The sequence below is a fragment of the Triturus cristatus genome, chromosome 8 (assembly GCF_964204655.1).
Source record: "Triturus cristatus chromosome 8, aTriCri1.1, whole genome shotgun sequence".
NCBI lineage: Eukaryota > Metazoa > Chordata > Amphibia > Caudata > Salamandridae > Triturus > Triturus cristatus.
The window spans coordinates 421,146,055-421,218,143 of NC_140591.1; positions in this window are offsets into that span (position 1 = coordinate 421,146,055).

Below are 72,089 nucleotides of genomic sequence, written 5' to 3' on the forward strand. Positions count from 1 at the left end.
TAGGATAGAGATTGTAGATGCGGGAAAAACTGTAGAAACGGACGGGCCTGTTGGAACTTGTGTAGGAGTTTGTAGTTGCGGGGATACAGACGAATGCTCTTGGTGTTGAACACCATCGACAAGCGGTGTGGGTGGTATGGCATTAGCATACTCGGGAGCTGCGTCATCTAAATAGGAGGAAAGGAAAACGTCCTTTGCTGTTTTGGGATGTGTTTTGGGATGTGCTTTTATCGGGAGCAATGGAGGGGTTAAGTCTTTTGGTATTTCCGGGGTAGCTTTAGGTAACCCTTCGGCCAGAAGAGGATACATACCATTCATAAGAGTGTTTCTTTGTCTATCTACTTGTTCTGATTTTACTCGGGTACCTTCCTCAAGTAATAGATTTTCTTGGGTTTTATTTGAATTCTCTCTACCTTTCTCTTCCTGTCTGAGTGCTTTTTCTGTACGTCTATATGATTCTTTACGCCATAATTCAATGGCATCTTTCTGTGACTGTCTGGCTTTCTTTTTCCATAATTCTTCTTCTACTCTCATGATGCAATCTGCATCCCAGGTCCCCGCTGCGGGCCATCTCTGACTCTCTGGTAATTCTTTGGTGTAGTCCACCCATAAATCAAGAAATAATACGGCATCTAGGCCATGCTTATGATACATAAAGTACCCTGGAGTATCCCTAGGTGGGATGGGAACAGCTTCTTCGAGTACACCTTTTCTAGTTTTGATCTGTCTTAGTTTCGAAAAGAGCGGCATTTTTAGACCTTATTACTAGAACACACTTTATACAAAAAAACACAATAATGAACAGTCATTCACACCACAATATATTGAACGTATTTAAAACATTTAACACTTAACAGTTTTACGAACAATGATAACTAATAGAAAACTAGTTACTGACATAATACTGACACTAGATAGTACTTATTTATATGCAAGACATACTATATATACTGCTAAACAGTACAGATACACTGCTAAAACAGTGCAGACCGGATTTGTGTACCCAAACCTGTCTTGACCGGCACAGACTATGTGCACGTTAAATGCCTCCCCGGTAATGGTACTCACCGGGTAGCTCGGAACGGAAGGCCTCGGAACGGAACTGAAACTGGACCGGACTGGACTCGACTCGACTGGACTCGGAACTTCGGAACCTGGTGGGCCTCTGTATACCTCGGATCTTGCTCTCTCAGCTAGGCTCTGGTCGGGATACTTCGCACTTCTCACCGCCTCGTCTGGGTGTTGATCGCAGCCTCAGTCGTCCCCGCTTGGCCGGAGGGAGATACAGGAAATCCTGCAGGTACGCGTTTTTGTCCGTTCAGCTGTGGCAGGAGACCGGGCCTGCAACGCACCGCCGGCGCGTGAGATGAGAAAGTGTCCCTGTTCGGGCGCCAATTTATGTGGTAAATATTTCATTACCGGTACTATTTTTTATGCGGTAAAGTCTATTAAGAATAACTCAGTAAATATAAGAGGCAGAATCCGTGGTATTAGAGGTTTTAAAAGGCTTTATTCCTATACAAAGGAATACAATTCGAATTGTAGGCATTCTATTCCATCACCACGAAAGTTCAGGAAGGAAGGGCATACATTATTGACAGATAGGCAGTTTTATAGAAAATGCATTACAATGAAACAGATGCAAGAGGCGTAACAGCTGATAGTACAGATAAAAGGTGCATACGTAACTAATAGAGGCGGATGTATGGGCGTAATTTAATAAATGTCATCATACATGATGTCACAAGTGGGTGGATCCATAAGAGAATCTTGCAATGTCAGCAGAAATATTTGACAGAGATGCGCGCGCAGCCGCATGACGTGTGATTGACGTGCAACTAGAGGGTGAAGGGGACTTGACATTTAGCTCTACATGTGGAGACAGAAGTCTGGGGGTCATGTCAACCTAATCCCAAATCATATCTAATATCCTATGTTTAAAGAACTGTGTTATCCAAAAGGAGAGGTCTCTAGGATAGAATCTATTCTATGCTGACTGTTAGTGCGTGTACAAGCGTCTAAGTGTCTACACTAGATGCGAGGGGGTAGGAATATTCCATGGTAACGGGGCTATGAATTACTTGCATGAGGACAGCGAGGCCTGGTCCTTTGCCCGGTAGCTGGAGGAATGTTTACCTAAACTACTAGACAGGAATGCATCGGATGAGGAGCGGAGTAGATAATCTTGAAGGTGAAATACAGTTTTTGGCAGGCGACAGGCTGGATCAGGCATCGTTAGCCGCGCAGGGAGTAGGACAAAGTTCATGGATACAGATGCAGGCTCAGACTGGAGCTTTCAGAGGCAGAAGGCAAGAAAAGGTTTGAAGACAGAATTCTGGGCCTACTCGCCTGAATCTGTAAAATGTGGAAAGTGAACCACATAAAGTCGGTGGCCTTTCATACTTAGGAATGGAATATCTGACCCATTCATGGCGGATCTGAAAGAGGACATGTTGACGGTGGACGCACATATATTTGCGTCTTCAAAACTGGAGCAGGAGGGAACATACATGTACTTATAGCATGCACATGGAGCCGTTGGGGTCTACGATAGGGGACATAACTGATCACAAAATTCATATTTCCTCACACGGACCGCTACTGCAGGGTACACTCAATAAAAGAACATCAGCAATTCAGCAAAAAGTGGGGGTATACCATGCAGAAAGAGGGCATTTCTCACAATGATGCTTGATGAACCAAGTGCCATGTATGGGGTTAGGCTATGTCTAATAACCTCCCCTGTGCAATGTCACACACACCCTGAAGCACAATGCAAGGGACATGCCCAGTCCACAATGCACATTATATTTAGAGATGTCCGACAAGCAGGGGAATATCTATGCGCCCTCAGCAGAGATGCCGTTGAAGGCACTGAATCTTTGTTGTGTGGGCACCATGTTCCTTGAGCCCAAACTCCCAAAGCGAGAGTTTGTTATTGAAAAATAACTAGACATGCTAGTTGCTCCCAGCATGCAGGGTCGTTTGCTCGTTTTCCTTTTCCGGACCACCAGGCTTTTATATCAGTAAGGAGGACCTACTCGATTGTTGCCTTTACACTTTAAACCTGTATTATTTGTGTTTTGATTTTGTATTGATGTTTGTGTAACTTATCATGTTCTATTCCATAAAATGTGTCCTTCAAATATGTTATTTGATGCATTTTAGGTTAATTGCTTTCAGGTGAAGGTTATTTTTCATGAGTAGTCATTTTTGTTTGCCGTTCCAATAGACTTGTTAGTAGGATTTCTGCATTTTAGCACGTGGAAAATCGCATTCAATACAATCGCAAATAAATATATCCTACGGTTTCTTGCAATCTACCCTCATGTGGTAAAGTAGCATCAGGCTTGGGAACCATGCAGGTGATTTTATTATGAGAGAGCGTGCATTAGAATCGCGTCTGTAGCACCGGCAGTGAGAGTTCTAGTGACATTGAAGATAGATGGAGTCACGCTCTTTGTTTCATCAAGATGATCACTCATATTGATGGCTGCAGACTCCCATTCTTATCACTTGCAAACAAAAAACAAAATCGAAGCTCACAGTGAAATTGTGTTTCCTTCCACTGAATTTAGACCGAATATGGATTTCAAGTTTACTATTGTTAATGAAATGTTTCCCAATGTGAATTATATTTATTTTTATGTACCGTGTGTTTTTGGTACTGTAAATACAATAAATCGTTACATTACTAAGTTCAAAACATGATATTGTCATTAAGGTTGCAGTGCAGATCACAGTGTTTCCATGTCACTGTCTCTGCCATACAGATCCAGATCTGAATTTTCGTTTTCCTCAAGGTGGTCGAGGTCCTCGTTTCTGCTATATTTGTCCATCCATGTGTCCTTTGGCTTGCTCGCCTTCCTCATGCATGTTGGCCCACAACTAAGCTGTTCACATGAACATGAGTTCACAAGTCTTTGTCTGTAGGTTGCCATCTGCCTCTGCTCAAGGTTTGCGAATGTGAATTGTTATGCCACCCCCTTATTTGTAGCATAAAGGACACCCCTCAATTGACTATGCAGTCTTTCAGAGTAACCGGTGTGGCTGGGCCACAGCATAGCCTTTAAAATGTTAAAGAGCTACACGTCTTCCTGAATTCCACAATAATATCAGCATGACGTGTTACACACAGGATGCATGTGGCTTACTTTGCATGTTAAAAAAACTCCACAGGTTGTTAATGTGCACATGTATTTCAAAAGTATGTACACTATTCTTTGTATTCTTCTGGGAGGTTTGCTCATTTTGTTTGGATTACTCGGTCTTCTTTATGTCAGAGTGAGAACAATTTTGTGGCAATCCCTGAAGATCACACCAGGCTATGTTTCCTTGCTTTAATATTAATAGCAGCAGTCATTACAAAATACAAACTACAGTTCCCATAAGGCTTAACCATCACTTCCCAATAGGGAGCAAATTAGTACTCCATTCAGAGCTAGCATATCAGTGTAATACTACTGAGTGTGAGCAAGCACCCCTCTTTTTTGTGCAAGAAGGGGATCTAAGAATTGTGGAACAAACGCACAATAAGATGGACAAAGCAAATTGCTTGCAATGAGGCAACAGCTTTTGCGAAATCTTAGCTAAATGTCCTTTATTTGTGACTGGAGTCAATGAATTTGTTGGCAGAGCATCCAGTTTGAAGAAATTTGTGACTTTGCAGGCGGAACCAGTGCCATGCTGGAAGAATAAAAAGATGCTCTAAGAACTGGGGTGACTTGATTGGCCACCACTGAAATACATGTCTGGCAGATAAAAGACAGATAATATCAAGGAGGAGGGGAAAATACTTGCAATAATGTCTTGGCTCTGAAAGACCTGAGGCTCATATTATGCTTCTTTAAAGCCAATTCACAATCATTAAAGTATCAATAGCTACTGGTTTACAATAAAAGAAACGAAATGTATTATCATTCAACCAGTTTCCTAATTTCAGAATGTCTTCCAATGTTGACTGTGCCTACAAGGCTTTAAATACATTAGCTCCTCTTGTAGAATGTGCTCCAAAAATGGCAGAATCATTTTCCGCAAGGGACATGACCCATATTTCCCACTGATCTCAGTTTGTGGGAGAAACATGGGGGTATATTCACAAGAACGTGTGATAACTACCGCAAGAGTAGCTTAACGCAACTCTCAACAACGCAGGCTATCGCGGGAAAATTACGCCGTACCAACCAAGTATTCACAACGCGGCGAAAGCATGCGATAGTCACTAGATAACTTGTCAAATGGCCGTGCAAAAATCAACGCCATGCCACAAAAATGCAAAACGGGAATGCAAAAAAATCATGCAATGAGGCCAATCGCGGTACAAAAAGTAGCGAAAACCAGGCACAGGCCTGCAAATCCCACGTGTCTGGCGGGAAAATGCACCATAAAAATCACAGAAACAACACATCAGAAACAAGCTAAAGCATGTAGCAACATGGACGCACCCTGACCCAGCGCAGAGGCCAACGCGAACCCCACAACCCCCACAGCCCACCAGCAAGGAACAATGGGGAAGGCCAAAGAGAAGAGGGAGTGGAAGACGGGGTGTAGACCGCAGGAAAACAAGACCAGCGTCACGTAGGTGACCGAACACTACCAGTAACTGACCCACAAGCAGACTATCTTGAATGCAGACAGAGTGTCGAGGAGGCCAATGTAGGAGGCCAAGAGGCGCTGGCATGACGTGGAAACCTAAACCAGGCACAAACCCGCTGCCAACAGGAATGCAGCAACGGCAACAGGAGGTGGGAGTCCTGTGGCACATGAGGAGCTGGAGGAAATGGAGGCCAGTCATCAGTGTGGAGAAGGTGCAAGGAGTTGGGAGTCCGGACACAGCTCGATAGGACCTGACACAACAACAACAGGCTGAGGATCTAAAAGGGACTGGGGGATGGGGGGAGATGGGCACAATGGCACACAAGCGCAACGATGTGTAGCACACTGCACATCCACAAATACCCAGGGACCTGTCCCCCATCCCCTTTGCACACTGCAGCACACACACATAGCAATCACAGCACATCCCATGACAATGTGGCACAAAGTGCAACACCGACACTGCAGAACAGGGGACACAACTGGGTCCGCCCGTGTGCAGAAACTTGCCAATCACAGTGGACAGAGCAGGGAAGTGTGAGATGCATATGTACGGGAACAACCTCACATCAGTCATGTAGTCTGAATGTCCACTGTCCCAACTCAAATTGCCAGCACCGACCAAACAGTCATGATATACATTGTCACACAGTCTGCATGTCCACAAGAACAATGCCCCAACATAAATGTCAACACAATGTCAACATGCATCTCCCCTTTACATTGCAGAGGGACAAGCAACACCTCCAGCAGGTCACACCAGACAAGCCATCAGTGATGCCGGAGACGACCACCAAAACCTTCGACACCGACGCCCTATAACAGCCCATGGACATTCCACGCAACCCACCACCAGGATCAGGGCAGACAAGCCACTTAGAGGAGAACCCAGCCCCTGCAACAGACCACACAGCATGAAGCACCCGCAAGCACGGCTGGCACACAACAATTCACCAACCCACACATGGCACACCAATGCCAGGTGTCAGAACGTCAAAAGGAGGTGGCCCAACTGGTGCGGATGTGGTCTGAACCCATGGAAGGCGTAACAGAACACATACGTGGTTGTCCATTACCCTTCAGGGACCACCTACACCCCAAAAAGGAGACCCACACTGCCATAGAGACACACGCAGATGTACATTCCCAGTACAGAACCACGCCCAGGGGCACGCACATATCAGTCACACACCCACGTTGGCTCTGCGTAAGACGGCAGAGTCCACATCCCTTACGAATTGAGTGGATGACGACAAAGCTACATGTCCAAGCTCTAACCCACTGCCTGCGGTGACATGTCTGCGTCCGCTGTACACAGCACAATGTAATGTCGTAGGGCCCAGGGCCCTCATGAATACAACACAGTGACACACACAGATATTATGTCGAACTGGCTATGGGCACGTGCACTCGGCCCCTCTATTGGCAGGGCCACAAGTACAGTGACGCCTGTGCTGGATGTGTGTGGGGTGGGTGAAAGCCAGCCCTCATGGAGTTGTTGGTGCTGGCAACAAATACAACAGTTAGCACAATGAATGCGGAAACAGACAACACCAGCATTACGGGCAGCCCTGGGCGTAGTGGGCGTAGTGAGGCTACGTGAAGCAATACGGAGTGGGGGAAATCTACGCCCACCCGCACACTTCGCGTAGCCCCACTATGCGCCACCCGCCTCCCTCCCGCCCTCATTTTACAATTATTACAAACATTAGATAAAGAAAAATTACTTACCTGAGCTGCCGCGTCCCGGGGCTCCATCTTGCTGTTTCCTGGATATCTTCTTCCTCACTAATGCGCATGCGCGGGTGCCCATGAATGCGCATTTCTCTGGAGAAATGCGCATGCACGGGCGCATGCGCATTCGTGAGGGAGAAGCTATCCAGGAAGCAGCAAGATGGATCCCCGGGATGCGGCAGCTCAGGTAAGTAATTTTTCTTTATCTAATGTTTGTAATAATTGTAAAATGAGGGCGAGAGGGAGGCGGGTGGGGGGCAACTCTGCTTCGCCGCGGGGTGTGCGTAGTCTGCCCCTGCTACGCCTACTTTGCGCAGCGCGAAGTGGGCAGTACTACGCACACTCCGTGGACGGAGCGGAGCACTGCGCCCACCCTTAATTACGGGGACAACTGCGGAGCATCATGGAGGTAGCCTGAGCAAGTCCAGAGGGCACACAATGAGCAAACAGAAGTGTCCGTGAGTTGCAGTGCGCTGACTCTGGGGCACCAGAGCTGAGTGCACTCATGTGAAGAGAATGTCTATGATTCTGTCCCCTCGGGACCTACATGATGCAGCTGCAGTGGGGGGTGTCGCCCCTGCATCATCTTCCTCATCGACGTCCCAGGTTTCCCAGACCGCCTGAGGTGACATTGCTGCGTGAGTGCACCACAGTACATAACCAGGACAGTGATGGACGATGCTTCGTGGTACACTGAGTCTGTGGCACTGGGAGTGCTGAGCAGGGGATCAGGCAGAAGATGGCATCCACGACATGTGGAGGCAACTCTGTTAGTCAGCCAGTATGACCATTTCAACACAGGCATTATGCGGTTGGAGTTGGTCCTGGCGGTGGTGGCATGTGCCTCTTATGGTGATGCGACGTCCAGGCCGGTCAGGACTCGATTTGATGTGTGGGCCCTGGTGGGCTACAGTTAAGGCCGGAGGCTGCGGACAGCGCAGGGCCACAGACACATGGCGTTGTTGACCCCAATGCCATCGCTTCAGAGGCCATCCAATATCTCAGAAGAAGGGGTCCCGGACATGACCAGCACAGAGTTAGTGGCCCGGATGCACTGCGGCCGGCACAGGAACCCAGCCACGGGAGGGTGACTTGCGGTGCAGTCAGATGAGCCATGCGACCTGAGAGGGTCCTCATCAATGTCCGAGGTGCATGTTGCGGAGGGTTGCGGGGGACAGTGGAAGGTGTCCTCCAGGGCATGATGCAGATGGTGGAAGCTGTCCGGAAGCAGCAAATGGAGCGGTGTAATGCCATGGCCTCATTTTCGCCACAAAGTCAGTATCACTGCCATGATGACGATGACAACCCCGAGTCCATGGACTCAGTTGCCATCAAAGTCCAACCAGAAAGTGTCCATGGGTCTCGGGGAATAGACATAGTGGCACCGGGGCTGAAAGGGGATGCAGTCTGCGATGAGGCCTGTACAATGCCATCAAGTCTGCCATAAATAAATCAAGGCTGAATTCGAAAGTGTGTGCGACCTATTCGACCGCAGTGTATTCCCCCAGGCAGCAGTCAGCAAGGGCCCACAGCCATGTGTCGTTGGGATGCTATGCACATGGTTGCTGGCACCTGACAGAAGGGAGTACAGTGAAGTAGAATCTTCCTTCTTGTGCGTACACGGACAATGTACGATCAAGACTCAGTTCGAAATGTGTGACCTACTTGTCTGTAGTGTCGGCCGAAGGCAGTAGTCAGCAGGGGACAACAGACGTGTCGTAAGAATGCCATGCACAGAGTTGGGGGCACCACATCGAAGGAAGTACACTGATATAAAATCTGCAATGAACATATGTACTCTGCCATCGTGTAATCAAGACTCAGTTCCAAATGTGTGACCTACTTGACCGTGATGTAGGCCGGAGGCAGCAGTAGAGTACGTCAACGAGAAAGGAGTAAAGTGGGCCTGTGTCGTGGAGGCCGTGATGGTCTGAGGAGGCTGCCAAGGTTGCGGGCCTCGGGCTTGGAGCTTGTGTAGGCACATGGTGGGCCCTCCTTGACACATGCCGGTGTCAGAAGGTGATCAGTGTGGCCTGGCTGCGCAGGGGCGGGCCTGACGGATTCGGGGTCCAGCGGGCCAGGGTATGGCAGGTGCACAGGATCGCAGGCAACTCCGCTCACGAGGATGGCGTCAGCCTCGTGGCGTGTTGAGAGGCGCCGCCCTAGCAGAGATTTTTAGCTTTCTGAAAGAGGACCACGCCCAGGGCTACATGCTTTTTATTCACACCCCTACGCCGGGCCATCCCACTCTGCTCACGCTTACGGGGGGAAGGACATAACTGGCAACATTTCCGCGACCTCCCCCACTGGCTGGGGTGACATGGTTGCGTTCACTGTCCACTACACTCCATACACCAGAGGTGTATGTCGCCAGGGATATGGGTGTGTTCTGCATCAGCACATCTCGGCCACTCTTGGCATTGTGTACTTTCCCAATCATGGTTCTCCTGCATCCTTCACACATGCCTGGTTGCCACCTCTCCCCACATTTGGCTATTGTGTGGCTGGGGTGCCATGCCATTGATGGGTCATGTTAACGGCTTGCCCAGGTTACCATTGTGAGTTGTTCAGTCGTGTCTGGTGTGTGGGCATGTTGTTTTGCATGTTGGTTGTGATTTTGTGATGTGTGCATTGCCGGAGTTGTGAGTTGCATGGTTGTGGAGTTGAGGTGAGTGGGGTGTTCATTTGGAACTTGCCAAGGGGCTGTGCATTTCCCTTGGTGCCATCCTGGGAACGCTGGTTGCTGATGCACTGTCCGAGGATGGAGGTATCATGCACACTGGCTGGGTATTTGGAGGCAACATTGGTGGAGGTTCCACGGTGTTCGGTTGTTGCCTGCACATTGATGTGAGACGTGTGCTTTCTGTTGTGGTGTTTGTGTGCTGTGTCACCAGGGGGCACAGGTAGGACATGTGTGCTGTGGATTGTCCCCAACATGTGGGTGCATCCAGCTATGGCGTATGGTCCTTGCTTGGTCTCCAGCGGATCCTGCGCATTGTGTTGGACGTATAGGGACTGGGGGACCAGGCTGATGGTGATGTCCAGGACAGGTGTGAGGGACTTGGATGTGGCTGGCTGTGAGACTCCTCCGACTCTGGCGGGTATTGGTTGGGGGGTAGCAGGGGCCAACAGGTGCAGCACAGCCAGTGGGGTGGGATGTTGGTTGTCCGCTTTGTTGGTGCCATCGGCCTGTTGGTCAGGATGTGTACGATGGTTGTCCTTTTGAACCTGTAGAGGGCAATGACATTGTCGGGTCTGTGAGGCTGGTGCGTTTCCTGGGGTTCCGCTGTCTTTGTCTGTGCTGCCTCTGTGGTGGCCCGAGGGGGGGCGGTCCGGGTGGGGGTTGGGGTCCTGGGGTTATGGCAGTGGGGGTTGTGGCCCTCTTGGGTGTCCGGGCCGCATGACCAGTGGCTCCATGGCATCTGTTGCTCTTCCGATGTGGCTGTGGGCTGGGCGCCCTTTTGTGGTGCAGGCTGTCGTCCGACTTTGCACCAGGTCTGAGCAGGTGTTATTTTCCTGCTGCTAATGCGTCTTATCGCCTGTTTTGTGTTCTTATCGCCGATGTGGCTGGTCGTTGAGAATGTTGAGGTGTGGTGCTGTCCCGGCTTTTCGTACAGGAACGCCTACTCTGCATCTTATTAGCGATAGTTGTGGGGGTCATCTGTGGCGATGTTTTTTGCGGCTGCTATCGTGAGTATACTGGGGCTGTGAGCTGTTTACACCAGCTTGTGATTGGGGCGATAAGTTTATCGCAACTTTGGCTGCGATAAAGTGCCATTAACTAAGCGATAGATCCTTGTGAATATGCCCCATGGTTGTCTGGTTTCCTAAAAGAAACTAGAAGTTGAGTGGTAGAAGGCACCGTCAGATGATCTGTTTTTGCTCATAGAGTTTGAGGCAATTGCCCACACACAACACCAGTTGTTTAGGAAATAAGTGTTGCAGGCTTATCCCTAAACTTTTTGTCTTCCCCCATCTGTTTTTCTGACCGTCTTTCTGTTAGGTTTAGGACTTTGGGCATGGTCTGATTGGTTTACATGGGTTTGGCATATTTGATTTACTTGTTAGTACCTTATAAAGTGGTATCCCATATACCCAGGGCCTGTAAATTAAATGCCACTAGTGAGCCTGCAGCACTCCTTGTGCCAACCACAGATGAAACCTTTCACACCTGTCTCAGGATTGCCACCGAAGGGTCTGTGTGGGCAGCGTACTGCTACTTTGAATTGGCATATAAAACTACTTGCCAAGCCTTACATACGTCTTTTATCACACAGATGACATCCCTGAGGTAGGCCCTAGGTAGCCTTATGGGCAGGATGCTGTGCAACTAAAAGGTAGGACATGTGCATTGATGTGCGGCATGTCCTGGTAGTGACAAACAGCCTATTTTGTTTTTCAGTGCTGTGAGACTTCCTCCTCTCATAGCATTGGGAATTCCCTTATGCATTTTTAAGTGGTAATTCATGATCAGAAAGGATGGGCATTGCCAAGTTTGGTATGTTTAGAATAGTGGTGATAAATCTTACTTACTAGTGTAGTTAGATTTTATATTACTATTTTAGCAATGGCACTTTTAGAAAGTGAAAGACACACAGATGCTGGACGGAATGCAGTGCAAATTAAACATTCACCCCCAGTCAAGAGATCTGGGTTAAATCCATTGTTCTTTTGCTCACCATGCCACCCCTGTTTAGTCCCAGCCATATGCAAATCAGTCTTGACCCTGTGCCCGAACGGCCAAGCCAGGTCCTCCCTGGACTGGAAACAAACCTCCTCAGACTGGTTTCGGGGCATCAACCCTCATCAGCCAGCAGCGTCAGAGCTGGGTGTTTGTGAGGTGTCAAACGCTCATATAGTGATTACATGTGTTTTTTAAAGAACAAGGTTTTTGCCCGCAGTGCATTCAATGACGGGAAGATACACCCTACTGCCCTGGTACAATCCTGAAATGTATAAACAATAACTAATTGTATGAAGCACACCCCCATTCAAATCTATTACAATTTTGTTGAAAAACAGTCAAAATTGGTAATGAGCGGGAATGCCCACGCATAGTGCCATTCTGGAGCAGGGTGACGACCACGATGGTGAGGGTGGTGGGTGCGCCGGTCCCGTTGGAGCCCCGGTGGCTGCTCCTACTGATCAAGGGAGATACGGACTGGTCCAGGTATCAGGAGATTTGGCTGGCGTTAGCGGCGGGGGTGGCAAAACGGAACATTGCGAGCGCTTGGGGGGCGGCAGAGCCGCCGCAATGGGACCAGTGGCTCAGGGACCTGGACTGGTGTCAGAGAGTGGAAGAAACTGTTTACAAGTCCAGAGGGTGTGTGAAGAAGTGGAGGAGGGTGTGGGGCCCATGGTGCAAATACCGAACCTCGGAAGGCGGGGGCTGTAGCGGGACTCTTGGGGAACTCCCCCGATCATCACCTCTGTAATGTCCTATTGATGGTTCATGAGCCTTTTGACCACTGTTATGTCATGTATACGATCTTGAGCACTGTTAATAATAAAAAGATTTTAAATTTTTTTTTTTTTTAAATTGGTAATGAGCAAAAGATATATATTTTTTTCTTCAATTGTTATATTTTATTTTCTTCAGGTGACCTTCCTTTGGCTAACACATGTTTGTTGTTTCTGGGAGATATCCCTACGACTTAGTAAGGGCTAAAAATAATACAGATACCACTGTTGCTCTATGATATTTTGACACAATATACATATAAAGTATTACAGTACATGCTCTTTCACAAATTAAAGGTACCTGGAGCACCATCCCACTCAGTGTGCATCCTGGCTACCATTACAATGTGGAAACCCATGCCAAGATGATTTAGGAAGTTCATATGACTGTAATCTTGTGACACACGGTGCGAAAATGATTGAAGAATCATGTGCGGAGTGACGGAACAGTCATTGATTTAAACTCAAGCACGGAAATGCAAATTCTAAGACATATGTCAAGTGTAAGAGGTATCCGTGGATTATGCTTGTATCTTTCCTTAAAGCCCAGATATGAATGTGAAGCAGACTTCTGTCTCTATCCTAGATAGAGGGATTACAAATTATGTCAACGTCTGGTCACTCATTGAGAAAATATTGTACCTGGTCTGTTGAAAGGGTTCAGTGGTCAAACCTATACTTGACAAAAAAGAAATTGCAACATATGGAGAAGAAAGTCTTAGGGTAAAGAATACATAGATCATGAATTAGAATGTGTACATGTAGGGGTAGAATATTCTGAGGCTTACCTCCGGTCTAGAATAATCAGCATGGGAGGTCAGTAAGTCCGGTTCTTCTGGGTATGTCTAAAACCGATATGTAAAATGGCCACGGATTCAAGTGGTTTGCAGTCAAGGAACGTATTCCCTCTGTATGGGTAAAGTGTAGTATGCGTAGGGTAGGTCATACAAAAATATATCAATGATGTGGCTAATAGAGTCACCTTTTATTGAATAGATAGGTGTTGGCAGGAGTATAAACTGCCACAATTGGTCAGGGCTCGCTTGAATCCAGTGGCACAGTGAGCACACGACCCATATCTGTGCATACATGGTGCACTTTTAGAAAGTGGGCTTTTCTCTGTGATTATGACTCTTTGAGCTTTGCAGCCTGATTCCAATACACGTCTGGGCTGGGTGTCAGCTACACCTTTTGCATACTTTCTAGCCACAACACATGAATGGCTGGGAGTGACAGGGGATGCATCTGCATTCATCTGCATACTGATCGTCATCCTGGACTGGGAGAGGAAGAGGTGGTTCACAGTTACATTTGGGTGGTTTCCTGACCTCACACAAAGGGCTGATTTACCCCCTACTGATCGTTTGGAGCCAGGGTGGGCTGAAAGGGATTGTTGTGCATTTCTAAGGGTTCCTTTGTAGTCAACTTTGAGCAAAGAAATGTTTGAGTATAAGTGCTGGGGCCCTGACCCCATGTGTTTAGACACTGCGTGGGACTAGTAACCAGATGCTGCTGGTTCTACAATCTGCACATTGCCAGAGGAATGCTATGCTGCCAGGAGGAACAGCCATTTGGACTACTTGCTTTGTGGTGCTGGATGGCTGCCTGCTGGGCTGCTGGAGGGTTTGCCACTCTGCAAAGTGACTTTATGTTCTGACCTACCTGCCTGCTGCTCCCTTTGTGCCCCCCAAGTGCTCTCTAAGAGCCTGTTGGCTTGCCCCCTGTTTTCCCAGAGTCTCAGGACCAGAAAAGACTCTGCCTCATCAAACACGTACCTTGGGACTCTGAGTCCAGCAATCCTGCACTTCTACAGTCAGTGCGTTGAGAATTCTCATTATTCCTCTGGGCAGCGTAAACCTTGAGTGCTTTGTACCTCCAGCACTGCGGGAGACTTCCTTCTACACCAATGTTGAACATCATGGATTGCAGGGCAGCACGCCGTGTGCTGACTGTGCAGCGCTCTGACATGAAAAGTGCCTCGTGTGGTCACAGCGCTACTCATACCAACAGAAAAAAGTGCCTCAAATCCCTGCCTAGGACATGTGATCTGCTGCTGCTGTGGCAGACCTCCGAGTAAATATAGCACACCGCTGCCAATCATGGCTGTAGCTGAGGTTCTCCCCAGTGGTGGCCCCATCTGCGGACTCGGAGTGAGATTGGGTTCCCCACTAATGCCACTCTTTAGTTGGTTGGAGGTAACCCTATGGTTGGTAGCACTCCACCTTCCTCTGAGGACTCAGGAATCATTGCTCTGCCACAGACCCGAAGAGAGAGAGAAGCCCTTCAGTACGATCCCTGGTGGGGATTTGAGTCAACTTCCCCATGGGCCGTAAATTCCTGAATCGTAGCGCGAGGGTGCCCCAAACTTTTGTAATTGCATGCACATCGCTAGTCAGTGCTCCATGGGAGTGTGCCGAGACACCTGCACCACTTTCCCACAGGCAGCTGGATTCCAAAGGAAAATGAAGGATCGAGTGAGGTCTCCCCTGTGCCCCACAAACTTGTGTCTCCTCCAAGATTGGACTGCACTTAGGGGGCATGTCATGGCTCCATCTTGAGGAAGTTTGTTTTTTGGGGCAATTGTTCTGTTACGGGCCTTACAGGGTGAAACCTAGACGAAGGTCCCCGAGTGTGGTGTGGAACCGCCACTAGGAACTTTCCTGACCTAAGAAAACTTTGAATTATCATATTTCTGCTAGTAGACACGCAGGTGCTTCTGTGCCCTACGTTAATAAGATTTATAGGAGCGCAAGCGCGCTGTTCCCTATGGTTTTATGGTGGCATATTGTGATTCATGTGTTTTCCCTAGTCTAACTTGCATTACACACACTAATGATATAATGTATGTCGTTTTTGGTGTTGCCTTGTTCAGGATAACGAGTACAATCGGAGTAACTGCATAGTGTGCAAAGTATGTATGATTCATGTCGTTTTTGGTCTGCTTTTATATATATATATATATATATATATATATATATATATATATATATATATATATATGATCAAGCTCGCGTGTTGTGAGTGAAACGCGTCATGGCAGGCACTATGCCTGATCATCTGGTGGCAATTCTTCTTTAATAAATCTTCACTGCTTCTTGCACCAATCAATGCAGTCGTGAGTGTTTGCTGAGCGCTCTGAGGTCCTTGCCTGGGTTTTCTCGGAGTGATTGCCAGGCCAGGGTTTGGAGTCTCGATATATATATATGTGTGTATATTTATATAATCCTGTGTGGAGCCGCTTTTGTGGTGTATTCATTGTGCTGCTGGATGAGTGTGTTGAACAAATGCTTTACACATTGCCACAGCCGATAAGCCTGCCTGCTCTGTACCGAGCTGCCAGAGGGAGAGCACATGTTATCTTTGGTGTTTAACTGTCTTGCACTGACTAGAATGGTGGGTTCTGCCAGGTTTAGGTGCATACCTTAGCCTACCAGAAACCCCATTTTTATACAAAATGGATACAAGGAAGATACAAAATTTGTTTTTGTTCATCTAAGGGCATTAACATAGATTTCAGCAGGAGTAAACTGGCAAGCAAACATCTAAAGAGCCCTTACATCAGAGACTTGTTTGACAGAAACCAAACAAATCAACATTGTCAGTTTTGCAAAAAGCCATTTCAAAGATAGGTCCGAATTGTCCGGCCAAGAAATTTACATTTTAAGTGCAGCATTACCATCCCACAGCCGACTGTATCTAGAATTAGGTGGATTCGAAAAATATAGTTCCTTAAACAGCTGACAAATCAATGGATGATCATCAATGGATTTGCCATTAACTGGGGAATGTTCAGATGAAATTGCTGAACGATGTGTTAACGTTCCTGTGTGTCTTGCCCTGTGCATTCTCTTGACTGCAGCTATTAAAATAAAAGCAAAAAAATGTAGCACATTACTCACCTGTTTGTTTTTCAAAGAATGTGGACTATCCTTCATAAGACTAGGAAAATATGCATTATTCACTATTATGACAGAATATGTGTAAAATGTAAACCAAAGCAGCAAAAACAGAACAGGGCAAGTTTATCTTGGTAACATACGAACTGCAATGTTTACCCTGGAACTAATGCCATATTCCTCAAATCCTGTATCGTCACACCATACTCTCCATTTGGAGTTGAGGATTTCTCTGCTTCTGGTTCTGTAAGGTACAGTGGTGGCTGCCATGTACTGAGGACGGTGTGCGGGAGAGGGAGGGAGGGAACACCAAAAAAAACACCTACCTTGAGGGCACAACTCTGCGTTCTCCTACACCGTCGTCTCTCTTCTAGGCAGGCTGCTCTCAACAGCATGAAAGCAGTGCAAGGATTGGTTGGAGCGGCCTCACTCAGCACTCTCAAGAACGCTGGAGACCTGCGCTTTCTCTAACACAACTGTCTCAGACAGCTGGGTTAGAGAATTTTAAAATGCACATGTCTGGCTGGCCCTCCCAAGACAGCTGCCCAAAGAGACTGGCGCATTTTAAAGCCAACATCTGCCTGCTGCTGGCACTCAGCAGCACTGGCTCACCACGTCCTGTCACTCAGTTCAGGATGGGTCGTTTGCTGAAAAACGAAATGGTAATAAATAAACTTTATTACCATTTTATTTTTCAGCTCTGGCCTGTGGGGCAATGCTCCTCCACTCAACCGGAGGAGCCGTCCCTGGTAAGTTACCTGAAAGTAGTTTTCTAGAGCATCCTTCTCATAGCATCAATAGGATCAGTCTTGCATTCACCCTCCCCATGCCAGGAGAGTTGGAAGCCTTATCAACCCAGCATGTGAATACACTGTAAAACATAGGGCCAGATGTGCGAAGCATTTTAGCGGTCGCAAATGGCCCAACTGACTGTTTGTGACCTGTAAAATGCATTTTGCTATGTGCAGAAGGCAAAATGCAACTCAGTAACTTGTTACCAAATCGCAATTTGCTTTTGAGATTCAGCATTATGAAGGGGCGTGTTTAGTGCGTCCTTTCCTAATACTGGATAGCACTGGTGTGTTTAAATGTTTTGCGACTGGGAATGTGGTTGCAAAACATTTGCTGTTACCTCCAACTTCAAGTTGGTGATAACTATTCACAAATGGGAAGGGGTCCCCAAACCTATTCACAAAGAGGAAGATGATCCTCTTTGTGAATGTGAACATCAACATTGAAAGCAGGAAGTGGTCCCACGGACCACTGCCTGGTCTTAAAAAATAAAAAGGGAGCATTTCATTATTTATCTTTTTAAATCCCTTTTTTAAAGAAAATGGGCTTCATTTAAAAAGCAATCACAGATATGGTGGTATGCCGACCCCAGCAGTCCACCATTCCTGTGATTGTAGCCATTCAAATGGGTCGCAAACTGCGACCTGTGTCATGAATATTGATGAGGCAAGTCCATTTGTGTCACACTGCGAATCACTAACAGTGTCAAACACATTATGTGCATCGTAGATTGCGATTTTCTATTAGCGAATTGCTGAAATTAGCAATTAGGTAATCGCAAACATGCAGTTTTGTACATCTGGCCCATAATGCCTAAAACTGCTAGAGTTCAAACAAGCAGCCTCTCCAAGCCCAAACTGAAATTACAAAAATAAACTTTAACAAATAGTTGCTGAAATGTAAAAGCACACTGGGATCAATTGTGCAAACAGGAGCATGGCAAAATTTCTTTGTAGAACATGTAACAATCAAAAAAACAAAATAAAGTTCAAGCAATGACAGCACAACACCATACCCACAAACACCCTCTTCATAATACATCACCCAACACCACACTCATCCAATTGTACATTGATACATTAGTGCACATACATATCCGTGACTGTCATGAAATGAAAGGTGAAATGCAAACAATCATTTGGCAAAGCCAAGAGGTCTTTCCTGTGATACCTACTGAATTTGCCAATGCTTGATTTTTTTTATCAGATGGCCAACATGCTTGCGCGTGTAGATACGATGCCCATTTCAGAATGTTTTTTGTGAGAGTGATAGAAAAATCAATTGAAGATGACTAACGCAGTATGGGCTGGATGTACAAAGCATTTTACCAGTCACAAATGGCCAAAGTGGGCCGCTTGCGACAGGTAAAATGCTATGTGGCATGTACCAACCCTATTTTGTGAGTTGGTACCCTAACACCGGCTCGCAAAATCGGGTTTGCGAGTCACTATTAGGAAGGGGTGTGGTAAGGGCGTCCCTTTCTGATAACGAGTCACACTGGAATGTAGGAATGTTTTGCAAAAAGGAATGCAGTCGCAAACCATTCGCAGATACCACCAATTTCAAGTTGGTGGTAAGCCATTTGCAAACATGAACAGGTCACCAAGGGACCCCTTCCTGTTTGTGAATGGGGGTGCCAACATTTTTTCAGAGCAGGCAGTTGTCCCACGGACTACTGCCTGCCCTCTAAAAAAATGAAAAGAAAACTTGTCATTTTTTTCTTTTAAACACATCCCATTTACTTTAAGGAAAATGGGCTGCATTTGGGGAAAAAACGTTGCTTTATTTACAAAGCAAATACAGACATGGTGGTCTGCTGTCCCCAGCAGGGCACCATCCCAGTGTTATTGCCCATTCCCAATGGGTTGCAAATTTCGATCTGCCGCATGAATATTAATTAGGCAGGTCTCTGGCGACCCATTTGGAAATCGCTAATGTGTCTGAGGCACATTATTACATTTCATTTTGCGAGTCTCGAATTGCGAGTCCCAAAAAATTGCAATTGGAGACTAACAAAGTGAAAAGATTGCATATTTGGCCCTTGATCCGTCCTACAATATTAACAACGTTAAACACAGTGCACTAGGACAGCTAGGTACATTTGGCTCATTAATTGGACTGCATGTCCCCATTTTACCTCCAAAATACCCTTGAGAATTTCCATAGAAGCTCATGTTCTGGTGTCAACATGGGCTTCTATTGGAATTCTCTGCGGCATATTATCAAGCCCATTATCGCCGCTTTAGCTGCAGTTTTCTGTCGCTAAAGCGGCGATAATGTTAACGCCGTGCCTGATTATATGCCCCGTCAAGAGGAGGAAGTAAAGTAAAAGAAAGGGGTTGGACCCACATCAAAGTAGCGGAGCTTGGATCCCATACACAAATATAAACACAATAAAATACGCCTCTGGCTACCCAAGGAGAAGCTCTGAGTGTTCAAGAAAAGAAGTCTTTCAGCTATGTCTTGCTTCAGATTATTTATGTTAAATAGCTTCATCAAAAACGATTTTAACAGTATTTTTAACAGTATCAAATTATCACATCAGGTGAAGCCATGAGAAGCTACAACCATCGCCAATGAGTAGATCGTCAATATTGTGTGTGGCAGGTAGTGGAATATTTACATATGAATCGTTCATGTTTCGTATATGGATGATCACAATTAAAAAGCTAAATGGAACACTGGTCCAAAAGTAAAATAAATTGATATGGAACACATTTATTTGGTACAGTTTAAAGCGCAAAGACAGATTCCTACAATCAGTCAGTTGTATCCTGTAGGATTCGCCAATGTTGCCTGGACCCCCCTGCGGTGCTGTCAAAGCATTTCTCGAAGAGTTTGATCTTTGTGCTTATAAATTTAGAGCTATAATGAGGTTTATTTCACACATTCCTCTTTCTGTATTGCTATGGGAATTGCTTGAAGCTTGAAGCGCTGATGAAATGGGGCCTTCTGGTGGCAAAAGGGGTTCTTGTTCAAGTGTCTCCATGGGTGCCCAGTGGGTAGGCCCTGCCTACTGGGTCCATGTGTTAATGCAGTATGGCATGTTGTGTCTCCTGTGATGTGGGGTTGGCACCCTTGTGAGCTTGGAGCCAGGCATTTGGGACCTCACTTTCTATTCAGCAAAACGGCCTCTGCTCCATGATTGTTTGGAGTTTTTTTTTTGGATGTTTAAAAAAAAACCCTCAGACTGATCATTTTGCAAGGTTTTCAGAGTTGGGTTGTATTGTAATGCAATTGCTTTTATGTAGCGTTTCATATTGCTGATAAGATTTGAAAGTGCATTGGTGGACTGGTAGCACACCACTTTTAGGGAGTGTTTGGTTGGTAATGTTAAAATGTAGCACTCTTCCAACTGCACTATGTCCTGTTGGAAGCATGTTGCTGTTGTGTGTGATTGACCAGAGTGGTACTCTTACCCTAACAACAAAAGACAACCCCCAATCATATGCATGACACAAGTAGAAATGGTGATGATCTTAAGAGCCCACCCAGGAGCAACACAGTAACAATTCACTGGCAAGCACTGAATTCAGGCATCCATGGCAACTGATGGATGTAGTCCACCCTAGAGCAACAGAAAGGCATGCTTGGTTACAGGCAGCCAAGGCCCTGATCAGGATTAGGCATCCAGCCTCACAACCTAATGAAAGTTGATAACCTGCGCACACAGAAGACAAACAATGCGGCAAGTCTGAAGTCATGGAGAGGAGAGGCCTAGTGGTCTGCACTTACAAGTCATATTCAGCCCTGTATCATCAACAATTAACTAAGTAGCATGATCTAGCTTTGTCATGCATCCTAACACGAAAGAGAAACCAGGCGTAATCAAGGGGTAAAGTTGTATAACGCCTGATATACCTACATGTAACATGTGCTTTACTCCAAAGTACATATGTTATGTTTTATTAATATTTGTTATGTTATGTTGGTTGTATTAATAAAGCTCAACAAAGATTCTTGGCAGAATAGGGCCCACCTCAGTAAGAGCAAAGTAAAGAGTGGCAGGGCTTACTGATTATGAAGCCAACTGTTTAACATTTGCCTCAAGGGAAGCAATACTTAGTTGACCTAGAGGATAAAGGATAAACTATTCCAGTGTCTGGATGCTGCAAGAGAACACTTTTGGTTGCTGAAGGGGATTGTGCAAACTCTTGGGATGTCAAGGAGCCAGAAGTAACTGACATGAGGAAGGCGATGTTGAGGGAATTCTGATGCTAAATGATGGCCATGTGGTGTGGATGGATTACTCACTATTGCCAGGGCTTTGAAAATGCCTGTGGAATGAATATATGTAATCATGCATGCAAGTATGTATGCATGTATGTATGTATGTTTGTATGTATGTATGTATGTATGTGGCATTTTTATAGTACTAACCTAGCCAAAGGGAGCAGAGTGCTATACAGGCTGAAAGACAAGCAGAATGATGGGAGAAGTGGCTGGTTTCTGGATTGCTAATGTATTGTGAAGTAGTGTTCTTTAAAGAGGTGCATCCTCAACTTTTTTCTAAATTGGAACAGTATTGGATTGGTCTTGATGGATACAGAGATGTTGTTCCAAATCTTGAGTTTATAGATATAAAAGGCATGCTTCTTTTTTAACCTTTTTAAACTTCTTAGTCTGCAGTCTTATGGTGTCCTGGCTGCATGTGTGCTGAGAAACACCAGAGAAGGTGAGGTTGTTAGATGTCCATTCTCTACAATATTCAGAATGAATCAACAGCAAGTGAAGTCGACTAAGCACAAGAGTAATGTACAACTTTGTGGTAGTGCTTGTCATTATCTGGGCAGCCAGATTCCAGAATCAGGATGAGTTGTAGATGATGGAGAAGATTTTCAGAGTTGATCAAGTAGCTGAAGTTAGCCTATGCTTGACATGACGGACTTTGAACATTTATCACATTGGGATGTAGTTTTCCCTAACTGAGCAGAAGAGTCTTCTTTGAGATCTTAAAATGGACACAGCAAGTCTGGCTTTCTCTCTGTCAGGAATCCTGGAGTTTGTGCTCCCTGAGGATCATATCCAGTGTTTTAGGTATGGGGTCACATTACGCAGACTCCAAGTACAAGCTTGCTAAGGAACAGCCTTGGAAACTGTGGCATATGGCCCACTGGTGGATTGGGGAGGCAAAGGTGGTTGGAATCACAGGGAAGCGCAGATCAGTACTCCTAGGTCAAGGTGGAAAGAGCCAGAAAATTCCAGAAGAGCCAGAACATTCTGAAAAAGCCCAAACATTCTGAAGGAGACAGAAGGTTCCAGAAGATTGCTGGGCAGTGAGAGCTGGAAAGATTTAAGCACAGTCAGAGCATTAGATTCTGCCTGGCAAAAGTGGTTTATGAGTTCTATATTCCAGTGGCACAGTTCACACCATTTGCGTTCTCCAATTTATTTTTTTGCTTCCCTTTGATTTCCTAGGATGGTTCGGGCAGAAGTTAACCCTTCTTTCCACAGATCCTAAGCTTTGATTGCTACCATTCAGATATTCATGTTCCCACGTCAAACACTCTAAAGTCATCCAGGTACCCGGCCTCTCTACTATTGGAAGCGGATCTTCGTTTTCATATCCTGCGCTGTATCCTGGTCTCCTGGAAGCTAGACATGGTCTCTCGGCTTCCATACCCAGGTATGCCATTCTACTGATATTCTTAAGACATTCTATCCTGTTCTACACAAGTATTTTTAGAGTAATGGTACCTTGTTTTATAGGATTATGAAGGTTACCAGTGAATCCATTTCAGACCCAAGGCCTTTGCTGCATGCTTTCCACCAGCCATGCTCCTGATGCAGTAGGCCAAATCACTTACAGAGTGGGTTTTTTTCCTCTCTGTCTTCCTTCTTCTTTTCCGCCCTATGCAGTCACTTCAGATTTTGGAGTTCATTACAGATCTTATTTGACTTAAAGGGGAATAAGTGGAATTAGCATTGGAGGCCCTAGCCTGAATACAAGTGAAATCTTGACAGCTTGGAACCCAGAGCGCTTTAGAACATGTTGCCATCTAGCAGAACCCCAAGATGGCAAACTACATTGAATGGAGTGGGAAATGGGCCCATAACTTCCAGCTACTAAGAGACATCCCACTTGACTTTAACTGCTGGAGCAAGTAGAATTTTGGCATTGGCTGGATTCACTGGGATTTGGTAGACATCCGCCAGAACACAGTGGTCAATGCTTTGGAAATAGAGCTTACATTCTTATTGGAGTATACCAGGAAGGCGAGTTAACCCAAATATAAGCTAGAAGTCCTCTGCATATTTTTGAAAAGTAATCCTTTCCTGAATAAATAATAAAGCTAGGATTTGAAGATTACACAGGGAAGGGGACAGGACAGACCTGTGCGATACACCACAATACAGAGATTTCGTTCCCAAGCAGAATCGTGGCAATGCCACCATGTGGGATCTTCCTGTGAAGAAGAATTTGATATATTTGGTAGTGAGCCCATGAAGCTGACTCCTTGTGGGGTGTTGAGCAGAACCTTGTGGTTGATAAAGTCAAAAGCAGCAAACATGTCTAACAAACTCAGCATGCCTGCACCACCAGAATCTGCAAGCCTCATCAGATCGTTCAGTGCCAAAACAACCACAAGCTGAGTGTTATGCCCAGGTAACAATCCAGTTAGATGTCCTTTGAGTAGCAACATTATGGGTTTAAGCTATAACATGGCTTCTGCATTTACTGGCACCACAGCATGAGAATAAAGTGGCAGTCACGTACGCTCAAGTGCAAAGTGCAGTCGGCTGTTTGTAAGATTCAGAGCTACCCACAAAATGCTATTTAAGTTCTGACAGGTAGAATGTTCATCTAATTGATGTCTTATCTTGTCCAGAACATGTGTGACTACATTGTTTATCTACTAAGTGTTGTGTATGTCCTGTACGTCCAGAGCATGCATGTTATCTGCTGTATGAGCACATCGTCATCTTAGAATTTGTACCAACTTTTTGATACAAGGATATCCTAATACCAACCTACAGATTACCTTGAAATATAATGGCAAAATGTCACAGAGGGGATTTAGAGGTGGCAAAGGTAACGCTGCTCCTGGCCCCGGTATAGGTCAACCTACATGACATTAATGTTTTTTTCTCATAACTCTATTTTTACAAGATGGATCGCAAAAGGTGATGATCTCCATAATTGATCAGGTTTGTAAGTACAAACAACATAAACCACAATCCCGTATGCCGTAGTGCATGCAAATTTTGGTTTTGGTCCTGATGAAAGCCACGTTGACCCCTAGAGGCATGAAAACGGATGGCTGAAACATATTGACCACAGTGAGGATAAGTGGGATCAACTAATATCCCACAAATATCCACCACTGCTTTTAACATTGACCAGGACCTCCAGTATTAAAAATTCACTACTGGTGATAGGAGTTCCTGCACCATCACATACACAGTCACAAATCACACAAAAGCATATCTGCTGTAATCAGGCATCCAGGGCGGGAACCCAAAGATGAAGCATATCACCAACTAGGGGGAATATTATCAAGCACGGCGTTAAGATTATCGCCACTTTAGCGGCAGAAAACTGCCGCTAAAGCGGAGATAATGGGCTTGATAATAGGCCGCAGAGAATTCCAATAGAAGCCCATGTTGACACCAGAACATGGACTTCTATGGAAATTCTCTGCGGAATATTATCTAGCCCATTATCGCCGCTTTAGCTGCAGTTTTCTGCCGCTAAAGCGGCGATAATTTTAACCCCGTTTCTTGATAATATGCCCCTAGGTTGGTGAGTGAGGGTTCTTTAAAAACACCCTCTGGGTTCCAAGGCACTCTAGCCTTAAGGACTATGAGAAACCTGCCTCTGGAACAACAGCAAATTAGGTAGCAAACTCATTCGCTTTTGTTTGTATAAGCAGCTAGTAGAACATCCATTTTAGCACCAGTGCCATTAACCATGTGGTCCACGGACAACTCTTCCTAAAGCTAGTGCTGCAATAGTTTTTGTCCTTAGCACAAAGCAGCACTGCAATTTGTCATGCGGTGATCTGTGGCATAAAGGATAGCAAATCTCGGTGTAATATGTGCTTAATGTTTATTCATGTGAGCACACAACCGAATTTGTAAAAAGCTGGGGGGTTGTGTTTAAATACAAATGGCGATACCATATACCTTTGTATGAAAATCATCTCTGAAGCTGATTTTGCTGTGTTTATCTGCCTAGTTCCCTCGAGTTGATGGTTTCCCGATAAATCTGGTGAGTTCACACCTGCTCAATCACATCTATTGTGTAAAAAACAAAGTGAAATGTTGACTAGGAAGATTAATTCTCTTTAGCCACCGGATATTTCGCAGCGATACTGAAATTTTAGCTTTAAGTAAATATATCTTATCAGGTAGAGGAAACGTCTTACCTGATATTGTAGAGAAAATCTTTCAAGCTGTCCCAGATCCAAGAGCAACCACTGCTAAAACCATAAGCTCATTAACCAATAAGAAACACTAAACCGATTAACAAAGTAACATTAGTTTGGAGGACACTGATTTGCTATGTCCTAACTGCACTTTTTTTTAGGATATTAGTTTCAGATATTGTGGTAGATTTAATAAGGGAAAATATGCCACATAAATTTGCAAACCGATGAAAGTGTGATCATAGCACAAAGATCACAAGTGTTCATTGTGAATATACTGATCTGGCAGAAGAGAAAACACCACATGTATTGCTTTGTTCAGAAGGATATATGTGCTTGTAAGCTTTACATGACCAAAAAGCCTTTTTCAAGAGTGTAAAATTACTTTTGTAAATCACAGGAATCTGTTTTGCTCTTGGAGGGGGATTCACTCACAAAGGGCCAGATCTACGACCATTGGATTTAGCGCCTCGCAATTTGAGACAAATTGCGAGGCGCTAAATCCAATGTAGGACAGTGTCAGAGACACTGTTAGCGATTCCCAATGGTGTCGCAAAATGCGAGGCTCATCAATATTCATGAGCCACTCGCAATTTGCGACCCCATTGGGAATGGCCAGCCTCACAGGGATGGTGGCCTGCAGGGGTCAGGAGACCACCATGTCTGTGACTGCTTTTCAATAAAGCAGGTTTTTTTTGTTAATGCAGCCCGTTTTCCTTAAAGAAAAACAGGATGCATTTAAAATTTTAAAAATGAAACGTTTTTGTTTTATTTTTTAAGGGCAAGTAGTGGTCCCTGCGACCACTGCCTGCCCTTAAAAAATATTTTCCCCTGCATTCCCAAAGGTGAAAGGGTCCCCTGGGGACTCCTTCTCGTTTGCGAGTGCTTTACCACCCTTCTAAGAAGGGTGGTAAACTGCGACTGTTTTGCAACCGCAATTGCAGCTGCAAAAGAATCATACATACCTGGAGGACTCGCTATTAGGAATGGACGCCCTCGGAACGCCCCTTCCTAATAGCGACTTGCTATTCCTATTTTGCGAGTCACAAATAATTTGCGACTGGCAAAATGGGAATAGTACAACTCGTTTTTTGCGGTCGAAAAGGGACTGAAACCCCTCTGCGACGGCAAAAACGGTCGTACATCCTGCCCATAGATATTTGTTAGTGAGTAAACCAATTGTACCTGGATACATGATGGAGATAAAAAGCCCCAACGAATTCAGAGCAAAAAGCACATCTAGTGACTAATATCCTCAGTTAGGTTAATGGCACTCCTACACGTGGTTGTACAATGTCCATCTTCCACAATACGCAGCAGTGTGCAGAAATGGTGTTATTGTACCATTTAAATTTGGCAGAGAGGGTCTGGACCAGGACGCTCCCATTAACATATAACACATAAGCAACAGCTGGTACTACCCACTGGCCCAGGGTGGATCCTACTCATTCTCCGGTAACATGCATTGAAGTAAGGCTACTGCATAGTGAGATATAATACATTCAGAAGCATCAACACCTTTTTTTAAAATAAGCAAGCATCTAATTTATAAACAGAAAGAGCTGGCATGATGGCGAATCCCACCTATTGGTTCCTTGATCGTGTACACCTAACAATCACTCCTTGACCCTCGAGCCTCTTTCCTGTTGTGTCTGGTCCAATCCCACGGACAACATTATTCATGCTGGTCCAGTTCTTGGCTGTTGCCACCGTCATCACATTCATTCCACATAGTGCCAAGGCAAAATTATTATTATGAGTAGTAGTAGCTGTAGCAGTAGTAGTATAAATAGTAGCAGCATTAGTAGATGTAGCAGTAGAAATAGTAGTATTTGTATGATTAGTAGTAGTAGCAATAGTATATTATTAAAGCCCCTGGCTGCATATACCTCACAGTAATATCATGCAACCCATTCAAATGAAAAAGACCTTCCTACCAAATACTTAACGTGGAAGCTAACAGTCCAGATGGATGTAAACACAATGCTCCTTACCTCCTCGTCCATCCTAAATCTCCCAGTCCTTCATCTGTTAAGGTAAATCTCATACTGGAGACATGCGACTACTTTACCATCCCCAATTCTTTTTAACGTTTTTAGCTCTGTGCTTCATGGGTCTTTTTACGGTTTAGGGGTGGGTAAGGGTATAAAGTGGCAAGGGGGTTTTTAGGGCTATAGGGTGGGTAAAGAAATTGGGTGGTAAGGATGTCTTTAGGGTTTAGGGATAGGTTGGGGTATAGGGTGATAAGAGTATTTTCTAGAATGTAGGGGTGGGTAGGGGTATGGGTAACAAGGTAATTAAAAAACGAGGGTTCCCCCAATTAAAAAAAGATATATAATTTCCGCCCCCCCCAAAAAAAATATATATATACATATTATCTACTGGCGGTCGCCAGTAGATAGTTATAGTTAGGACCGTGTTTCCATAGGAAATCTCAACATTCTATTTTGAATAACTTTGGCGCCAGTTGACGAATCGTCGCGAAATTTTCAAAACTAATGGGGCGCTCCGCTCAGCTCCTACCCTGAAAGTCTCGGGGGGAGTCGTCAAGCGGGGGCCGAGAAAAAAGGGGGTCCCAAAACGCGTTTTCCCCATGCATTTTCCCATAGGACCTTTAGTCGAAGGTACAGCCGGAACGGCTGAACAGAATTACTTGAAATTTGGCAGAGAGGTAGTCCTCAGGTCAGAGATGTGCCTTTTGCATATATGGAGTCAATCTGTTCAGTAGTTCCTGAGAAAATTGCAGTTAAAAGCACATACATATCTATAGCCGCGCACCGTGCGCGCACCCTTACGTGCGCAAGCGTAATTCTGATTGGTTGTTATGTCAGTCAACGTTCGAATCGGTCGAAATCAGGAAGTGTCGGCCGCCATTTTGTTTGTTTTCAGTGCGAGAGTGGAAAAGGAAGGTAGCGAACGTGAAAAGGGGGCAGGGTAGAGAGTTCCTGACCCCCTAGCCTTGGTCAGGGGGTCCCTGAAGGACCCCGAAGGCAGAAAAAAACATTTACATTTTTTTTTTTTTTAAATCGCGGAGGTGCGCGCACAGTGCGCGCATGGTGAAAAACCATATAAAAAAATTTAAAAATTTGTAATACCTGGTTTATTGAAAAATAAATATATAAAAAAAATTATAATACATACATAACTTAGCATTTAAAAAACCGTACAAATTCACTGAAAAAACCATAGGTTTCACACACATAATAGTTAGGAATTAGCATTTAAAAAACCTTGCAAATTCACTTAAAAAACCATAGGTTTCACACATGTTATAGTTAGGTGGATATTTCACTCGTAAAAAACCAATGAAATTTCCCCGTTATAGTTAGTTGAGATAACTATAACTCGCGCAACCGCCACTCTATCACAAGGATGATGTCATCAGTGATGTCATGAGTGATGCCACTGACCATGTCATGAGTGATGTAATATGTGACGTCATGAGCAGAGGATTGCGGGCGCGCGAGTTATAGTTATCTCAACTAACTATAACGGGGGAATTTAATTGTTTTTTTACGAGTGAAATATCCACCTAACTATAACATGTGTGAAACCTATGGTTTTTTAAGTGAATTTGCAAGGTTTTTTAAATGCTAATTCCTAACTATAACGTGTGTGAAACCTATGGTTTTTTCAGTGAATATATATATATATATATATATATATATATATATATATATATATATATATATATATATATATATATATATATATATATATATATCAACAAGGCATCTCCATTTTACAGGGGGCCCTCGGTCCTGCAGGGCGAGCTCTCACAGCCAGGAATGGAGATCCTGGCAACACGGTACTTCCACCAACACAAATTAGAGCTCAACACCGACTGATTGACAAGCTTGACTTTTATTCGTCATGGCAAGCGGAAATGAAACACCCCATCCTTACGCGTTTCAGCCGTTAGGCCTTGGTCACAGGTGAGTGTCGTTTCAGTAGTAGTTCCCAAGTGGTCACATGGCTTGTGATTTAACTGCAAGCCCCAGAATGCAATGTTCTTTGCTTGTGAGACACGACGTTTTATGAATATTGCAAAATTAGCGTGAATTTGTAATGTCCCAAAACATTGCTGCAAATTATCTCAGCATAGTGCAGGTTTTTCCGCTGACCCAAAGATAGCTTGCTTGTCATGCGGTGCCGTCAGAGAAAGAGTGATCCTTCCCTTCTCCCCTTCTCGAGCAGAATGCTACCAAATGGCAAAGGCAATCCTGTTGCTGGCGCTTCTCCGAGCGGTCCGTGCCCCCTCTGTTAACATCAACAAGGCATCTCCATTTTACAGGGGGCCCTCGCTCCTGCAGGGTGAGCTCTCACAGCCAGGAATGGAGATCCTGGCAACACGGTACTTCCACCAACACAAATTAGAGCTCAACACCGACTGATTGACAAGCTTGACTTTTATTCGTCATGGCAAGCGGAAATGAAACACCCCATCCTTACGCGTTTCAGCCGTTAGGCCTTGGTCACAGGTGAGTGTCGTTTCAGTAGTAGTTCCCAAGTGGTCACATGGCTTGTGAATTAACTGCAAGCCCCAGAATGCAATGTTCTTTGCTTGTGAGACACGACGTTTTATGAATATTGCAAAATTAGCGTGAATTTGTAATGTCCCAAAACATTGCTGCAAATTATCTCAGCATAGTGCAGGTTTTTCCGCTGACCCAAAGATAGCTTGCTTGTCATGCGGTGCCGTCAGAGAAAGAGTGATCCTTCCCTTCTCCCCTTCTCGAGCAGAATGCTACCAAATGGCAAAGGCAATCCTGTTGCTGGCGCTTCTGCGAGCGGTCCGTGCCCCCTCTGTTAACATCAACAAGGCATCTCCATTTTACAGGGGGCCCTCGGTCCTGCAGGGCGAGCTCTCACAGCCAGGAATGGAGATCCTGGCAACACGGTACTTCCATCAACACAAATTAGAGCTCAACACCGACTGATTGACAAGCTTGACTTTTATTCGTCATGGCAAGCGGAAATGAAACACCCCATCCTTACGCGTTTCAGCCGTTAGGCCTTGGTCACAGGTGAGTGTCGTTTCAGTAGTAGTTCCCAAGTGGTCACATGGCTTGTGAATTAACTGCAAGCCCCAGAATGCAATGTTCTTTGCTTGTGAGACACGACGTTTTATGAATATTGCAAAATTAGCGTGAATTTGTAATGTCCCAAAACATTGCTGCAAATTATCTCAGCATAGTGCAGGTTTTTCCGCTGACCCAAAGATAGCTTGCTTGTCATGCGGTGCCGTCAGAGAAAGAGTGATCCTTCCCTTCTCCCCTTCTCGAGCAGAATGCTACCAAATGGCAAAGGCAATCCTGTTGCTGGCGCTTCTGCGAGCGGTCCGTGCCCCCTCTGTTAACATCAACAAGGCATCTCCATTTTACAGGGGGCCCTCGGTCCTGCAGGGCGAGCTCTCACAGCCAGGAATGGAGATCCTGGCAACACGGTACTTCCACCAACACAAATTAGAGCTCAACACCGACTGATTGACAAGCTTGACTTTTATTCGTCATGGCAAGCGGAAATGAAACACCCCATCCTTACGCGTTTCAGCCGTTAGGCCTTGGTCACAGGTGAGTGTCGTTTCAGTAGTAGTTCCCAAGTGGTCACATGGCTTGTGAATTAACTGCAAGCCCCAGAATGCAATGTTCTTTGCTTGTGAGACACGACGTTTTACGAATATTGCAAAATTAGCGTGAATTTGTAATGTCCCAAAACATTGCTGCAAATTATCTCAGCATAGTGCAGGTTTTTCCGCTGACCCAAAGATAGCTTGCTTGTCATGCGGTGCCGTCAGAGAAAGAGTGACACTTCCCTTCTCCCCTTCTCGAGCAGAATGCTACCAAATGGCAAAGGCAATCCTGTTGCTGGCGCTTCTGCGAGCGGTCCGTGCCCCCTCTGTTAACATCAACAAGGCATCTCCATTTTGCAGGGGGCCCTCGGTCCTGCAGGGCGAGCTCTCACAGCCAGGAATGGAGATCCTGGCAACACGGTACTTCCACCAACACAAATTAGAGCTCAACACTGACTGATTGACAAGCTTGACTTTTATTCGTCATGGCAAGCGGAAATGAAACACCCCATCCTTACGCGTTTCAGCCGTTAGGCCTTGGTCACAGGTGAGTGTCGTTTCAGTAGTAGTTCCCAAGTGGTCACATGGCTTGTGAATGAACTGCAAGCCCCAGAATGCAATGTTCTTTGCTTGTGAGACACGACGTTTTACGAATATTGCAAAATTAGCGTGAATTTGTAATGTCCCAAAACATTGCTGCAAATAATCTCAGCATAGTGCAGGTTTTTCCGCTGACCCAAAGATAGCTTGCTTGTCATGCGGTGCCGTCAGAGAAAGAGTGATCCTTCCCTTCTCCCCTTCTCGAGCAGAATGCTACCAAATGGCAAAGGCAATCCTGTTGCTGGCGCTTCTGCGAGCGGTCCGTGCCCCCTCTGTTAACATCAACAAGGCATCTCCATTTAACAGGGGGCCCTCGGTCCTGCAGGGCGAGCTCTCACAGCCAGGAATGGAGATCCTGGCAACACAGTACTTCCACCAACACAAATTAGAGCTCAACACCGACTGATTGACAAGCTTGACTTTTATTCGTCATGGCAAGCGGAAATGAAACACCCCATCCTTACGCGTTTCAGCCGTTAGGCCTTGGTCACAGGTGAGTGTCGTTTCAGTAGTAGTTCCCAAGTGGTCACATGGCTTGTGAATTAACTGCAAGCCCCAGAATGCAATGTTCTTTGCTTGTGAGACACGACGTTTTATGAATATTGCAAAATTAGCGTGAATTTGTAATGTCCCAAAACATTGCTGCAAATTATCTCAGCATAGTGCAGGTTTTTCCGCTGACCCAAAGATAGCTTGCTTGTCATGCGGTGCCGTCAGAGAAAGGGTGATCCTTCCCTTCTCCCCTTCTCGAGCAGAATGCTACCAAATGGCAAAGGCAATCCTGTTGCTGGCGCTTCTGCGAGCGGTCCGTGCCCCCTCTGTTAACATCAACAAGGCATCTCCATTTTGCAGGGGGCCCTCGGTCCTGCAGGGCGAGCTCTCACAGCCAGGAATGGAGATCCTGGCAACACGGTACTTCCACCAACACAAATTAGAGCTCAACACCGACTGATTGACAAGCTTGACTTTTATTCGTCATGGCAAGCGGAAATGAAACACCCCATCCTTACGCGTTTCAGCCGTTAGGCCTTGGTCACAGGTGAGTGTCGTTTCAGTAGTAGTTCCCAAGTGGTCACATGGCTTGTGAATTAACTGCAAGCCCCAGAATGCAATGTTCTTTGCTTGTGAGACACGACGTTTTATGAATATTGCAAAATTAGCGTGAATTTGTAATGTCCCAAAACATTGCTGCAAATTATCTCAGCATAGTGCAGGTTTTTCCGCTGACCCAAAGATAGCTTGCTTGTCATGCGGTGCCGTCAGAAAAAGAGTGATCCTTCCCTTCTCCCCTTCTCGAGCAGAATGCTACCAAATGGCAAAGGCAATCCTGTTGCTGGCGCTTCTGCGAGCGGTCCGTGCCCCCTCTGTTAACATCAACAAGGCATCTCCATTTTGCAGGGGGCCCTCGGTCCTGCAGGGCGAGCTCTCACAGCCAGGAATGGAGATCCTGGCAACACGGTACTTCCACCAACACAAATTAGAGCTCAACACCGACTGATTGACAAGCTTGACTTTTATTCGTCATGGCAAGCGGAAATGAAACACCCCATCCTTACGCGTTTCAGCCGTTAGGTTTTTTCAGTGAATATATATATATTCACTGAAAAAAACATAGGTTTCACACATGTTATAGTTAGCGGAAATTTTACTGATAAAAAACCAATGAAATTCCCCCGTTATAGTTAGTGCAGAAAACTATAACTCACGCGACCGCAATCCTCTGCTGATGCTAATACTGTATTTAGACACTTATTTGCCCATGTCTTCTTCCATAAATTTTTAGCTATACACATATTACAAATATTTTTTTTTCATAAAGACACATATGTCATCAGCAGAAGATTGTGGTCGCGTGAGTTATAGTTTCCTGCACTAACTATAACGGGGGAATTTCATTGGTTTTTTATCAGTAAAATTTCCGCTAACTATAACATGTGTGAAACCTATGGTTTTTTCAGTGAATTTGCAAGGTTTTTTAAATGCTAATTCCTAACTATAACGTGTGTGAAACCTATGGTTTTTTCAGTGAATTTATACGGTTTTTTAAATGCTAAGTTACTTTACGCCATTCGTGGCGTGCGCGCCCACTTAACGCAGTTCGTTCCGTGCGCGCAAGGTGCGCTTCGCGCACCGTGCGCGCACAGTGAGCACGCGGTGCGCTTCGCGCACCGCTCGCCCACTTTACGCAGTTAGTGCCGTGCACGCACGGTGGGCACGCGGTGCGCTACGCGCACCGCGTGCCCACGTTACGCTAGATGGGCCATGTACGCACGATGCGCTTCGCGCACCGTGCGCACATGGAGGACATATTGTGCGCTTCCTTGTGATAGGTAATCTGTTGAAATTTTTTTGGGAAATGCTGTGCACTTATATGCCATGCACAAATGGTGGCCTTCGGCCACCATTTGCACACGGGGTGGAGAGAGTGGGTTTTTTTTTTTTATATAATTTTTTACCGTACGCGCACGGTAAGCGTACGGTAAGCGTAATCGGCGAAATTTTGGAAAAATAAAAAATTACCGTTTTTTGCCTTGGGGGATCTTTGACGACTCAACTAACATGGTCATGTGCATGGGCGCTGTCTAAACAGCCCCTTTATATGTTTTTGGCATTTGTTTATCAGCTCCCCCCTCAGAGTGCGAGAGAGAAAATGGCGGCCGCCGCTTCCTGGTTTCGACCGATTCGGATGTTTACTAAGATCTAAGGGCCAATCAGAATCGCGCTCGCGCACGCCACCGTACGCGTACGGTAAGCGCACCGTAAGCGCACCGTAAGCTGGCTCAGATATATATATTGATTTAAAGGCTATTTTCTCAGAATCTACTGAACAGATTTACACCAAACCTAGAAAAGGCACTTCCTTGACCTGAGGACTACCTCTCTGCCAAATTTCAAGTAATTCTGTTCAGCCGTTCGGGCTGTAGCTGTGTCTAAAGGTCCTATGGAAAAATGCATGGGAAAAACGCGTTTTGGGACCCCCCTTTTATCTCAGCCCCCGCTTGACGAATCCCCCCGAGACTTTCAGGGTAGGAGCGGAGCGTAGCGCCCCACCTATTTTAAAAAATTCGCAAGGATTCGTCGACCGGCGCAAAAGTTATTCAAAATAGAATGTTGCGGATTCCACTGAAGTCACAAAAATAACAAATGATGTTCCACTAGGGAGAAAATAAGAACAAGGCCTGTATCCAGATGCAAAAAAGATCCCTGTATACAACTCAAGTGGGTAGGTCATGACATTCTCTACAAGCCCTTATCAGAAGACGAAAGAAGGGCCGATAAGAGGAGCAATAATGGATGGTGAAAAGGTAAATGAAACTGTTGTTAACCTCTCTGATAGAACCCTAAGTGAACATCAACTCACTGTCTTTAGTCTGGGTCTCTCATTCTGTCTCACCGTCAGATTTGGTTTCCTTGAAGCACGCATAGACACTTTTAAACTGGTTAGAAAACTGAGAATCAAAAACTGGAATCATTTGAAACCAGATTCAGATTCAAGTAGTATAAGAACTTTCAGGCCAGATGTTGGGTGGAGTAACATTCTAAAAATTGGTCATTTGGATATGTTGTTAAGCTCTGGTTGGATTTATTTTTGTGTTGCAATTTTTTATTGAGCAAATTAAAGAGATACAACATGAACACCTTATGACATCTAAGCGTAAAAGTACTGAACAATGCTAGAAAGTGCGATGTGATACAGTTTATTGAGAAGGGGAGGGAGAGGGGTATGGATATATGGAGATAGTCAAAATAAAAGAGAAGCTGACATCCAGAAATAACCTGGGAATGACCCACCCCACCAGAACCAGTTTGTCCTCCAGGAGGCATATGCAGTGAGGGTCAAGTGGGCCAGGGGCCCTCGTGTGGGTGGATGCAAGGGGAGAGGTACTGGAGGGCGGTCCCTGAAAAGAGGAGTGGTGGGGCGGAGGGATGCGTCTCCAGAGGCTGGGTTTGGCAGACAGCAGGGCTTAAGGGATGCAGGGATCACGACAAGGGGGAAGAGAGCCCTCCACAGTGGTTCGAGTGGTTCCCGGAGTCCATAGCTAGGAGAATGGGTGGGTTCTGTGTGTAAGATGGAGCGGGCGGAACAGAGGGCAGTGTCGGCTACCCTTGAAGAGGGAGGGTGCCACGCCACCCTGTGAGCCTACATGTCCGGAAGGAGGGAGGAAAAGGGATGGGTGAGGGACGGGGAGGGCTAGAGTGAAAAAGAGGAAGAGGGACGGGAAGTGGAAGGAAAGGGCATAGGAGAGGCTAGGGTGGGAGACAAAAAGAACGCAGGGAAGGGAGGGGAGGGGAAGGTAGAATGGGGGGAGGGACCTAGGAGGGGAGGAAAAGCCAGGTGGGGCAGAGAGGGAGCAGGTAAGTCGTCATCATTGCGCAGGTGGTGAAGGGAAGGGGAGAAGTGGCGGCTATCCGGAAATGTAGTGAGGGTTGGTTATGCAATTCAAGGGGATGGAGGGCCTAGGGGTGAGTACCTGTCAGCAGCCTCATCATGGAGGAAAGGTGCCCACATCTGCATAAATAGCTCAGCCTGGTCCTGTAAGTTGTAAATGACAGGTTCATGCAAGGCAGTTTGGATCATTGCCACCAACTAATCTTCCTGGATTGGGTACGGGCGACCTCCACTGGCGAAGAGTACATAACTTGGCTGTATCCAGGGCTGTGTGAAGGAGGCAGTGCTGTGGGTGGGAGAGATCCAGAGAGGCCCCCACTTCATGGAGGAGTATGACTGAGAGGGTGAGAGTGAGATTTAGCAGCATGGAGGCACCCAGGGATGTTTCAATATGTGACCAGAAGGGTTGGATCGAAGGGCACTCGCAGATGATGTGTGCTATGTTGTAGCTGGTGTTTGCCCCGCCAGCAGTTCATGTGGAGAAAGAGTCCTGCTCTGTTCAGTTTTGTCGGTGACCAATGCTAGCTGTGGAACGTTTTGAAAAGGCAGAACTTCAGGCGGGCCTCTCTTGTGCCCTTACCCAGGGCTTCCAGGAAGTCCGCCCAGTCTTCGTGCTCATACGAGGACTGTAAGCGGGTTTGCCATTTGGCACGAAGAGTACTGATCCAGTGGGAAACTAGCCTCAGATACGCAAATACCATATACTCACCTGGGCCCATAAAACACACACGCGCACACACAAGCCAGTTAAAATCCGCTGGAGGTCAATTTTTTAATACATTTTTCTTTCTAAGAAGAGTTACCTTTCATCCCTAACTAATCTTTCACTGATCAAAAAGTTATTTCCTCTGGTCCATTAGTTGAACTATTTGATGGTGAAATGACATAAGTAAAGTTTTTCTCTTCTATATTGAAATTGCCACAAACTCAGGAAGATTTAAACGCTTTATCTAATGAAATTCATGTGAGCCAAATTCAAAGTACAGTACAGTCTCCGTCTCCCAAGGAAGGAAAAATTAAATCAGCAAGAATTTTCAATGATGATACTCAGAAAAGAGAGGATAGAGAGAGCAGCACAATTACACAATTACACATTTACAGAATCATAATTACCTAGAATGGTGTGAGATCCAACCCCTCAGCCAAGGAGTTGGGAAAGGTCCCCTGGGAAAAGTCAGGCGACAAAGGCTTCAGGAGTTAGGACAGGATAAGGTGACCTCTTCTAGATCCAACACTCGTGTCGCACCCCTCTCTGACACTATCTTCCTCCTCGATTCTTCCGCGATCTTCTTCTAATTTGATTTGGCTTATCTCCCTCCTCGATTCTTCTGCGATCTTCTTCTAATTAATTTGGCTAAATTTGAAGTCTGCAATACGATTCTTCTTCAGCATTCGCTATTCACTCCAACAGCATCCTGAGCTCTGCAGAATTCCTGTCTCTCTGTGCTAACTAACTAACTAACTAACGTTACCTCAATTATACCCTTCTAATGCTATGTACCACCTATTATTGTTTCAATTTCATAAACCTCCTAATTCTGGTTGGACAGGCAAATTGGATGATCATCACACCATGCTAAATTTTCAACATGGTCTTTCAGTTCTTTGATTAATTATCCCGCCCCTTAATTTTTGTTCATAAATTTTTATTCCCACACGCATTCACATCTTTATCAATTATAAAAGTATACACTTCATATATTCTCTTCCTTTTCATAGGACATTGTGCTGGTTCCCAGGGTATGTTTCTATTCTCGTCCTTGGATGGCGTTCAAGGATTACATCACAGATTCTGGCTCACTTAGACTGCGTATGTGTAGAGATCACATGGGGTATAGACTTCGGTCTCTCACAAAGGTACGAATACGAACTAATAAGAAAAGTCAAGAGAAAGTATATTAATTTGAAAATACAATTATTTTACTGTATACCACCTATCTCTACTCTATTCCCATTTTACTTATAAATTATTTTCCCCGCATTAGCAATTAGTAAATAGCTTTGTTTAGTTTCAGCAAAGCAGATGCTTAGCATGTAAGCTTTTTGCGGCCATTTTAGAAGCGTCTGCACAGGTGCAGAGAATTCCCTCCAAGCGACAGCTCACCATTACTGCGTAGATGCAGTTGGCGCATGCGCATTACAGTTTCCCGCATTAGCAGCCATATTAGATTTCACTCGAGTTACTTGTTAGTAAGACACGTAGGCAAGCTTCTTCTTTTCTAATTATTTGAAGTGTGGTGCATATTAATTACACAATACACAGTTAATATGAAGTTATGAGTTATTGGAGAGGATTGCTTACAAGCAAGTCTCTTTTCTACGAGCCCTTGCTTCATCAGTACGTAAAAGAGGTTGTAAGAAAAGGTGGCTTGAGAGCGTGCCATACAGTCCCGACATCACTCCCTTATAGCGTTCCTACACATTCAGATAATTAGCCAGAGGTGAGGCCTGTAAGGACCAGGGGCGAGGACCCATGCAGCGCCTCAGACAGTACCGCAGTTGCATGTAGCAGCAGGTTTGCCGCGGGTGGAGGCCAAATTCTTCTCTCAGCTGGGCAAACAGTTTTAGGTAACCAGTAAGCAGGATTTAGTCCAAGGTATGTATGCTCACTTCTCTCCAATGGGTCCAGCATAGGGTCCAGCCATCAATGCATATACTATCATTCCCCCACAAAGGTGCCTTGTCATCTAGTCATGGGTTCTGGTTGGATTTTAAGATACTGAATGCGTTCTCAATGGCCACATAATTGAGTGAATATTTGTGACATTGTGAAATAGGCCCTGAAATTAGATTATTTTTCCTGCTTACGGAGGTATAATTTTGTAAGATTTAATTTCTCAACTGTGAAAATGTATTGACAGTATTTACAAATTACATTCTCTCTTTCTTATATCATTCCTTTTTGTTTACTCCCCGTTTTTGATTTGAAGGTGAATTAATTGGGCACTGGCCCTATGATGTTGTCTAAAGGGATTTACAATGGACTGCCATTAATGACGGATGTTAAGTGGCTGCTTCAAGTCATATAGGTATACAGCAATGCTAACATTGATTTAAAATTGACTTTTGAGATTTACTTGCGACCTGAGCAGAACTGAGCTAGTGTTTTTGGATCTCAACATAACATCAAACCAGGGATAACTGAAGACTACAACACATGAAAAATCAACAGCAAATAACTGCCTTCTACAGTACGACACCTTCCACCCTAGGCACCTAAGGGAGAATTTACCTTTCTGACAATTTTTGAGAATAAGGAGAAGCTGCTCCGATGTGAAGGATTATTGGATACAAGCTGACAATTTAGCTCGTAAACTGGAGGCTAGAAAATATCCAAGAAAGATGGTGTCTCGAGCAAAGAAAATGGCCTAAAAGAACAACAGAGATGCCTTCTCAGAACCTCCACCACAGAGAGACAATGAAAAGAGACCAATATGTATTACTACTTTCAACATAGCATCCAATTTGGTAACAAAAATCATCCAAAAGAATTGGCGCACACTGAAGAGTGGATCATTATGTATACCACGTCCTATGTTCTCTCATAGATGAGGGAAGAGTCTGAAAGACATGCTGGTACACACATGCCCTTGCAAACAACAAAATTAGATAATAAGCACACAGGGCATTGTAACACCCACCACTGGCAACTACCTTTGTGGCACCTGCCTACAGTGTCTGTAATCTGACAAAACCAACGAAGATGGTTACTTTCAACAACAATATGACCTGGGAATTAAGGAAACTAACCAACTGCAACACCCAACGAGTAGTGTAATTAATAACATGCCCATGTAGCCTACACTATGTAGGTATGACAACACGTAAAGTTAAAATCAGAATCGGCGAGCATGGGGGCGCTAGAGGGCGCACTGCGGAATGACTTCCTGTTGAGACAGCTCCGCCGGTCAGGCACATTAATCGGCGACAATATTGGATATGTGGATGCAGATTTGAAAGATTTTGGCAGAAATGGGCATCGGAAGAGGTGGGGATTAACATGCGTGGAACAAGAGATCTGTGAAGAGCAGTGGAGGCTGTAAAATCGTGCCTGTGGCCTGCTGGCAAGGAGGGAACGGTAACACGCAACATGGCGGCGGCCCGAGCAATGATCGGACAATGAGCGTCGGGAGCTGTAATGTGGCCTCAGCACTGGCGATAAGGTGGAAAAGTGGGCAGCGGACATTCTCTGGGCACCGTATGGTGCAGGAGGGAGATATTGCACAGTAAGGTGACAGAGGCAACATTCTGCGCGAGTCTTGGCAGTGTGGCGAGAAAGGCCTATGCAAAATGGCGGCACCCTAAGCTACAACCGAGCCGGAGTAATTGCGGGGCTGCGAGCGGATGAGCGCAGGAGATAGTGATGGCAGCGACAACTTGGTAAAGTGGGCAGTGTACTTTATTTGGGCATCACACTGTGCAGGAGTGAGGTGATGCTGAGTGCAGTGAAAACGGCATCATTGGGAGTGGATACTGGCGGTGTGGCACGATAGATCAGCGCAAAATGGCGGCGCTCTGAAATGCAGTTGAACTGGACTAATTGCGGAGTTGCCAGCGGGGGAGCGTGAAGACTGAGGCGGGGAGGCCAGCTACCACTCAGCACCAAAGACAGCAGCTGTTGAATTGTGTGCTGATCGGTGCACTAGCAGGATTAGGAGCCGTGGTAGGATTGGGCAACCCGGTACAAAATGGCGGCCATAAGGAAAACAAAGCTGTAATTGATGTTTACCGGTATCGCCTGTGAATTGACAACAAGATGCAGCTGTAAGCGACCAAAGTTATTGCCATACACAAGTATTCGGATTGCCCTGCTGCTGGACAGGGGAGAGGCTGGCCCTGTGCTGTGACTGCTGACACGAGATGCGGTGATGAGGTGGTCCCAGTGCCAACTGTAAGATCCAGGGTCACGATCCCTGCAACTTTGGAGTGCTGTGGTAAATAATTTAATTACCGGGACTTAATTTGATACAGAAACATAATAGAAATAGCTCAGTAAATAAGAGGCAGAATCCGTGGTATTAGAGGTTCGGAATGGGCTTTATTCCAATGGACGATTCGAATCGGTGACTCCAAGTCCCATCACCACGGAGGTTCAGGAAGTGAAGTACATACTTTATTGATAAGTAATCACTTTTATACAATAGGCATTACATTGAAGCAAATGCAAGAGGCGTAACAATTGATAGTGTAGATAAAACATACATGCGTAGCAAAAGTGGGCGTAACTGGGTGTGACTAAAGAACGTCATCAGGTGTGATGTCATAATAGGGTGGTTCCATGAAGGAATTTCGCAATGTCAGCAGAAATACTTGGCAGAAATGTGCGCGCAGCAGCATGACGTATGATTGACGTGCGACTAGGGGGTGAAGGGGACTTGACATTTAGCTCTACATGTGGCGACAGATGTCTGGAGGGTCAAGTCAACCTTATCCCAAATCATATCTAACATCCTATGTTTAAAGAACTATGTTATCCAAAAGAGAGGTCTCTTAGAGTAGAATCTTATTCTATACTGACTATACTGACTGTTAGTGCGTGTACAAGCGTCTAAGTGTCTACACTAGATGCGAGGGCGAAAGTCTTCCATAATAATAGGGCTATGAATTACTTGCATAAAGACAGAGAAGCCGGGCCTTTGCTTGGTAGCTGGAAGACTGTTTACTTAAACTACTAGACAGGAATGCGTTGGGCAGGGAGCGGAGCAGATAATTTCGAAGGTGAAATACAGTTTTTGGCAGGCAGCAAGCTGACGTCAGGCACCGTGAGCCGCGCAGAGAATGAGGACAAAGTTCATGGATACAGATGCGGGCTCAGACTGGAGCTATCAGAGGCAGAAGGCAGGAAAAGCCTGATGGCAGAATCAGGGCCTACTCGCCTGAACTGTAAAATGGCATAAGTGAACCATATAAAGCCGGTGGCATTTCGTACTTAGGAATGGAATATCCGGCCCATTCATGGCGGATCTGAAAGAGGACATGTTAACGGTGGACGCACATGTATTTGCGTCTTCATAACTGGAACTGGAGGGAACATACATGTACTTGTGATTTATACATGGAACCGTTGGGGTCCAAGATAGGGGACATAACTGATCAGAAAAATCCACATTTCCACATTCCCTCCTTGTCCCCTACTTGCCCGTCAAGAGATATCAATCTTCATCAATCCATTGATCTGTTCATATAGCATCATTTGTTCTTCTTTTTTCTTCTGGGACGAACGAAATCTTGGTGGTGGAATACACGATGTGGCACACAGACCACAGATCGCTGGTCCACATTGTAGACATAGACAGCAACTGAATAGCATGAGAAAGCCAATACCTAGGAAGGATAGGACCTTCCATCCAAAGGTAGATAATACACTCCAAAACCAACCGGACCAAGTCCAGGTGCCTGGACTCTGGTGTATCTGGCTTACAATCTTATGAAGGCGAGTTATGGCTTTATATACAGATGGCGAATTTTCTGGTATGAAAATGCAACAACTTGATCCGATGACCCTACAAGCTCCGCCCCTATCGGCCAGGATGACGTCAAGGACAAGATGATTTTGAAGCACAACAATCCGCATAGCAGACTGCTCTTCTGTTAAATTGCCTAAGGCGGAAATAGTTTCATTCACTACTGCTTCAAGGGTTCTAGTTAATCTACGTATCAGCTTACTATTAGTAACGGTACCTATATAGGGAAAGAGACCTTTATTGAAATCTGTGTATTTTTCCCATGCTGTTTCAGTGTAATCGACTATTGGGAGATCTCTCCTTTCTCTATTGTGTACTAACTGAGTATTTCTGTGATAATCAGGAGGAGCTAGGAAAACAGGTGGCAAAAGGAATGCTATATAACAGGTACCATCCCAATCTAGAGGTAGGCGTATATATGCGGTCTGACCACATATAAAATAGGAATGGCGGTAAGCTCTAAATGTCGACTTGCCTTGATCACTAAATTCTATTACAGTGGTGCATCTACTATGGCCCATATGTATGGAACCATTCTTTCTTACACATAATTCACCTTTTACTCGAAATACTGACATGGCGGATAAAATTGGAGTAGCTTCGGATTCGACATTTAGGATCATAAGATTAAGCGTAAAATTACCTAATCCATATACTTCATTTTCTAGATCAGTTCCTGTTCTTTTGGGAAGTCCCTCCTTGTTGGGGTGGCAGACTTTAAGTAAAACTAAGTTCAAATTTCCCCATACCCAGTTGTCTTGATACACTGCAGAATTCGAATCTTGGGAAATAATTAAACTAAACCATGCTCCACAGGAGCCGTTGTGTGTGAACGGGTATGGAAAGAGAGGTAGAATTCCTTTATAATTCTGATAGGGAGGGAGTCGGCCACATATCCAACAATTTGTAGCATTGCTAACCTGATGGGAATGATGTAACATACTAATAAAAGTGTTATTGCGCAGCGCAAATCTATATGACAATTCATGCGGAGGTAATTCACTAAAAGAATGTTCAGCAGTAACATTATAAACATGTCTAGAAATAGGATAATATATGTGCAACAATATACTTGCAGTAATTATTAAAAGACTTAGGAAAAACAGAATTAATAACGTCACTGTGCAATGACTACGCAGTGATTTACAGTATGCATGTCGTTTCAACATTTCTCGGGTTTTTTCTCTATTCAGGTCTAAGGGATACATGTCAGAGACAAATTCAACCGCTTCACCTTGGAGAGAACTTAAACAATCAAATTGCCTGACTGGTTAGACCTGAGTTTCAGTTTATATTGTTCGTGATTACTTGATTCAACCAAAGGAAGTTTTGAGTCAATGGGTGAAGACACACGAGGTGTGGTATTTACATCCGATGGTAGTCCATGAAATTTCTTGATATGACTTGAATGTATCCAGCCTTTTCGACCCTCGATCTTCACGGCTGTCCTCGTCGTTAATAACACGAGCTGAGGCGACCTCCACCTAGGGTCCAGCTGAGACTTCCGATCAAAGTTCCTCACTAAGACCAGGTCTCCTGGAATTACGTCATGGGGTTTCACCTCAGTGTTGTCGGGAAAAGCTGCAGCTACCTGTGAACGACAAGATTGTAGTGCAGACATCAAGGAAGCCAAGTAATCTGTCAGCATATTACAGTCAATATCAGTTATTTTGCGTGGTATAGGCGTCCCCCACATATTTGGTGGTCTACCGAAGATCACTTCATAAGGGGATAGCCCTGTTCGAGAGTGTGCTACCATTCTCATGTAAAAGAGTGCAACGGGTAAAGCTACTACCCAGTCGACACCTTTTTCTCTACAAATTTTGGACAATCTAATTTTCAGAGTTTGATTATGTCTTTCCACGAGACCTGCTGCCTCGGGGTGTCGGACACAGTGGAACTTCCACTGATAGCCTAACAAAAGTGAAACGTGTTTCATTAGTTCGGATGAGAACGGCTGGCCGTTATCTGAGTAAACAACACGTGGTAAACCGTACCGTGGGAAGAATTCTCGAACTAACTGTTTGGCAGTAGTCGGGGCAGTGTAATCTGAAACCGGGTATGCCTCTGTCCAACGGGAAAGAGCACAGACAACTACGAGAACATATTTGAATCCTCGACATCGTTCCATCTGGATATAATCCATCTGGAGGACTTCAAAAGGGTGATCAGGAGGCTGAAATCCACCCTGTTCTACGGGAATGCTTTTTCCTGGGTTGAACTGGCAACAGATCATACAGGTACGAACTTTTTGTTTAGCTGCTGCTCGTAAATGTTTGTTGAACCAAATGTGTTGAATGCTGTCTAGCATAGCTTTTTCTCCTAGATGTGCTGGACTATGTACAGTGTTAATAATGACTTGGACCATTGAATCAGGAAGGAACCACACAGATTTTTCCTTTGTCATCCATCCTTGATCCGTTTGGATCCCTCCTAATTCAGTCCATTTCTTTATTTCGTCTGGAGTAGCATGTGTCTGTATGTCAATTACGTCAAGAGCGGGATCCTTAACCATCATGCAATGTGTTGGCGTCGGGACTATTGTCTTTGTCATGTCGGATGTTTGAGTTTGAGCAGTCTGTTTAGCTGTTCTGTCAGCTAGATCATTGCCTTGAGAAATGATATCAGTAACTTTCGTATGAGCTTTACATTTCATAATTGATATTGCAGTGGGTAGATGTATTGCATCTAATAAGGCATGAATGAGGGGTCCGTGCTGAATGTGGGCACCGTGAGAAGTTAAATAACCTCTCTCTCGCCACAGCACGCCGAAGTCATGTACAACTCCGAATGCATAACGTGAATCAGTGTATATGTTGACTTTTTTATTTGTGGCTTGAATACAGGCTTGTGTCAGAGCGACGAGCTCTGCTGCTTGAGCGGACAAGGTATTTATACAATTTGTTTCAATGATTTCAGCGTCTGTTGTGACTGCATAAGCGGCCACTAACTCTCCTGTACTTGTTTTCATACATGAAAACATCTACATACAACGTTAAGTCTGGATCTGATAATGGAACGTCTGTTAAATCTTGTCTGGGTTTCGTCGTGATAGTTATAACTTCAATACAATCATGTGCAAGTGGATCTGTTCCATTTACAGGTAACAGTGTGGCAGGATTCAATGTATTACAACGTCTGATTTCTATATGTGGCTGAAACAATGTTAATTTGTAACCGGTGAGTCGTGCTATAGTCAAGTGTTGTGTTTGTGTGCGGTTCAAAAGAACCTCTACTGCATGTGGTACTTGAACTGTCAATGGATGTCCTAATACTATGGCATCGCTTTGTCTGATTGCTAAGGCTGTTGCTGCCACTGATTTCAGGCATGCAGGCAAAGCCTGAGCTACGGGATCTAATGTACTAGAAAAATAGGCACATGGTTTGTGTGATCCTGCTTGTTCCTGTGTGAGTACTGACAAGGCAGTACCTTCGCGTTCTGTAACAAAGATTGTAAACTGTTTATTGTAACATGGTGTTGCTAGGACAGGTGCTTGACATAAAGCTTTCTTTAAACTTTCAAAAACGTGTGTATGTTCCTGAGTCCAAGGGAGGACAGTCAATGTGGCTGCCTCCTGTGTTGTCAATTGAATGAGTGGTTTTGCTAGAAATGCATACTGAGGGATCCACTGCCTACAATATGAAGTGAGGCCTATGAAAGCCCGCACTTCCTTTTGTGTCTTGGGTATCGGCATGTTAGCTATTAACTGAATGCGGTCGGGTGTAAGCTGCCTTCCCTCCTTGGACAGCGAGTGTCCAAAATAAACAACTCGCTGGACACAGAATTGCAGCTTAGAAGGGGACACCTTGTGCCCCTTTTCGGCCAAAAATTGTAATACCGTCAGTGATGCTTTCTCACATTCATGTTCGTTTCTAGCGGTGATCAGCAGATCATCGACATATTGAAGCAGGGCAGTGTTGACTGGCATGTGAATACTGTCAAGCTCTCGTTTCAGTGCTTGGCTATAGATGCTGGGGCTTTCTGTAAATCCTTGAGGTGCGCGTGTGAATTTAAAGCTACGTCCATTTAAACTAAATCCGAACAAGTATTGGCTTTCCGGATCTATTGGGACGCTGAAAAAGGCATTCTTGAGATCAATTACAGTAAAGAATGTTGCTTCGGAATCAATAGCTGTCAGTAATGACGAGATATCTGGGACCACAGGGAATTGTGGCACAATGCATTTGTTCAATTCGCGCAGATCAATAACCAATCGATATACTGGCGGAGCCTTTGGATCTGTTCGTTTAAGAATCGGAATTATCGGGGAATTACATACATTGGAGTCTGTTTCCACAACTACTCCTTGGACAATGAGCTCGTCAATAATTTGCAGTAAAGCCACTACAGCATCTGGTGGTAACTTGTATTGTCGCATTCGTGGTAGTACCACTCCTGCCTTTAATGTAACCCGATATGGTGTAATATTCATGCAACCCACATCAGTAGGGCCTTGTGCCCATAAATGTGTAGGTAAAGTCTGTAGTCGGGGATCCATGTCTCGAGACACATAGTGACCTTTGAAATCACGTAAAAACAATCTTACTCCTTCCGGAGAACAACATATTATAGCTCCTAGAGCTTTCAGTGTTTTTATACCTAACAGGTTTTCTGGACATGATTTAGTAAGCAATAAATCTGTAGTTCGGGTTAAGGGTCCTATCGTAAGTGGAAGAGGCTGTGATACTTCATTAACAATAGGTTTTCCTGAAAAACCAAGGGAAATATTCTGTGAGCCTGAGAGGGGTGCCCCTGGAACTTCACTACGTTTTATAGTTGTTCGACTTGCCCCTGTATCAAGTAAAAATTTTCTATCTTGGCCTAATAGTTCACTATGTACATAAGGTCCTTCTTGGTCTACAGGGACCTCGATAAGGGGTAAGTCAACTTCCCTCTCTAGGCTGGTTCATGCGTATCGTTGATAATCAGGATAGTCGTACTGTGCGGTCTGGTACAGCTGTCGTGTCGTGGTTTGTGTGGCAGCAACAGGCAACGCTGGTGCGGCTGGCACAAACTGTATAGACTGTTGTGGAGCTGGCATGGACTGTGCATGCTGTGGTGCTCCTTGTTCATTCTGATCCTGTCTAGGTGGCCGTGGTCTTTCTTGTGTTTTACCTGTGGCGATATTACGCTTCAAGACTGGGCAATCGTGTATGTAATGACCTGGTTGTTTACAATAGTTGCATGTCCCTTTTACAGGTCCTGCTGAATCACCGGACTGTGTCGTACCCCTTTTATGACCTTCAGCTGGAACTGTCTGGGAGACTAGTGATACAGATCAGGGTATCAGAAATATGCCCACTACCACAGATAGAGTAATTTCACAGTTACACGCACATGCATTCATCATACGCTAGGGCCCATTTCACTAACATACGCTCCAATACTCTACCAGCAGCAAACCTGTGGGAAGAAAACTCCTAAAGCACCCTGCATCTATATCTAGGCGATAGGACCAGTTTAGTGGTTGCCTAACATAATATATACAATCTATAAACAATAATCATAAAGTCTACAATAAATGACAAGAAAAGAAACAACCAACACCATGTTTAAAAGTTATATTGCTTTATCTAAAATTAGTCAGAGTAAATCAGAATAAATCATTTCTCATAATTACCTATTCTAACTAGTGTCAGAACGGGTCAGGACCAGTCTCTCAGAAAAGTCTTTTCAGGATAAAGTCCTCAGCATCAGTCCTCAGCAACGCAAGTTCACGCAGCAAGGCGACGAAAGAAAGTGTGTGTAGAGCCCTCCCTAAGCTAACATTTTATAATGCAAAATACAATGAAAACCCACATGAATTAATCAAGCAAAATTGTATCACTGAGCAGAACGAGAAGGAAGGGATGTAACTCTGCAACATCTTGAAATCTCCGCTCAGGAAAAGTCACAATACGCAAATCACGGAACAGGAACCAAGAACTAGAAACTATTAAAGTATCCATCTTGCTCATTTCCCTCGGCAAACCGGCTTTAGCACAATGTTCTTTCTGAGGCTCTTTGTTTACCAAGGACAAATCATTTCTTTTGGAGATCCTCCAAACTTGCTGATGTCCTCCCGGAAATTTCCATATAAGGACTACGGTCAGTTGTCTGTAACCGAATTCCAGCAGGGGTCTCCCTTGTCACATCACAGATTTTGCCGGCACCACAGCTCAGCCAAGCTTCAAATTATTCTCAGTTATTTCATGAAGGCCTCCATAGGCCACAATAGACCATCTTTAATTAAAGAGACAAAATAAAGATTACTACATCATAATGATTAGACAGTGTTAACCCCACTAACACCCTTATGTGTATGCATTTATCTAGCTTTGCGACATATAAAGCATTAATTCAGACAGCGTTTTGTGCTCAAAATAAATAGCACACAGCAACGTTTAAACATGAAAACTTGCACGTTATTGTGAATACATAAACAGCACACGCATACTAACCCTCGTGTAACCTTCTCTTGTATTAGGACAAACAGGTTGATTAGTATAACGCACTTGAACAAGACAAATAATTAGTTGTTAATTATTAATTAATTAATAAGACGCATAAACATGCCAGAGCTTCAAAAGCCCCAGAATTTTCTAACAGAAAACTCTGCTCCAGCAATCCCCCCTTTGGTGATTTTATCACCAAATAAACCCCAAAAAAAAAAATTAGTGAAAATTTAGTCCCATTTTAGGAGAAATCAGAAATGTCTTTTCCCCCTACACAACATTAAACACCAGTCACTCTTTCATCATCTCTCTTAGTCTCTAAGTAAGCACTCTCCCTCAATTCTTCTAATTCAATCTCTTCTGGTTCTCTTTTCGAATTATTCGATTTCTTATTTTTTAAAATTTTCTCTTTCCCTCTCCTGTTTTTATAACACACACACACTAATCTCAGTATCAGCAAAGCAACAATTATACAAGACAAGGGAAACAATATTCTACCTACGATAGTACTACCTATTTTTGCAATAAAATCCTTAACAGCTATCATCTTATTAGCTAGTTTAGTCCATAAACTCCCAGTTTCAAGTGGTACTAAATCTTCATGCAAATCAGTAATATTTTTGATATAGACCTTCAGGTCTCTACTTTCATCAGGAATGTAAGTGCAACAATGTTGAACTTTCAAAATTCCACAAACTCCACCCTCCTTAGCCAAAAGAATATCAAGGGCAAGTCGATTTTGCATAGACATGGCACGTACGGCACTTAACTCCGTATTTACCAAAAGAAATCCTCCTGCGGTATTTGTCGATAAACGATCAACCACTGTGGACAATTTCCGAATTCCATAAGCATTTAAAGAAATTCCCACTGCTGGAATCAAAACCCCAAAAATATCACCCACAATTTCAGACCAAGTTTCTCTCTTAAAACGTTTTAATAGGTTAATATCTTCTACATCACTTATTTTATCTGTATGAAAAATTTTAGGAAAAACTAAACCCACATAACATGTGCCATACCAATGGTCAGGCAACCTGTAATAAGCCTTGTTCCCACACACATAGTACACTCCTGGAAAAATAGTATCTTCTCCACCTCTGAAACCCCAACCAGTCGCAACGAAGTATGTATCATGGCACTCACTAGTCCCCACAAAATATGTATCATATTGGGATTTCCTTCTGGTAATGCATAGTTTACCCTTCTGCGGTGCATCTAGAGCCAAAGTTGGACTAGCCCCATTTCTCAACTCTTTTCCCATTTCAATGTCCCAAATTGTCTCACTCACTTCATATTTCCCTGCTTTCTCATGCATGTTCACTCTCCTTTCCTCTACCATATCCAAGAAAGCTTTCTCCTCTTCTTTCAAACTGCAAGTTAAATTATTCTTAAAAATGTAATCTAATGTTAGTCCTTTTTCTTCAATAAAAATCTCACCAAAAGTGTTAGCTTCTTTAGCTGGATTCAGCTCTTTGTTCATTGGCAAGTGCCCAAAAATACTATCTCTATTAGACATGTTATAATCTATTTTCCCTAACAAATAGAAAACACTACTTAAAATACTACAAGAAATACCATATGTCGCTGGTAAATGGTGATAAGTAACACCCTCCGAAACGGATGCAGGTAACTGCATGCAGACATAGCAATCCCTCACTTCCATTGTTTTCACATATTCATATAACAGTTTAGAAAAAACATTACTAGAAAAATTGTTAATTGACCTATCTTTGTGTATATAACTACTTCTAATTGGAATTACTTTTTGTGAATTCTTCTCTATATTAGTCATATTTTCTGCGTCCATCCCAAATTCAACCTTAAATGTAACTAATAAAACTAAAACACCCCATAGAAGCATTAATATTCCAGTACAACAGCAGCACATCTTGCACCATCTTTTAAAGAAGGCACATCTATTTTGATTATTCTCTATGTTAGCCATTCTGCTTTAACTTCTACTACTCCACTACTGTAATTAGAACTTCTCAAATTTCCAACGTTTGTTCCAAATTTTCAGCTTCTTCAAAGATCCTTCCGTTCACTTAGTCCAAGTGAATCCTTTTTACTCAGTTAGGATACTCATCATTTTTCACTCCAATTTCTTCAACATCAAATTGTATCAGATCTCCAACATCAGAATCCTCAGTACTTGACTCTTCTCCAATGTCAGTCAAGAGTACTTTCAGAATTTCACCAGTATCTTCCTCAACCACTTTTCTCAAGACCACTTCCGGATTATCTTGAGTCACTGTTTCTTCTTTTCCTTCTTCAGACAGTGTCACATAAGACCATTCCGGTGATCTGTACTTTTGGTTGGGTCTCTTAACTCTTTTTATTTCTACTGGTTCTTTTGTTCTCTTTGATTCTTCTTCTTCAGCCTTTGAAGTTTGACTGGATACCTCATTCACTTGTTCAGCTTCCGATGTATTTGCTTTTATTATCCTGTATCTCAGTCTTTTCACTCTGTTGTTAGGCCAACGATCTCCTTTCACAACCTTTTTCTGTATTTCTTTAACACTCCTTTCTCCAATCGAAGTTCTCTTTCTCAGAACTCGACCTTCTGTTTGTTCATTCTCATCATCCGATTCTGTTTCAATTGCCTCTTGCTTTCGTTTCTTAGCAGTTTTCTTTTCTTTCACAGATTCTTTCACCACTATTTGAGACTTCCCTACTTCTGTCCCTCCTCGGGTCTCCGACACGCAATCTTCTTGCTGTCTATTTGTCCCTTTACCTAGCTCCTCATCAATGTTCCCTACACCTCCTCGGGGGTCTTCCGCAATCTGTCCCTCTCTATCTTCTTCTGACCCTGTTTCTTCAAGAATAATCTCAAGTGGCTCTTCAATCTCCTCCTCTTCTGATTCAGGAGTAGTCTCAATGTGTTTTCTCTTTTCTTTTCTTTTTCCTCCACTGCTACTCGAAACTTCAGGCTCTTTCACAGAATCAGAATCTGATCTTCCTTCTGATACTCGCAGTGAATCTCTTGAAGCTTTCTCTGCTTCTTTTCTCACTGATTCTGTATCTTCAGGATCTTCACCATCACTGGAATCTGACTCTTCATAATACTCTTCACCAGTTCCCTCTCTCGGACTTGGAATTCTCAGAGTATGACTTGCATGTACCCAGTGTCTTACTCCAGCACACTTTACTGCAGTCGTTGTAGTCAGAATAACTTGTCTTGGCTTTCCCCACCTTGGAATCAAGCAATTTCTTCTTCTGTGCACCTTAATCCTCACCCAGTCACCTGGACTCAGATCATGGGCTTGCTTCTTCTCAAGTGTGGTAGCTTCTTCTCCAACCTGGTGAAACACAGAATGAACTGCGTCAGCCAGGCCTTTACAGTAATCCAAAATCATGTCATCAGTTATTGTCATCAACTTATTCACAGGCACAAATGCATGGCGCATTGCACGTCCCATAATGATTTCATGCGGACTCAATCCTGTAGTTCTGTCTGGAGTAGATCTCATAGTCATCAAGACTAGAGGCAGAACATCTGGCCATTTCATGCCAGTGGCTAAACACATCTTTCCAATTCTGTTTTTGATTGTGCCATTAATCTGCTCAACCACACCAGAAGCCTCTGGTCGGTATGCACAATGTAGCTTCTGCTGTATTTTTAATGCTTCACAAATCAAACCAATGAGTTCATTTTGAAAGTGTCTACCTCTGTCAGATTCAACTGTGACTGGAAATCCAAACCTAGGAATCAACTCCCTCAACAATAATTTTGCCACTGTTAATCCATCATTCCTCCTTGTTGGGTAAGCTTCCACCCACCTTGAAAACAAACAGACTACCACTAGGACATACCTCAGTCTGTTCACTTGAGGCATTTCAATGAAATCAATTTGCATTCTTGTGAAAGGACCTCCTTCTCTGCCAATTGTCCCTAAACTCACCACTGTCTTTTTCCCAGTGTTAAACTGCTGACAAATTAAACACCTTTGACAGATGCTTTCCGCAATTGTCCTAAACTTTGCATTATACCAGGTCTGTTTAAAGGACCTAATCATCGCGTCCCTCCCCAGATGTCCCTGGCCATGATACATCCTTGCCATTGACGACAAAATTGAGTTTGGCATCACTGGTCTGCCATCTCTGTAGACCCAAACATGGTCTGTTTCCCTTGGAGCACATCCTGCCTTAACCCAAACTCGTTTCTCTTCTTCTCCTGCCTCATCCTGTAACTGTTTCACTTCATCCCATGTTTCTAGGACATTAGTAAACATCACAGAAGGGAAAGACATTTCCTTTTTTTCTCTTTCCCTGTTAATTGACTGATTTAGCTTCGCACAATACTGTGCCACATCGTTAGCATATCTATTGCCAACAGTGATAAAATCCTCTCCTGAAACATGTGCTGCACATTTTACAACTGCTAAATCCTTAGGCAGCTGTATCGCCTCAAGCAATTTTCCAATCAGCTCAGCATTCTTTATCGGAGTTCCACCCGATGTCAAGAAACCTCTTTGTAGCCACAGTTGGCCAAAATCATGCACCACTCCAAACCCATACTGACTATCAGTCAACACAGTTGTTCTCAAATCTTTCCCAATCTCACAAGCTCTTGTCAATGCCACTAATTCAGCAACTTGCGCAGATTTTACTCCTTTCAATGGCGATGCTTCCATAACCTCTGAAACTTTGCACACTGCATATGCTGCACATAGCACACCATTATCATTTCTCAGGCATGATCCATCCACAAACAGCACATGATCATTCTCAGGCAAGGGAACATCCTTGATATCTGGTCTTGGTTTCGTACAATACTCAAGCACATCCAAACAATCATGATCATCTTCCATCTTTATACCCACATTCTCAATATCCGGCAAAAGTGTTGCTGGATTCACATTCGTACATCTTTCAAGAGTCACATTTGATGCTCCCAAAATCACTTTCTCATATTTAGTCAACCGACTATTTGACATATGCTGAGTTCTGCTTCTTGTCAAAAGAATCGCCACATTGTGAGGTACGAATACCCTTACAGGATACCCCATTATAATCCCCTCACTCTGTTCCAGGCTTCTGCATGTTGCAGCCACAGATTTTAGACAACCTGGTAAACCCACAGCTACAGGGTCAAGTGTCGATGAGAAGTACGCAATAGGCCTTCTCAATTGTCCATGTTTCTGGATTAACACTGAAAGTGCACATCCATTTCTCTCACTGCAGTATAGTTCAAATTCTTTTTCATAGTCTGGCATACCCAGAGCTGGAGCTTCACACATTTTTGTTTTGAGCTCTTCAAATGCTGCCAATTGTTCTGCATCTAGATCCAATGGATCTGTCATGTCACTTTTTGTCAATTTAATCAATGGCTTTGCTATCAGGGAAAAATTAATTATCCACTGACGACAATATCCCACCATACCCAGGAACATTCTCACTTCTCTCTGGGTTTTTGGAGCTTTCATTTCTCTGATTATTTTGATCCTGTCAGTAGTCACTTTTCTCAGACCTTTCTCAATATTATGTCCAAGATAATGCACCTCTTTCTTACAAAACTGCAATTTGGCTGGGGATACCTTTAACCCTCCATCTGCCAGATGATTCAGTAAAGCTATGGTATCCACTTCACAAGCTTCACGTGTTTTTGATGCCACCAATAGGTCATCAATGTATTGTACTAGCACTGAGCTTTCAGGCATAATCAGACTTTCCAACGATCTTTTCAATAACTGATTGAATATCGAAGGACTCTCCGTATACCCCTGTGGGATACGACACCATGCTAAAATACGCTGGCCAAACCTAAATGCAAAAATTGGCTGGCTGTCATGATGCAATGGAATTGAAAAGAATGCATGACACAAATCAATCACTGTATACCACTCAGCGTCATGTGGAATTTGATACAGAATCACTGATGGATTTGGCACGATGGGACAACATGCCACCACAATCTGATTAACTTTTCTCAGGTCCTGTACAATCCTGAACTTGCCATTAGGCTTTTTCAGTCCCATTATTGGTGAATTACACGGACTACTCAGTAGTTCTCTTAGGACTCCTTGCTGAATCATTTTCTCAATTATAGGAGTTATCCCTTCAATTATCTCTGGTGTCATTTTGTACTGAGGAATGTTAGGATATGCAATTCCTTCTTTCACTGCAATTTTCACTGGATCTACATTATTCATCAATCCCACATCCTCTCCTGTAAAATCCCAAACTGCTCCTTTCACTGTGTCTCTCAGCACTTGAGGCAGATCCTCCGGATTGAACACTGGAAATGTACCAATTAATTCATTTTCTCTATTTTCTAGAGTCATCCGGTAGAAAACATCATCATCTGGTGTCTCAAAAGCTATTCCATCTGGTGTACAGAAAATTGTGCAGTTCATCTTGCATAATAAATCCCTACCTAACAGGTTCACTGGGCTTGTGTCACAGACAATAAATCTGTGCATGTCTGAAAATTTCCCTATCTGTACTTTCACTGGTTCAGTAAGACGTGTTCTGATTTGTGTATTGGCTACACCAACTACTTGGATTGCTTCATCCGAGAGAGGAAGATTTCTAACATCTGTTGACCTGACAGTTGATCTTGTCGCACCTGTGTCTACTAAAAAAGTAACACTCTCTTCATTTATTTTCCCATCCACAAATGGTCCTGCCTGGTCTATTTCTAGAGTTGCACCAAGTATGCACTCTTCTTCCTCTCCTCGGCACCGTCAATAATCACCTTCAGACTCACTCCCTTCACTCTTTAACAAGTACTGTTGTACTTTGTTAGTACGTCTTGGTTTGTTTACCTGCTCATCATTGAAGAATCCTGAATCCTGACTGTACTTTTGTACCCCTCTATTCTGCGGTAAAGGTGGTTTTGGCTCTAGACTCTGCTGCTGTCTCACAACTTTCTGCTGTTGTTGCTGTTGCTGCTGGTTATTCCCTTCATTCTGCACCTGTTGATTTAAGGATTTACCCTCATTTAATGGTGGATTAGGACATTCAGATCTCCAATGTCCCAGTTGGCCACAGTTGTGACACGGGAACTTTTTCTTTGCTTCCTCAAGACTTCCCCTTCCTTTTCCTGCAAACCTTGGTCTATTTCCTGTATTATTTCCTAGATTATTTGCCTGTTCCACTAACTGTGCTTCCTGTCTTTCTGCAACTTTCACCTGTGCCCACATTGCTTTTTCTTTTAGCTTTCTTTGTTTTGCTTCAATTTCATCACTGAAATATTTTGCATGTCTCAGAATCTCATCTACTTTCTTACTCTGCCAATCCACTGTGTGTTCTCGAATTCTCTCACTAATCTCAGGTCTAAGACCATATACAAATCTGTATACAAAATGACTCAAATCCTTGTCACCCAGATGTTCATCTCCACTGAATTGTTTAAAAGCCAGTATCAGCCTTTCGTAAAAAGCATGAACTGATTCTTTTGCTTCCTGTTGTGTTCGATCTATTTTAACCCAGTCTGTCTCTTTTGGAGGAACTTTACTCTTCAGGTATACCATCACCTGATCATACTTCCTCATCACTTCTGGATCTGGTGCCCCTGTTCTCGGATCTCTTGGATATTCCTCACTAGGCCAACTCACAACTATTTTACACTCAGTCCACAAGTCTGCTGGAACAATTATATCAAACAGACTATTCAGGTCAACCCACAGCACTTTTGACAATTTCACAAACCTGTCTACCTGCCTATACCACTCGACGGGCTTTTCTCTCAATCGAGGGAAATCATTCGTAAATGATAAAATATCTTGTCTGGTCCATGGAACATGTACATATCCTCCTCCAGGTATTTCTCTCATAGGAAACTGCTCCACTGGTTTCTCTTTTTCTCTCACTGGAAATACCGAGTAAGTTGTTCTATCTTCAGATTCATCCCTTTTCTTATACCACCTATCCTTCCACTTTTCTACATCACCCCATCTACGCAATAATGCCACCATTTCTTTAATTTGTCCTGTTCTACCAGAATTATTCAAATTCTCTATGTCCTTCTCTGTGAAATCCATCCTGTACGTTTTCTGTAAAGCCTTTACTTTATCAATGTCAACTCCTTGCTCATTTGCTATCGCTCTCAGTCTATCATGTGTACTTCTTGCCCTCCATGTTATGCTCTTGCACATGAACAATAATTCACCATCATGATGACTTTTCAGGATTTCTGTCGGAACCGTTCCTGTCACAAGCTCCTCTAATTCTATACGTAATTTAACCACATCAACAACTTGTGAATCTTTATCCTTTTTCTGAATACTTTCATCCAGTCATTTAGGTCGTCGACTGTTATTTCCGCAGTTTTTCTCGCTGAAACTATTTTCCTCTGCGGTTCTAAAATTGGCATCCCTAAACTACTAGAATCACTAACATTCATGAATTCATTACCTATGTCATGTCTTGTTTGTCTCAGGTCATTTCTCCCTGTTCCTTTACCTGAATCTCCTGAAGGACCAGCTGAATTATTTGCAATATATGGAACTACCAGCCCATTTTCACTTACTCTCTGTCCATCAAACATAGGAATTACCGGACCTATAGTAACAGGCACTGTAACAGCTTCCATATTCATCGTTAACTCTCTAATTTTCTCAGTCAGTTCTGTTGTCGTCTTTGCTAATTGTCTGGCATTTCTGGCATTTTCCTCTCTGAAAGAACTATTATTCCTTGATTCAGATGTCATTTTTTCTTTCTCAACTGTATCTCTTATCGGAGAAACAACTGGTGTACTCTCTTCCGATTCTGATCTATATGGAGGTGGTCTCTTGTACATCATATCATTCAAGACCTCATCTTCAAACTCTCCATATCTTCTCCTATCTGTCTCAGAAACCCCTTCTTCTGAAGGAGCCGAAGCTTCAACTGTTCTCATAGGATATAATCCATCTGACATAGTAGCATCTCGCCATCTTTTCATTCGATCCTGATGTGTCTCACGATCATGTCTCCTCCCAAACATGTACCTGTACTGACCTCCGGTTCTCTGTCTTTCTCGATTTAATACTTCTTCTTCCCATTCCACTAAAGCCTCGAACTGTGTAGGTCTCGGCTTCGGGTCCAGATGTGCCATCTTTTCCCGTAAATTTCTCAACACAGCCAGATTAAATGAACCATGTTCTGGAAATGCTAAAACACCATCTTCTTTAGTATAGCCAACCCAATTCTGCAACCATATACAGGTATGTAATCCATATTTCGCAACCATGAAGGATGCAGGTGTTTTCGCTGGAGGTAGCAACTCACCCTCTCTTGTCTTAACCTCTTTATCCTTGCTAAACCACTTCTTAACCTTTCCAAAGAACGTCTTTTTCTTTTTCTCTTCTTGATAATACATCTTAGCTAATACTTATTAAATTCTCTACTTTTAAGTTGAAAACTCAATTCTCGTTAACGCACCAGTCCTGGAGCGTCTACGTCACTAAGCAGCTCTTCCAATCCCTGCGCGACTCACACTAACGCACCAATCCTAGCGCGAACCCTATTCTGAGTCACTATCCAATCAGTGCGCGAACCTTCTGACGTCAGTAACCGCTGCAGTCTCTGTCTCCTGTCTCTGTCACTCATCTACCCCTCCTTTACAAAAACTCTCAGTAGACTTCGTGTGTCAAAATTTCTACAAAATCTATTAGTTACAACATGAAAACATCTCCATTGTCTGCTTCGCTAACCACAGAATAGTAAAAAGAGAGTTTATTTCTCAAGAGTCAACAATTTTACATGCATCTCATAACTGTTTCCTCTAGGACGTATCCAAAAGAGTCTTACAATCAATAAATGTATATGCATTCACGCACATTCATACGAGAAAAAGTATAGTACATACACACAGAATCCTGCTTCTTGAGAACAGCGCACAATCTGCCTCTGTACAGAATTATAACTCACAACAACTAAGCAGCTTACCTCTGCCCAGTTCTGCAAACAAGCTCACAGAATACCTATTACTCCTCCCGCAATAAGCTTTAACGGCAATCCTTACGGATCCCTGGGACTTAAGACCAGAGTTTCACAGATAACCTTCACTACGATACACACTCCTTATATACCAGAAATTTTCTAATAGTAACATACAATGTCACTGATTCCGAACCCAGACAATGTGAACGCGCAACTTCAATTGTCACACGTAATTCCTTACAATCCCGCCTTTCCCGAGAGCAGCATATACACCTTCCTCTGCCCTACTACGGAACTGCTTCCACAGCTTCCAAATTCCAGAAGCACCACATATAACTCAACATTACGACTCCACCATTTAGTATTAGTACATATACCAAAAACATCAAAATAAATCAATAATCAATAAGCTAATTTACAAGCAATCTTATCTTATCAGATCAAGACAACCATCTAAACCATCCTCTGCTACCAGAGAAATTGATACAGATCAGGGTATCAGAAATATGCCCACTACCACAGATAGAGTAATTTCACAGTTACACGCACATGCATTCATCATACGCTAGGGCCCATTTCACTAACATACGCTCCAATACTCTACCAGCAGCAAACCTGTGGGAAGAAAACTCCTAAAGCACCCTGCATCTATATCTAGGCGATAGGACCAGTTTAGTGGTTGCCTAACATAATATATACAATCTATAAACAATAATCATAAAGTCTACAATAAATGACAAGAAAAGAAACAACCAACACCATGTTTAAAAGTTATATTGCTTTATCTAAAATTAGTCAGAGTAAATCAGAATAAATCATTTCTCATAATTACCTATTCTAACTAGTGTCAGAACGGGTCAGGACCAGTCTCTCAGAAAAGTCTTTTCAGGATAAAGTCCTCAGCATCAGTCCTCAGCAACGCAAGTTCACGCAGCAAGGCGACGAAAGAAAGTGTGTGTAGAGCCCTCCCTAAGCTAACATTTTATAATGCAAAATACAATGAAAACCCACATGAATTAATCAAGCAAAATTGTATCACTGAGCAGAACGAGAAGGAAGGGATGTAACTCTGCAACATCTTGAAATCTCCGCTCAGGAAAAGTCACAATACGCAAATCACGGAACAGGAACCAAGAACTAGAAACTATTAAAGTATCCATCTTGCTCATTTCCCTCGGCAAACCGGCTTTAGCACAATGTTCTTTCTGAGGCTCTTTGTTTACCAAGGACAAATCATTTCTTTTGGAGATCCTCCAAACTTGCTGATGTCCTCCCGGAAATTTCCATATAAGGACTACGGTCAGTTGTCTGTAACCGAATTCCAGCAGGGGTCTCCCTTGTCACATCACAGATTTTGCCGGCACCACAGCTCAGCCAAGCTTCAAATTATTCTCAGTTATTTCATGAAGGCCTCCATAGGCCACAATAGACCATCTTTAATTAAAGAGACAAAATAAAGATTACTACATCATAATGATTAGACAGTGTTAACCCCACTAACACCCTTATGTGTATGCATTTATCTAGCTTTGCGACATATAAAGCATTAATTCAGACAGCGTTTTGTGCTCAAAATAAATAGCACACAGCAACGTTTAAACATGAAAACTTGCACGTTATTGTGAATACATAAACAGCACACGCATACTAACCCTCGTGTAACCTTCTCTTGTATTAGGACAAACAGGTTGATTAGTATAACGCACTTGAACAAGACAAATAATTAGTTGTTAATTATTAATTAATTAATAAGACGCATAAACATGCCAGAGCTTCAAAAGCCCCAGAATTTTCTAACAGAAAACTCTGCTCCAGCACTAGCATTTTCATTTTTGTGTCTTTCATGCGTCTCTGTTCATGTTCTTGTTCCTCTCTAATTCTATTGTAATGGTACTGTAACATTTGTAACATTTGTGATGGGGTATTACCTTGCCAGGTACTCTCGAATTTTAATACTCTATTCTTCACCTGGGGCAAGGAATTTTCAACTAATTTTGTCACAAACAGATGTGGGTATGACTCGCTACTTGCTTTTATACCACTATTTATACCAAAACATTTTTCGAATCGGGCATAGAAATCACTAGTGTCTTCATCTTGCTTTTGTTTACAGGCTGAGATTGCACCCCAGTCTTCCTTTTTCGTGGTTAATAAACGTGGCAGTACCTGTACTAGTAAACCTGGTAGTGCTTTAGTTTTATCCCCAAGCCCCGAACCTGGACCTCGGGCCCTTTCTTCATTTTCTAATGCTGTCCAGTCTATCTTTTGGTCTCCTACCTCCCACTCTTTTTCCTTGAGTTTTTCATAAATGCCAGCAGGCATTAATACCTTTAATATTGTCATAATGTCGGGATAGGTATACTCTCCCATGAGTAACATGTCTTTAATTTCTCGGTGGAAACCCGCTGGGTCTTTGTCATGACTGGGTACCACTTTCTTCATTTCTAACAATTCTATTTTCGATATGGGCGTATATACATATACACGTTTAAACTGATTGTCCTCGCCCTTTATTGGGTGTACTTCTCGTAAGGGATTCTGTCTGTCCATGTAATACGTCGTTCTTTCCTTGATGGGCAGTGAGACACGTTCTGGGCATACAAAAAGAATGTACTGCTTTCTTGATTCTAGTATTTCTCTAATTAACTTAGTACCTGAATCTCTCCATCTATTCGTGAGTAATTCAGTCAATATATCAGGTAACGGACCAGGATCGGAATGTTGACTTTGATAAAGTATAAGAAGTTGTTGAATCATATAAATCCCAGCTAAACGCTGTTCATCTGGGGTGAGGTTCAAAAATGTGTGTGCTACTGTATCATCACCATATTTTCCGGGACTGTCAGCCCAATGAACGGCTGACCTGGCTAATTCTTGTTCATCCATAGAATCGAGTAAATGATAACCCCTTTGTTCTCGGAGTAATTTGTCAGCGGCTTGGAACGAATGCTCGGGGGACCTTAGATTTATTGTAGGTGCTTGGAAATTCCTGTTATTATCTGGACATATCGGACGTATCGGGTCAGTGAAACATCTAGTACTATTACAAGATCTTCCTCTACCTACATAGGCTATGGTTTCTGACTGTCCTGTGGGCAGTCCTGATCCTTCCTCCTCGCTTTGTTCGAACTGATCTACCGTTAATCTCTCTTCGTGTAGGCGTTCTATTTCTTTACGGATCTTTCGACACATGGCTATTATACATTTTTGCTTATCATGTCTCCCTTCTGATATATTCTGGCTCCATCTGGTAAGAATTTGCATTGCTTCCGGGTCTACCCCCGGTCGGTCTTGATTTCTGATCACACAATTTATGAGGAAACGTAACAGTTCCCCCTGTATCTCCACTTTCTGGTATTCCATAGCTCTGTTAATACATTCAGAATCTCGCCCTGTTTGGACAAAATGATATATATTATCTAGATGCACAGTCATTCCTGGTAACTTCCCCAAATACACCGCGGCTCGTCTGATACGTAATGATGCCATGATCATTTCGTCCTCTTTGCCGGGCACAGGGTCATATCTACAATCTACAAGAAGTTCCTTAAGCGTGCGGGCATTTATGAGTTTGGGGGTACGTGGATGTGCTGTTTCTTGAAAAGTAAGTTTATTTATTCTGGGTGGCGTAGAAAAAATGTTGGTAGCACCTCCGGTAGCCCCGTCTGGGGTATCGGGCGTGAAAGGATTCGTTGAACGCGATACAGCAACTATAGGTGTGGGCACAGCTGTAGAAGCAGCTGTAGGAACAGACGTGGAAACAGATGTGCTTGCCAGAACTGGTGTCAGGATTTGATGCTGTAGGGATACAGATACAGGGTCTTGGCGTTGAACCTCCCCGGCAGACGGTCTATGTGGGGCGGGGTTAGCATACTCGGGAGCTGCTTCATCTAAATATGAGGAAAGAAAAACATCTTCTGCTGTTCTAGGATGCCCCTTAGGATGCATTTTTATTGGGAACAATGGGGGTGGCAAGTCTTTTGGTATCTCCGGAGTAGCCTTAGGTAATCCCTCGGCCAGAAGGGGATACATACCATTCATAAGGGCATTTCTTTGTCTGTCTACTTGTTCTGATTTCACTCGTGTACCTTCTTCAATTAATACATTTTCTCGGACTTTATCTGAATTTTCCTTACTCTTCTCTTCCTGTCTACGTGCTTTTTCTGTACGTCTATACGATTCTTTACGCCATAATTCAATGGCGTCTTTCTGTGATTGTCTAGCTTTCTTTTTCCATAATTCTTCCTCTACTTTCACGATGCAATCTGCATCCCAGGTCCCAGCTGCGGGCCACCTCTGACTTTCTGGTAATTCCTTAGTGTAGTCTACCCATAGATCAAGAAATAATATGGCGTCTAGGCCATGTTTATGATACATGAAGTACCCTGGAGTGTCCCTAGGAGGAATGGGAACAGCTTCTTCGAGTACCCCTTTTCTAGTTGTGATCTGTCTTAGTTTCGAAAAGAGCGGCATACTGAGAACTGATCTGATACTTGGTCTTGAACAAACTTAATACAATAAACACAATAATGAACAGTCATTCACACCACAATATGCAGGACGTATTAACACATTTAACATTTAACATTTAAATGAGCAACAATGATGATGACGATTCTAAGGAAACTTAATCACTGAACATAATCCTCGGCATTTTAACTGAATTATTCTGAATTTATATACTTGATATACTAGATATACTGCTAAACAGTACAGATACACTGCTAAAACAGTGCAGACCGGATTTGTGTACCCAAACCCGTCTGGACCGGCACAACTTATGTGCACGCCAGAACGCCTCCCCAGTAATGGTACTCACCGGGTAGCTCGGAACGGAAGGCCTCGGAACGGAACTGAACTGAACTGGACTGGACTCGAAAACTTCGGACACTTCGGGACATCGGAAACCTCGGAACTTCGGAACTTCGGAACTTGGTGGGCCTCTGTATACCTCGGATCTTGCTCTCTCAGCTAGGCTCTGGTCGGGATACTTCGCACTTCTCACCGCCTCGTCTGGGTGTTGATCGCAGCCTCAGTCGCCCCCGCTTGACCGGAGGGAGATACAGGAAATCCTGCTGGTACGCGTTTTTGTCCGTCCAGCTGTGGCAGGAGACCGGGCCTGCAACGCACCGCCGGCGCGTGAGATGAGAAAGTGTCCCTATTCGGGCGCCATTCATGTGGTAAATAATTTAATTACCGGGACTTAATTTGATACAGAAACATAATAGAAATAGCTCAGTAAATAAGAGGCAGAATCCGTGGTATTAGAGGTTCGGAATGGGCTTTATTCCAATGGACGATTCGAATCGGTGACTCCAAGTTCCATCACCACGGAGGTTCAGGAAGTGAAGTACATACTTTATTGATAAGTAATCACTTTTATACAATAGGCATTACATTGAAGCAAATGCAAGAGGCGTAACAATTGATAGTGTAGATAAAACATACATGCGTAGCAAAAGTGGGCGTAACTGGGTGTGACTAAAGAACGTCATCAGGTGTGATGTCATAATAGGGTGGTTCCATGAAGGAATTTCGCAATGTCAGCAGAAATACTTGGCAGAAATGTGCGCGCAGCAGCATGACGTATGATTGACGTGCGACTAGGGGGTGAAGGGGACTTGACATTTAGCTCTACATGTGGCGACAGATGTCTGGAGGGTCAAGTCAACCTTATCCCAAATCATATCTAACATCCTATGTTTAAAGAACTATGTTATCCAAAAGAGAGGTCTCTTAGAGTAGAATCTTATTCTATACTGACTATACTGACTGTTAGTGCGTGTACAAGCGTCTAAGTGTCTACACTAGATGCGAGGGCGAAAGTCTTCCATAATAATAGGGCTATGAATTACTTGCATAAAGACAGAGAAGCCGGGCCTTTGCTTGGTAGCTGGAAGACTGTTTACTTAAACTACTAGACAGGAATGCGTTGGGCAGGGAGCGGAGCAGATAATTTCGAAGGTGAAATACAGTTTTTGGCAGGCAGCAAGCTGACGTCAGGCACCGTGAGCCGCGCAGAGAATGAGGACAAAGTTCATGGATACAGATGCGGGCTCAGACTGGAGCTATCAGAGGCAGAAGGCAGGAAAAGCCTGATGGCAGAATCAGGGCCTACTCGCCTGAACTGTAAAATGGCATAAGTGAACCATATAAAGCCGGTGGCCTTTCGTACTTAGGAATGGAATATCCGGCCCATTCATGGCGGATCTGAAAGAGGACATGTTAACGGTGGACGCACATGTATTTGCGTCTTCATAACTGGAACTGGAGGGAACATACATGTACTTGTGATTTATACATGGAACCGTTGGGGTCCAAGATAGGGGACATAACTGATCAGAAAAATCCACATTTCCACAGTGCAACCGCTTTGGTGCCATGTTGGGGCTAATAGAAGTGAATGATACCATATAGCTCCGCTTGTGCAGAAAATACGGCGCATACATAGATGCCGCGACTGGGGCTGCCAATTATTGGATGCGCGACGTGGGGCCTGTTGCAAACAATTGGATAGAGCTGCTGACACACGCTATAAACTGTCTGCGGCGGGAGTCGTGGAGGTAACTTACAATGTGATACTGTGGGCTGCTTTGGATGCCAACTGCCTCTGAATACGTATGCTGCTCCTGTTACTAATAGACCATGAGCTGCGTTGCGATGTTGTGATCCCTGGAGGTGGACTAAACTAGAGATCAGGAGCATGCCTATCTGAGAGGAGACAATGACATATTGTGCTAATTTCAAACTGCGGTGCACTAAGGCGATCCTTATCATATTCTGGAGTGTTGGCTAGCAACATCATTGGTAAACCAGATTTACAGCAACCCAAGCTCTCATTTGAAGCAAGGAGACAAACAAAGGGTGCAACTGCACACTCCGACAACAAAGTTGAAACTGAAGCCACAACTGGTGGTGCAATGGAAAGTGTCCTTCAGGCGATCCAAAAAAGTCTGCAAGATATAAACGGGAAACTGGATGCCCTCACCCAGCGGGTTGATAACATATCAGCGAAGTTAGATAAGCAAGGGGAGCACCTGGACGAGGCTGAGAATCGTATTACGGCAGTGGAGGATGAAGCGCATGCCACGACAAGTAAATGCACAGGAATGGAGAAACTGTTGGAGGTTATAAAAAATAAAGCTGAAGACTTAGAAGCGAGATCTCGTCATAATAACATACGGATTGCGGGTATTCCAGAATCCACTAACACAGGAAGGATGGAAACATATGTGGAGGAGATGCTTCGTTCAGTGTTTGGTACAGAGCACTTCTCAGCGGTCCTTATAGTGGAACGTGCATACAGATCGTTGGCCCCGCGACCGCCACCGTGCGCACCTCCAAGACCCATAGTTGCCCGTATCCTTAATTACAGGGATAGAGATGTTGTACTAAGGATGGCCCGGGAAGTGACATATCAAGGTAAAACGCCAGTATTTTACCCAGACTTTACAATGGCAGTACAACTAGCACGAAAGGACTTCGCCCGGCCAAAAAGAAGCTAATTGACTTAGGAATAGAGTATGCAATGCTCTATCCCGCCCGATTGAAGGTGACATGGGAAGGTCGCTCCACGATTCTCCAAACACCAAAAGCAGCTCAAGACCTCGTTAAGAAAATTATCAATAAGCGCAAAGAGCAGAAAGGGGATGAGCGAAACCATGACTCGGAATAGGATTAGACGGTAAAGGAGTTGCTGCAAAACACTCTTACTGGGTGGCTGCGCTATGCGGACTTCATCCGGTCACAACAGAACGGATCGAGCATCATGTGGCTAGCTACCATTATTGCTTGGTAGAGAATGGAGATGCTGGAACGTGTGGTGGTAAAGTATGAGATGAGATGCCATTCAACCATTCTATACTGGTGGGGATGAACATTACGAATATGACGGAAAACAGAGAGACATTTAATTGCTTTTACAATCCTTGTGAAGTGGGTCTACCGATAGCTGCCTCAAGTCGAACTAAGAACTAAATAGAGCTTAATGAACAGTAGTACGATAGCATCCGGGAATTGGGGATGAATGTGGGACTATAATCGGACTATAGGAGCCCCACGTATCTAGGAGTGTAAACTATGGCATTTCTTATTTAAGCTACTGACTGATCAGCCACTGTGACTCACGTTGATATCAAGAAGGGGAGGGTAATGTTGCTTTGAAATGTATAATACTCCACTTTGCATAACGATTGGCCGGTTACCAGGAGTACTCCTTTGATGTAGGCAACGTTTAATCTGCATTAATGATGGAGTCTTGACCACATCCACTATATTGGATGGAGTTGTGTGTACTTAGTGGACCCCCATGCGGGTGTTCCCCATGAAGTACTTTGTTATGATATGTTTTTAATTCAGGGTCTGTCTTTGGCATAGTTGGGATGCTGAAGTGGGTGGTGGGTGGGTGGGAGGGAGTTGGAAACTGTTATGCAGACTATGGTACTTAAGATGCATCGCGAATATCCAGACTAATTTTGTGATATATGTTGTTACCAATACTTTTCCACGTGGAATGCTTAACCTCAGGGTGGCGCAAACTACGACAGTTACAATATACTACACGATGTCTTTCTATCTAAATCAATGGCCACTAATGACTTGAGGCCACCACATCTGAACTTGATCACCTTGAATGTCAGGGGGCTTAACAACCCCAAGAAAATCCGACAAATATTTGCATATTTTGACAGGCTTCATATTGATATTGCCCTTTTACAAGAATCACATATTGCTCCTCACTCTGACAGTCACATCGGACGTAAATGGGCAGAGACGACTCATAACTCAGTGCACTCCTCATATTCTAGAGGGGTTATTATACTAATAAAAAAAGGGACGCAATTTACTGTAGAAACTACCACTGTTGATGACCAGGGGAGATACGTTATTGTCACAGGGACGCTTAGGGGACAGCGGCTAGCATTCATTAACACATATGGCCCAAATACTGACGACCCTGATTTTTATCAGGCGATCTGGCAAAAATTACATGATTTAACAAGTAGGACTTTATTTTGGGGGGGGTTTAATTTAATCTCATGCTAAATGAACATCTTAACAGATCGGGCGCAACTACGGAATCACATCGAAAGGCAGTGGGGAAATTGAAAGACATTATGACTGAGATACATCTTAATGACATCTGGAGAATCAAAAATCCGGGACGTCTGGAGGCCACACACACATCAGCAGCGCATAACAGCTGGTCACGTATAGATTATTGGGTTGGGACTGAAGATGCGGTGCTGTGGACACGGGCTATAAAGCACTTACCCAGAACATTGTCCGATCATAATCCAATACTGCTGTCTGTTAACATACCACACTACATGCTACCCCCATATAGTTGGAGATTTAATGCGAAAGCACTGTTAGACTCCGTATACATGGATACTATTAGTACGGCTATCACAGACTACTTTGTGTTAAATGAGCCCACCACTGAAGATCCTAGCCTGTTGTGGGAAGCTTTCAAAGCTACAATTAGGGGAGTCTGTATAAGTACAAACGTGGGAATTTTGAAGGATATTCGTAGGCAGCTTAGTATACGGGAGGATAAATTGAAACTATTAGAATGAGAATACGAAACTACACAAAATGCAAAAGTATTGGGGGACATAAGAGTTGTAATGTCGGAATACCAGTCATACGCAGAAGACAAACTTAAGTATATAGCCAAACGCACCATTGCAAGATCCTACGGCGAAGGAGGTAGACCTGGTAAAATATTGGCTTCTAAAATTTGTGAAGGGCGTACTCCGCAGACGGTCCTAACTATCAGGGATGAAACTGGGACTACACGTAATGATGCGCAGGGGATACTGCAAGAATTCATGAAAACATATGGTGCGTTATACAAGTCGCAGCCCACTGCCTCACCCTCGGAAGTTATGGAGTACTTAGCAGATGTCACCATAGCATGGTTATCGGATGCACAAAGGGAATATTTGTCATTGCCAATTACTGTAGAGGAGGTAACAGAAATCATTAAATCGCTTCCCAATGGTAAAGCTCCGGGCCCGGACGGGTTCACATGCGAATTTTATAAATCATTTGTAGAACAATAAGCCCCCTGTTTAGTTGCGATGTATGGTGACGCCTATGATAAGATGTTGTTACCTCCCACGTTGAGAGAAGCCGTGCTAATTACCCTTCTCAAACCAACTAAAGACCCAGAATACTGTGATTCCTATAGGCCCCTATCGCTAATAAATGTAGACACCAAAATATTACCTAAACTTCTAGCAACCAGATTGCAGCCCCTAATGACCAACTTGATACTACCTGATCAGTCAGGGTTTTATCCCTACAAGGTCAACAGCGCACAACACCAGAACACTTTTCGCACTTTCACATTATTTAATTCCAAACACTAAGGCGGCTGCGGTTATGTTAGATGCAGCCAAAGCATTTGATTCTATAGAATGGCCGTATCTAACCACAGTGTTATGGAGAATGGGGTTTCCCCCTATCTTTCTGCAATGGGTACAAATACTGTACACTAAGCCAACAGCGCGTATAAGAGTCAACAACTATATCTCCGATACTGCGTCGATTGCAAGGGGGACAAGGCAAGGATGCCCGCTGTCACCATTGCTATTCGCGATAGCGCTTGAACCGTTGGCTTGTAAAATTAGACAGGGACATCATTATTCTGGTCTCCAATTTCCACAGCGACCATTGCATATATCTCTATATGCAGATGATATGATGTTATATGTGCGGGACCCAGAACAGCATTTAGCTCCTTTGTTACGGGAGTATATTAAATTTGGGAGAAAGTCTGGGCTCCAGATCAACTGGTCAAAATCCCTGATAATACCACTAACTGACACCACACAGCCTCACTCTACGGAATTCCCTTTGGAGTGGCAATCAGATCCCATAAAATACCTTGCCGTTTGGTACCATCGAGACCCGTAAATTGTAATCCGCACAAATTATGGTAGGGCGATTAGTGTGCTGGAAGACAAAATAGGGCGCTGGATTCGATTGCCATTATCGCTAGCTGACCGACTAGCCATTGTTAAGATGGTCATATTACCAAAATTTTTATATCTTTTTAACAATATACCCATTACACCTCCAACTGAAGTATTTCGCAGATTGACATTATTAGTGACTAGTCTGATTTGGGCGGGCAAACAGGCCTGCATCGAACTACGAGCTCTGACATTGCCCTATTCCAGGGGTGGTTTTACAGTACCGTATTTTATGCTTTATTTTTTATGTGCGCAAGCGCAATATGCGCATTATTGGTATCATCAGGTCCCCTATCTCACACACGTGGCCATAGAGGAAGGAGATGCATTCCCAGTCCCAATGAAAGCTATAGTAACCCATCGCAGACCACCTTTACACAATAAAGACATAAATACGATTGATACAACGAATGCTGCCTGGCGCAAAATGGGTAGATTATCACATAAATTGCCCCTATATGCCCCTGCCTTGCCGGTGCATCATCAGCCAGAGTTATCGGTCACACAGGCAGAGGTGGGCATGGGACTGTTGAAACAGGTGGGTATAGATACTATGGGGGACTTATACCATAACGCTACATTTAAAGTGCCGCAAGACCTTACCTATATTAGTAATCAAACCTTACTGTTTCGTTTCACATACCATAGGTTACAAGGCGCAATTAAGAAATTATATCCCACTTACCCAGCGGAACCACCGCAATTGACAGCGTTACAAATGATACTCACTACGTCCAGTAACAAACACTTGGTGTCTAAGCTATACACTACACTACAGGAGGATATTGCGGATACGACACACAGGGCACTTACAAAGTGGAATGATGTACTAGATGTCCTGCTAACAGAGGAGGAGTGGTCGGTGGCATGTTCTCTTACAGAAATGATGACGCCCAATGGAAATTTGCGACTATTGCACCTTAAATACCTTCACCAAACTTATTACACACCAGCTAGGCTTTGTAGGTATGGATTACTCACAGATGCGAAGTGTCAACATTGTAGTACTGAACCAGCAGATTTCCTGCATCTTGCATGGACTTGTACAGCAGTACATGAGTTTTGGGAAAAGGTTACGCAGGCTCTGGGTGAAATTGTTGGGTATTACTATTATCTGCTCTAGTCGCACCTGTTTACTGGGACTAGTCCGGAATGTGCGCGCCACGAAACGCAAATTTTGTATGATCGCTTTACTTCTAGCTAAGCACCGAATTTCAATGTGTTTGGGTAGTAGAGAAGCCCCAATAGTTAAACAGTGGCTTCAAGATATGGCATATTGGAAGGATGTGTTGAAAACTTACGAAGAAGAACTACCTGCCAGATCCAAGCCAAGAGACTACTGGAAATATTTGGTTGAATATCTGCGCATGAACCAGGTTGATTAACTGTGTATAGTGACTGTTTTTTTTTTAGTAAATATATCATGAGGTAACATCAAACAATTGCTGTAACTGGATGAAGGATGTTTTAGTACAGTGGTCTGTATGTCGTTCACATGTTTGGACATTGTATGTCTTTGAAAATGCTAATAACATTTTTTTTTTTAAATCGGCGAGCATCGCAGTAATCTGAGGTGTGGCCGCGCAACCACAAAGATGTCAACCCACTACATAGAAAAGAAATAAACAGTGCAAGACTACCAGTGGGTCATCCTCAAACATGTTAAAGACACAGTAAATGCAGAATCTTTCCTTTTTTGACAGGGAACAAAGATGGGTTTTCAAACTTAAAAACGCATACCCACGGTTTGAATGATAATATTCCTTTGGGCCAGTTCGTAAGGTGAAATACAACAACGCCTGTAGTATGGAAGACAACACAAGGAAACCGACCCCAATTAAAGACCAATCAAATGGCATGGTTTGACCATGATAGAAACTTTTTAAGAGCCTGCCTGCATTCCTTCAATTTTTTCATTTTCATTTTCTGA